This window comes from Triturus cristatus, chromosome 2_1 (genome assembly GCF_964204655.1).
Source record: "Triturus cristatus chromosome 2_1, aTriCri1.1, whole genome shotgun sequence".
In the NCBI taxonomy this organism is placed as follows: Eukaryota; Metazoa; Chordata; class Amphibia; order Caudata; family Salamandridae; genus Triturus; species Triturus cristatus.
The window spans coordinates 888939909-889011997 of record NC_140581.1 but is presented as its reverse complement, the minus strand read 5'-3'; the positions used below and the strand labels follow the sequence as shown (position 1 = coordinate 889011997).

The 72089-nt window shown below is 40.7% G+C and overlaps 1 protein-coding gene across 1 annotated transcript; it reads right to left on the bottom strand.

Annotated features, from left to right (window-relative positions):
* Window positions 1–39553: 39553 nt before the first annotated feature.
* LOC146866041 (uncharacterized) lies at window positions 39554–62748 on the bottom strand. The gene is made up of 4 exons (XM_085640258.1): window positions 60692–62748; window positions 57758–59824; window positions 45004–45065; window positions 39554–40019 (listed from the first exon to the last, which is right to left on the bottom strand). Exons 2-4 carry the CDS (start codon window positions 59681–59683, stop codon window positions 39554–39556), a joined length of 2454 nt encoding a protein of 817 aa, XP_085496384.1. The 5' UTR covers window positions 59684–59824; window positions 60692–62748.
* Between the last annotated feature and the right edge of the window lie 9341 nt (window positions 62749–72089).

The window sequence follows — 72089 nt, the reverse complement described above, 5'->3', positions numbered from 1 at the left end:
TGCAGCACTGATTGTGCCATCCACAGAAGCAGCCTGTAAAATGTAACTCTGGCCTGCCATTGCAGAGCCTGTGTGCAGTCTGGGACTGCCGTGTCGACTTGCCAGTCCCTCAACCTTTCCCCTTCTTCATATTAGTCACCCATAAGGTAGGCTCTAGGTACCCCTGTGGGCAGGGTGCAGTGTATGTGAAATGCTCTGGTGTGTGTGGCATGTCCTGATAGTGAATTACTGCCAATTTTGTTTTTCACTATTGCATAGCTACCTGTTCCCATAGGACAGAATGCGGAGTTTGGTCATAACATCTTATAAACATAACTTGCCCTGGGAATAGTTAAGAAAAATAAAGTTTGGTATGCCTAAACTCAGAATGTTAAAATGCATCTTTTAGTGAGCGTGATTTTAACATTCTGTGTTTGAAAATACCACTTTTAGAAAGTAGGTGTTTTCTTGCCTAACCATCCAGTGTGCCTCTGCTAGGTTTGTGTATTGCATGTCTGGCTTTTGGATGACAGGGTCTGAAGAGGGGCAGTGGCTCCAGAAGTCTGATGAGTTGGGGCTGGGCTGAATAGACCTGGGCTGCATTTAGAGAAGGGGAGGAGATTTCCTTTCACCTGAATAGGCCTGGACTGCCTTCAACAATGCTGTCTCCACCTCCTGCCAGGAAGCTGCACCAGTGAGGACAGAACTGTTTTTGGCTGTTTACAGAAACGCTCTGCCTTCAGAGAACAAAGGATTTTGGTGAATCAAAAGAGGTGCCCAGACCCCAGACTTTTAGATCACTTATGGGGAATCAAGAGGAACCTTTGCCAAGGAGAAGAGCTGGAGAAGCTGAGGAGGAATACTGCCCCTGTGCTGCTTGCTGTCTGGGGTTGGTCTGCAGTGGCTACTTGCTGCCAAGGAAAGGAGAAAAGGACTTTGCTGCTTGCTTTGTCCCCATGCTTGAGGAAAAGTTCTCCTAGGGCTTGAACTGAGCTTGCCCCCTGTTCTAGAGGTCTCAGGAACAGCAAAGACCTCACCGTGTCTGTGGGCACCGTCTCTGATCGTCGCTGCAGAAGTAAAGGGTAACCCCGCTGTCATCGAGTCCATCGCAGGATTCCTTGTCCTCAAAGCACCGCTGAGAGCAACGCCTGGCTTCAACGTGTTGGTCACAACAAGAAAGATACTGTGCCCGAGTCTGTAAACGCTTTAGCTGGCCCGTATCGACACGGTCGGCTGGAATTGTAAGACTCTGTCGTATTCAGTATCGCTGTAGACCCAGCGAGGAGCTACCGAGTCGGATGGACTGTGTTTTAATGATTTTCCTGCAATTTAAAGGTTATTTTGCAGAAGTACTATTTTTCCAAAGTATTGTATGTTAGATTTTTATCGTATTTGGTGTTATTGGTTTAGATATAGATTTACTATTTTTCTAAACTGTTGTGGTGTTGATTTGTATTGTTTTCATTGTATTACTGTATGCGTTCCCAAATGCTTAACACACTGCCTCTGAGATAAACCTGTCTGCTCGTGCCAAGCTACCAAGGGGGTAAGCAGGGTTTATTTTAGGAGTGTATCCCCCTTACCCTGACTAGAAGCAAGGGTCCCTACTTGGACAAAGGTACCTACCTCTGCCAACTAGAGACCCCCATTTCTAACTATGATTAAATGTGATCTGTGGCATACAAGCCAAGTGATACTGTGCAGTGGTATTCAGTACTATAGGGAGCAACACAGTGTAATCGAAAGCAAAATGGTTGGCATTCTCAATGAAGGCTGATGAATGAGTCTCTCTATAGTGCCAATATGACTTTCATTTCCACCTATACACAAATCCCTCCTAGATAGCCTGGGCTCTCCCTGGGTATCTCTGGGTTTCCTAAGCAGTCATACTCACCTGATCCAAATAGGTTTCAAACAGAAGAAGCAATGGGCAACTCATTCGGAAACACTATACTGCTTTTTATTTCTGTTCTTCCTTCAATATTCTTAAAACTACCAAGTCCTCATTTATTTATTTCCTTCCTTCCTTCCTTCCTTCCTTCCTTCCTTCCTTCCTTCCTTCCTTACTTCCTTCCTTCCTTCCTTCCTTCCTTCCTTCCTTCCTTCCTTCCTTCCTTCCTTCCTTCCCTTCCCTTCCCTTCCCTTCCCTTCATTTCTTCTTTCCTTTTTGCTTCCTTCCTTCATTGAGGCCTTCCTTTCTCCTCACGTTTCTCCCAACATTTTGGGGCACAATTGCAAGGCCCCTGTGAACTGGAGCATCACTTTATTGATGCACCGGTGGCTCACAATGCTGAGCCATATTTTCAGGGACACACAAAGCCGCCCTACGTGGCTTTTCCTGGCCTTGTACATATGGCCCCCTTTCACGCATCACTCTGCGTGCAGGGGCGTTCCATGGGTGTTGCTCTGGGTGTTCCCACGCAACACCCATAGATTCGGACACATTCCCAGATTTGAGCGGTTCATAAACTTTGGAATGCGTCAAATTCTAATGCCTCCTCAGGGGAGGCGTTAAAGTGGCGCAACAAGGAGAAGAAGGAAAAAGCCATGAACAATTGTTTTTGTGCAGGAAGGTGTACCTTCCTGCATGAAAACAATTATCCCTGCAATGCACGTACCCTTGCACCATGGTGACTGTGCTGGCGTTAGGCAGCCAATCGTGTCCCAGCGCAGAGGAAAGCTCAAGGATGCGTTGTGTTGCTGTAAGATACAACGCATCCCTGCACTTTCCAAATGGCACAGCTCCACACTGCAAGATGGCTTGCAGTGCCGTGTATCGTTATTCTCTAGTAAATATGCCCCTTTGTTTCTTTTGTCTTCAAATCTACTTTACTTCATTTCATTCTTTCCCATTCCTTCCATTGATTCCATACTTCCTTCTCCCATCCTTAATTTTTTTACTTCCTTCCTTCCTTCCTTCCTCTGCCTTATCCACCTTTTTTCTCTCTATAATTGCATCCTTTCTTCTCCCTTTTCCCTCAAATCTTCATTTATTCCTTTCATTTTCTTGTTTCTCTATCGTTATTTTCTCTCCTTGATTGCTTCCTTTTTTCTTTCGTTCTTTGCCATCCTTCCTTTAGTATCTCTCGCCCACTCTCCCATCGATCATTTCCCTCTCTTTCCTCCTTACATTCCTCCTCTCCTTCCTTTCTCTCTCACGTCATATTTTTTTTAAAAATATAATAAAATAAATATATATTGCGCTCTTTCACATTTTTAGGTTTTATTTAAAAAAAATAAAGCTGAGGTTGTGCAGAAATAAATAATTTAGTAGATGTTTTTGGGGCTGAGAGATTAAGCTACATTTTGTGCCAAGCTCAGACAACATGATAGTCATGTATTTTCTCCTTTGTTATTTCGTCCTCCTATATCTACGATCGCCTTCTATTTAAAAGGATTTCGACTTAAAGTACCATCCAAAGGTACATCGCACAAGTGACACTCATTTTTTTTTTTACAAATTGCACGTGTCATAAAGATGTAAAAAAAAAAGGATGTCTGATTCTCTAACCCTCCTCCTTGCCAGCTGTTCTCTGTCAAACACGGGGCGGATGGGAGCCCCGTGCACACTGGCACAGATGGGACCTTGTTGTACATTAGAGCGCACTACACAGCATGCACAATTTCCCATTACGCGCTCTCCTGTATCATTAGTGGTTTGAAGCATATTTTATGTTGCATTTGTGCAGTGTCTGCTGTCCCAAAATATTTCAGAGCCACTGGTTAGTTCTTTCAACGAGACTCCCCTCGGGGGCCCTCCTACCCACGTAGCGAGCCCCAGCGGCACTCGAGAGTGGGCGCTCTAGCCGTAAGGACATGATGTATGCCCGGCCTTCGTCTGCTGCTGGGAGTTAGCTCCGCGAGTTCAAGCCTTTCTACACAGATGGATTGGCGATAGTTTTCATCATTTATCCTCTGCCACCATTTTGTCAGAAACTTTCGGCCCATTGTATCAATTCATCTTCCGTAGCTTCGATGAGGTTTGCGCTGGGTGCCATGGGGTTTCAGGGTTTCTCTATTTTTAAGCTGCCCTTTCTTCGAATGAATTCCCAGGAGTTTTTTCTGTAGCTGCTAGGCTCATTTCATCCCTTACCTGTGATAGATTCGTTTCAATTCTCTCAGAGTATTGTAAACGGGAGGGAAAGAGCAGCGGTTTTCCTGTGAAACTGAGAGTTTGTTGCAATTAATGATTTCTGTTGATGGACTAATTCACTGCAAGTTTCCGTGGCCTTCTCACACACAGGGCCGGACTGGCCGTAGCAGGCATCGGGCAACCCCCCGGTGCGCCGCACGGGTGGGGGCCGGTTTTGGCCTCCTGATGGCCGTTTTTGCAGCATAGCTGGAAAAAGGGGGGAGGGCGGCCGAGCACTTTGCCAGGGCCGGTTGTGGTTCCCAGTCCGGCCCTGCTCACACATTGCACTTTTTGGTACAATGAGTAATGTCAAAATAGCCCTAACTAGTGCTTAATTTGTAAAACAATAGGTGTCAGAGCCCTGGTTTGGAGGCCACGGCGGCTTGCACCACATTGCCACTGTCAGCACTGCCAATGACAGAACTTACACAATTACTAACCATAACAATGCTACAAGTGTGACAGTTCAGACTGTTTAAGGATCCCAAAGCTATATGAATGGCCTGGGTGGCAGATATTAGTTGTTTTCTCATTTATATTGAATTAATAAACAACTGTTGTTCTGCTCATCTTTATAGTTCACAAACAGCGCCACCATGTGGCAGCTGTCACATGTGCCAGTGTTGGCAGTTAAGTGCTGGTGCCAAGCACCAGAAACAACTGGCTCAAATTAAGCACTGCTAATTACGTACTACAAAATTCTATTCACAAACCTATTTGCGGAGCCTCTGCCTCCACTTCTCATATATTTTCTCTGTGAGGACTACTCCCTGGTAGCAGAGATCTCCACACATATACATATAACATTTAGTAGTAAATGCAGGATGAACCTGGGGAAATAGCTGGAAAATGGGCCATACTTAGCATTAAATGGGAGGGGGTTGGGGGATTAAGGAGGGGTTTAGGGAGAGACATGCAATTATAAACATTAACCTCCAAAAAACTAAGGCTATTGTTATTTACAAACTGCATTTCTAAAATTATTGCAGCCAAAAAGGACCCAAAACAGACATAAATGTACTCCAGCCCAGCTTTAGAGTAACTCCAGTGGCATGCATGGCCTCTTACAGGCGGGGTAGGCTGTAGCGCTGGTCACGCCTGGTGCAACAATTTGTTTGGGCACCAATGGCCTCCTTCTCTGCAGATTCCCTCACTACCATTCTCCAACAGTGCCCCTCATGTCTCCATAGCTGCTCTCTGAGATGCATTTCATTTGTTTTATAGTGATACTCATACCAGTGTAGTGCAAGAGAAGTTCACATCACACACACATTATAAAGAGACAGTGAATCATATGTGTGTAAATCAGTCTATAGGAAATGTTACATACGACAATGAGGATTACAAGGGGTAGGAATCATGTCATCCATACTAGTAGGCAGTGTATTTTAAGAGTATTTGATCGGGAGAAGCATAAACTGATTTTTACCCAAACAAACCCCTTTTAGCAACTTTAACATAATGAAAGACCAGGGCAAAAAACATAATGTTCTAACCTATACCATGCAGTTTGCATGCAGCTCTTTGATGACTGTTTATAAGTCACTGTGCTATATTAGGCGTGTAACTTATGAACTTCAAGTAACAAAATGATCTTTGTGACAAAATCAGTAACCCATTGTGCTAGCCACATAAAATGAAGTTCTGTGATCTTCATAGTTCAACCTCTGTGCTACTTTATGATGAGTCAAAAAGCCACTAGACAAAACTCCAATCTCACTCCAGCAGGAGCATTAATCATCAGAGTTATCTTGACATTTTTATTGTTGCCTGGAAACTGCTGGGCACATAACAAACATTGCACCAAGTGCTTTTAAACCCATACATTATTTCTAATCACAGCTCCCAGCTCACCGCCAGGTGCAGCTACGCTGGTCACATCACCCTTAAGCCGGCCCTGTTCACAGGTACTGCAACACAACTCCCATAGAAAATAATGGAGGCAGGCACTTGTTATATACTAATTTATGATAAATAAAAACAACATATGTTATACATGTTACATATATGTACGCAAGTGCAAAAATGTAAACATTTGAAAAATTAAATACACTAATATTTATAATTTTGTATCAAAATAAATAAATACAACTTTTACATTTATAGTAAAAAGTTAAAATCAATTAAAATTAATTAAACAAATATGTTTAAACAAAATTTGGTACTTTATAACTAAGTATAAAATTGATAGTGAGGGTGGCATTATTGTGCTGTGATATTTATTCTAGTTCTAGGTTAATAAGAATGACTTTAAGTTATAATACATTTCAATTTTAAGCCGACCGACCGACATCCAAATGAGGTCCTTAATAGTAAAAGTAGCCTCTGAATGGTCATTAGCAAATAAGTGCAAACCTAATAAGCTTGTATGTGAGTAAATTTACACATGCAACTTTATCTTTGGGAATAGGCCCTTAGTACCCAGTTTTGCTTCTAGATTACAGAGGTATATCTCGCATGTTACTCTTTCACCTAAGATTGTGTAACCTGTGTGGCATGATTCATTATTGCATGTTGCTACAGTTACACAGATAGCTACTGAGGCAAATGTAGCTGTTTTTCTGCAAGTAAATCTTTTGAGTATGTTTCTTATGTGTTCCTGTTAAGAAGTATTCTTTCTAGAACCATGCCATTGTTGCTTTATCTGCAGAGGGAATGAAATGGACAATAACAACTTCTTGTGTTTTGTGTATGCCTCTCTGGTGCATGGTAATTTCAGTAGAATGTTAGATTTGTATTAAATGAGTAGTGACTCTTTTTATCTGAAGGATATTTAAAGAAGAATAATATAATAAGTGACAGTCGACCCCCCTGTTGTTGAAGAATCCTGTCTGTCTCCATTCAAAATTAACTCAGGATTTCTCAACTAATAAACTGTGAATGGTCAGTGGATAACTCATTATGCCCAAGACTTCTCATAACTACAAGACCTGCCCAATGTCTACATTTAGAATAAAGGATTGTACTCTTAAAGGAATCTACAGGGGAGGTTGTGTTCCCTCTGAAGTTCAAGGCAGCAAGTATCTATCACTAGGCTGTGAAAGATGCATAAGAATGTCTACCAGACATCTTCCACTAAAGCATCACCTAGTTCAAAGGTTAGATCCTCAAGAATATTTCTGGGGCCGTATTACATAAAGTGCTCCGGGGGCACCACGGGCATTTGCACTTTGGTATCATAGAAGGGACCGCAGACACTTGTGCAGCCCCTTCTGTAATACCTATAGCACTGGCGCACATAAAGCACCAGCGCTATCTGCAGGGGTTGTTCCTTCATTTGCATGGGGACGTGCCTCATGCAAATGAGGGAATCTCTCTGCCTCTGCACCCATGCCGTATGACAGATGCAGTCACAGAGGCAAAGAAGCGCTCAGGAGGCACACTGTGATGTGCCATCTAAAAGGTGGTGCACTGTCTGTGCTTCCCCTGATGGCAGCCCTCTGGAGGTGGCAAAGGGTGTCCCCTGGACCCCCTCAGATATCCCCTTGCAGGCGGGTGCATCAGTGGCTGTACTCGCCTGCAAGGAGATCTCTAATCCCCTTCAAAAGTGCAGGCGGGTTGCCACCTGAACTGTGAAAATACGTAGCGGCTGTAAATAAGCCGCTCCGTTTTTCACTGGAATGAGCTGCCCCCAGGGAAGCACAATTTCGCTGCTGCCCTAGGGCAGTGCATTCATGGTATTAGGGCGCATTTCCATGGCTGCAAACAATGACCATGCGCATTTATCATAATACGGCCCCTGGTGTCTAACCTATATTTGGAACATTGAACCAATGCCTCATTTGCATATAGTTTTAAAAAAATATATATTTCTTTGATTCTCTGGAATTTTTACTAAAGTTTACTAAAACCTTAAATGCCTAGATTAGTTTTCAACTTGCCAGGCAAGCTTAGTTAGCATTGTATGTGCAGATCTTTAACTTTCTGTGAGCATTGGTTTCTTTTAGAGGCTTAATACCTGCAGGATTTGTGTCAAGCTCTAAAAAACCTAACCTAAACTTACCTCTATATGTGATTCAGGTAATCAATGGTCCTTATAAATGACCTGCTAAAAAAAGACATTTGACGGGTGCTTTAAATGTGAGATCAAGTACCCTCTGTCGTACATTATAAGGATATTGCAAGTCACCGAGAAGCTCCATGACCATATCAATGAAGAAGGGAGAGTTCTTTCATAAGGTTATGGAATTCTGAGGGGATTTGTAATATCCTTATTATGTTTGGCATGGGGGTACTTTTTTGCTTATAATACATGGTCACATCATCACCTTTCCCACATACCACTTAAAATCTTGATGCATAGCTCTTTCATATGAAAGAGAGTGCATGTGAAAAATGAAAATAGAATATCTAATGCAAAACTAAGCATGTACAAAAGGTGTTAGATGTTTGTTTCAAAAAGATGTCAGAAGCAGTTATATAAAAATAGTAAAAAAATTCAGAGATATTCCAACTTTTCTATAATTACCCAAGGCGTGTAAAGCAATAAACATGTTGCCATAGATATCTTTTTGTCAATAAACAGATATGGGAATGAAGCAGAAGAAAGAAAAGCAATTTTTTTCGTTCGTTAAACAGCTGTTTTAATTATGCTCGGTGACCTGATCTGCATTTCCCCTCAGCAGCCATCTCTGGCAGCAGACCTTGTGATGTCAGAAATAAACATAATACGTTATTACAGTTGAGCTCTGATGTAATTCTTTGTTAAGTAGGGCTCTCATAGAGAGCCTCTATCATTTATTTCTGTTTCCAAATCGCATTACTCACTGCTATGACATGTCAACAGTTGATGACAAAACTTGTTACCCACTCTTGCTACATCATTCAGGTCTTCCAGGCCAGCATGACAGGGCTATCTGAGAGCCTGTCAGTGTTGCGTTCTTTGTGTGAAAGCAGAAAGCACTGCTGCAGGAGGAGGAAAGAAGGCAGGGAACATGGTGGGGTTTGGTCAAGGTTGACAGGTAAGCTTTTTTTTTTACCTTTGGCACAGGGGTACAAACCAGAGGCCATGTTTTGTATGGCTCCAAACTGCTCCTCTGCCCCTTCAAAGTAGTGAAGGCAGGGGCAGATGATTTTGGGGCCTTTTGACTAGGGTGACACCACTTGGGGGGGTAAGACTCACAGCAGAGAGAGCCCAATTGATGGGTTCAAAATGGTTGGGGCCTTTTATGTCTCTGAGTCTCTGATCAGGAGGAAAGCCAACTAGCTCTTGGAGTCACTTTGGTGTTTATGGGATCACTATGCAGGTCCAGTCCTTCTTACTTAGGCAGCAGGTCCCCATGGCAGCAAGGCAACAGAGTAGCAGTGCTTCTGGCAGAGTAGCACAGCAGTACTTCTGAGTCTTCCACAGGTTCAGTGGTGTACGAAGAGTTAGGTCCAAGGGTCCATTATTTATACCGTGTGCTCACTTTGAAAGTAGGAGAAGGTTCTGAAGGTTTCCACCCTCAGATGTGTTTGGAATTTCTTGCCTCCGTGCCCTGGGCACAGCTTGTTAGGGGTCACAAGAGCCTATTGTCAAAACCCTTTGTAAGTGTGCTGGGCAGAGCCTTTGTGAAGTGTACGTTTGGTAGGTGACAGCTCCTCCACCTCATCAGGTCAGAAATAGCTCATCCTGCCAGCTACTACTCCCCTTTGTCTCACTGCCTGGGAGCAATACACAAAGACCAATTGTCAGCTACTCCTAGTCATATGACCCAGGATACAGGCTGCAAGCACCAAATGGTTAGGATTAGAAATGGTTAACATTCTGAAAGAGGGACTTTAAGAATTGTGACTTAAAATCTGACTTACCATTAAAGAGGGTTTTAAATCACAGTTCTTTAGACACCAAAGTTGACATGCCTACCTGTCCCAATTGAAAATTATTACTTATTGAATGTAATAAGTTAGCTCAGTGTTATCTTTTGGCAGTAGTGAAAAACAGATTTAAAAGTTTTTCACTACCAGGACATGTGAAAAGTACATATTTAACATTTTTAATTCACTGCAACCTGCCCTATGGGCCGGTTGGGGCCTACACTAAGGGTGACTTATATGTATTAAAAAGGAAGGTTTAGGCTTGGCAAAAGGTGTATTTTTCCAGGTTGGGATGTCAGTTTAAAACTGACCAGAAAGGCTGTAATTGCAGGCCTGAGACATTTTTAAAGGGTACTTAAGGGGTGGCACAATAAGTGATGCAGGCACACCAATAGCATTTCATATACAGGCCCTGGGTGCTTGTAGTACAACTTTAGTAGGGAATTATAAGTAAATAAAATGAACCAATTGGGTATAAGCCAATTTCACCATGTTTAAAGGAGATAACACACATAGTATACTATAGTACTGGTTAACAGTGGTCAGGTGCACAGAGTCCTAAGGCCAACAAAAACGAGATCAGCAAGAAAATGGAGGAGTAAGGCAAAAGGTTTGGGGGAAGACCACCCTAAGGCTGACAGGTCTAACACTGGGGGAAGACCACCCTAAGGCTGACAGGTCTAACATTGAACAATATGTTATGAACAGCATGCAAGATAAATAGTTTGCATGCAATACAAAAACAAAGTTTGAGGAATGAAGTAAGGTAAATAGTTGGCTTGTGCTGTTTAAACCGAGACCAATGACTAATAAGGCACGTAAATGTGACATATTTAAACAGATTCCCATTGAGAGATGTAGACTTTGAATCAGCGCACATAAACCTGCATCAATACAAGCTCCCTGCAAGCCATGGCGATGGTGATACATTGTGGCAAACCAGTTCCATGTTCGGGGTCTGCCAATGTCTTTTATCCTTATCACGTTACCTGCACTGTATACCATGAACAACTATGACTCAGACTGCACCATTTTCGTAAATATTGGAGAGCGGTTAATAAATGCATCTGATGATATTCTCAATTGGCACATGTAAATGGACCAGTCGGGTCGTGGGCCCAGATCAGTCTGATGTAGGGTACAAACTACGCCCTCGAGTCCTGCTAGCAAGCCCCTGAATAGGTCAAATAAGTGCATGTCTCAACCTGTTCTGCCTCCTAGTGGGATGAAAGCTAATAATGGGGGAGAGTGAATCCACTGCAGAGCATATGAAGACAATAGGTTGTTGAGAGCACATGAAGAATCCCTTCTTCAAAATGAAGGGTATGTCAGGACCATGATGGCAACATCTCTGTCAATGACATTCCATCATTTATCGCCACAGCAGATCTGAGTTGGCTAGACAGTACACTATTCACTCTATATAATAGAAGAACAACTAATCGGATGTGATGCAGTTTAGAAACTGCTCATTCCTTACATGACACGTAAGCCAATAATGAGGACGAAAACAGACATATAGAATGAATGTGCACCATGCACACGTCTTGGAAAATTATAATGATTTTGGAGAATAAAACAGTCAATGCACCGTAAAAGCATGCCTTAGTTGTAGAGGTAGCAGAGTCTTCTTACAAGTGTTAACAAATCATCTGTGAAGTTCTAAATGAAGCTAAACATTCTCTGGAGTAATCATATATTTTGTTTATTAAAACCAAACATTCAGAAAAATAAATAGTTAAGAAGAATTATATGTGAAAGTTATAACTGTGGTGCATTATTAGGCTTTAATTATAACTAAAATGATTCAGAGGCTAGACTATAACGATGAATATAAAAGTGCATTTGTCTCAAAACCATCTTCTTTTATTCCATGTGTAATGCACTATTGAATAATGAAAACGTGGTGCAAAACTGTCATATTAATTGAAACTGAAATTTTCCTGACACAATCTTTACATATTTTCCTAAAACGAGAACATTTAAATAATGTATGCACAATTGTTATACATAGGTTTCCTAATGCAGCTTTTGCTCATGCAACATTCTTGTTCGTTCCCATACCATGTTGGTGGAGTAAATTCATATTCTATTAGACAAAAGTAACTTACCACGGGAACCTTATTTGGAGACGAGAAAATGAGATTCCTAAGTGGTATAATGGGCTCTTTTGTGGAATAACCTGTGCCTGGGAAAAATTATTATTCCCACGTCTGGTGTGGAATATTTTCTAGATGTTGCCATTTTTCAACCTCATAGGGTGTCAGGCGATGATGGGGTGACACAGTGGGTGTCACCTCCAGACAGATGAACTATAATACCCAAAAGTTCCCTGGAGAGGGGCAGCTGGTGGACTTACAGGGAAGGCAGTGCTTCATGAGTTGCCCTGTGTGATGGTTTGCGGTTTCTTTGACCAGATCCCATGCTAATGCTGACAGAACTTTGCAAACTATTCCCCTGCCATTGCGGATGTCAGTATCCCCTTAATGGACACTCCTTGGACTCCTTGCCAGAACCATAGCTTTACAGATGCCATGCTAAGATTTTTTTTGTGTGTGCAGTATTGTATAGTGCGAACTAGACCCGAAGGTATCACAGCACTTTACATGAGCACCAATTACGTTACAGCGGGACATATTCATTTTTTGGGTATTTTTGTTAGACAGGGGGAGATAAAGTGAGTTGCCCAGAATCACAGAATGTTGAGCGTCCCTGCCGAGACTCGAACCCCGGTTCCCGAGCACTAAAGTCGAACATCCTAGCTGTTAGGCCACAATCTCTCCCCTGAAGATTCCCCTTGAGCCCATTATTCCTAAGCCCCTTCTAAGAGTTGCCCTTTACTATGGACTCAGAGAACTTTTATCCCTAAAATTCTGGTTAATGTGTAGTTTTATGCTACACTTTCAACCCATTTATTTGAGACTCTTGACCAAGCTTTCTAAATGTTGATTTTTACCTTGTTTACTTATCACTAACTATTATAAACTTCAATTGAAACTCTTTAATGTCTGGGTGTCTTGAGTTTTCATGAATGTTTTCTACAAGGGCTGGGCTTGGGCTATTTAGATTACTAATGTACAGCAGCGATAATCATACATTATTCACCGAACAGAAGGTTCTGGTGCTGCTGTTCTGCATTGCGTCAGCAGAGTTGTTAGTGTAATTCTTCAGTGTTTGAATTTCATCAGGAGGTTAGGACTTCCTGTTGCCATCCTATACCTTTACAGTATTGTCCTGGAAGTTATATATCTGAACTTAATCACTCATTTATAATGTGGTTGCCAATCCTGGTCCTCATTGGGTAGCCAATATTTGAACACCCTAGTTTCCTTCACCCCTCAATGCTCTGAGAATGATCCATCAGACCAAAGAGAGAAGAAATCATTGTTGGTTATAGTTGTATTAACCCCTTCGGTGCTCATGACGGAACGGTTCCGTCATGAGCCACGGTTGAGCTGTGCTCATGACGGAACCGTTCCGTCATGACCACGCCCGCGCAAGAAACCGTCAGCACAGCGGCGGAATTTGCGCAGCATGGAAGGGGTTAATGTTTGGGTCTGGTAAACTCTGGATCTGATGGAAGGGCTGATTCCACTAAGAATGTGATAGTGTGATTCCTGTCATTATTAGTGCATGATAGAAAGCATGAAAGGGACATGCTAACCCAGCTCCCTCTGTCTCTCGAATCTCTAACCACTCTCTCCTTTCATCTTGTTTCCTGTTCCTCATCACCCATACGTTCTATACGCCACGACAATATTGCACACTCCATGATGTCTTCTGTTAGTTTATCTCGCAGGAAAATATCCTATCTGGCAGCTGTTTCTCATCTCAGCACCTTCACACACATCCCCAAGCCTTTCTGTTCTCACATGCACACATGTCTTGTCTACATAAAATCAGGTAAGATTTCCATGTCTCGTAAACCCTCTTGAAAATGTCCTATCAATAAAGATGCCAAGAATGGCTACTGCAGTCTTTTGCCTCAAAGATGTGCCCCAGAACTGTGAAAAAATTAATAAGCAAAATAATGAGTTAATCATTATTACCAATAATATGAAAGCTCTAATTTAAAATAAGTTTTAACAAAAAGGAAATAGATACGTTTTAATGATAATCCATGATGTTTGATTGGTTTGGATACAATATATCAATAAATGGTATGGGTTATTTTTCACCTTTTTTCTTCTTGGTTCTGTTAAGCAATGCTCACAACCAGACTATATATTTCTGAGCATCTTAACGTCTTTGCGACGAGTTTTAGTGACTGTGTACCCTTAAATTATCTGAGATTATATTACAAGTATGAAGGTCCAAAGACCGCCATACTCGCAGTGACAGTCTGATCTCCGCCATCAATGTGGGTCTGCCCGCCTTATTTCGGGTGCGGAGGTCAGACCGCCACAAAACCGCCGACTCCACGGGGATCCATAATCCCATGGCGGTGGCGCAGCAGAAAGGGTAGGAATATGCTGGCAGAATATGCTACGGCACCGCCAAGCATAGTTGCATTTCCTCCACCCATCTCATGGCAGTAAGCCTGCCATGAAAAGTGTGGCAGAGATGCAATTTAGGAGGCCCTAATAGGGCCCTTTGTCACTTCTGGTCCTGGGGGTGCATGCAGGGGGGCACATTTTGTGCCCCCACCCCGGATTTGCATGGTGTGGCATGCACAACATGGTGCTTTCCACACTGTACAGGAACACCCTGCAGGCGCTGTCACGGAAGCGGTCTACTGATAAGGCTCTCCTATGAGCCTGACACAGTCACCGCTGTGAGAACTCGCTCCTGCGTGGTGTGGCTTGCCTGACATGGTACATGCCAAGCTGTGCAGGAATGTACTGCAGGCGCGGTCACGGCAGTGGCCTGCTGTTAAGGCTTTCCTATGAGGCTCTCCTTACACAGCCGCCGCCATGAGACTGCCGCAGAACTGCCAGCCTGCCTTGAATTCAACCCACAATCTGGCAAGTAGGTGCACCATGGGCTTGAAGGTCCTCCTGCAGAAGGAGCGCCAAACTTGCAATAAGACCCTTAGAGCTGCAGTGAATCAAGAATGCCAGCCTCCTATATCTTTATTGGACGTTGTAACACTAAGTATACCAGGAATTTCATTTGGCAATTTATCAACAAGACAGCAAAATTCAGTAGACCCACTCACTTTTTTAAAATATAGTCAGGTTTATTCACAAAACAAATCAACATAAATGGAGAACTCATTCTTAAATTACATTAAGAACCAGAAATTACAAGGACCTCAGAAATATTATAAATGCTTTTAAATCAACTGTGCAAGCCTACAACACGAAATGTGAAGGAATCACTTTGTATCAATGCAGTTGTTTTCAATGATAAACAAGTTGAAATACTTTGCTGCAGGCAAAGAAAGGAATTGACCTTGTATAAGTGACCTCCATACATAATTCTTTTTATCAGCCACGATTTTGGAATGACTCACAGTCTCATAATTCGCTGGTACACATTATACTAAACCTTTACTCTTTGGGAGGTAAACATAATTCAGTCCCTATAGACTGTTTTCAACAGACTTACATACTTATATTTAAAATGGTAGCCACATCTCTTACACATCTGGTTGCTAAAATCTCAAGGTGCCAGTTTATTTCTATCTCACTCTACTTTGTGTTGTTGCTTGCACAGAATTGTGTGGATCTAAATGAATTCTAAACTATAGATTAATGCCTCAAAATCACCTGCACTCTTTGAACAGGCAGGAAGGTCAAACTGCTTAGGCCTCTGTTCCATATTTCTAGGATTATTGTTATTTTTTCGATATTTGGTGTTTTACATGTGTTTAGTTGGAGACTAGAAGTTAGTGACAATTAAGACCTTCCATTATCTGATAAGCGTGTTAACCTTTGTAAATCAACCACTCCCCCAATAGACAAGGCACTGAATTCAAAACAGAAACACAACAGTATGAACTTTTGTTTAGCCCGCTTGAGTTTTAGTTTTGTTTACCTATCTTGTGCTGCAGGGATGTTTTCTCTCTGTTTGACTACTAAAGCTGTTCCAGGCCTGCAGACAGTCCTGGGGAGTGGACTCTCTCTGGAGAATTCAGGAACTAGCCCTTTCTTCTGTCAGCCTGACCCACCGTCTTCTGAACTTCCCACTCCTGACCTGACCGCCATCCTATCTGTCAATCACCTACAGCTTCCCCTCCTGTATTCCAGGGTCTGTCTCTGCTAGACGGGGCAGTGTTGGTTAAACATGTTTAGTCCTGTAATAATTTGAAAACACAATTTCAACAATGTGGAATGTGTGACAAACTTCTTCCTATGTGTCCTTCATTCCCACAGAGAAGTGACTGAGCAGATTTCAAAACCCCCAAGGTTGCTACTCCAAGGTTTCTACTATACGCAGTCTACATGTACAGCAAGCAATTTCTTTGATTTATTTTTTTAATTCAATGAGGCCTTGTGCTTACCATTGCAACTGCGAATAGAATATTGTACTCAGCGTTCCATGGCTACATCATTATTGTGCGTGGAAGGCCTAACTAGCTTGACAACAGCTTCTACATTGTGGAAAGTGCTCTCAATGTGCACAATCGGACAAGTAAGCCTTATTCCTCTGATCCACTTGATAATAACGAAATGCATCCTGAAAAGGCACTTTAGGTGCTAATACAATGATTCAACTTAGTAGCGTCACAATGTGCATTCGCCTCAACTTCTCAACAAAATGTAAACAAAAAAACGTGACCACTCTCCACTTTTACTACATGAACGCGCATTGCTGAATTCTTGTGTTCATCTGCACACAAATAATCATTAGGCTTATGAAGAAAAGCAAGCTATTCGCATCTCTCCTCTCCCCTTGCTGGACACCTTTTAAAACTACTCAAAGAATTAAACAGTAGCTGCTTTGTCGTTCACATCTCTAGAATAAATCACTCTGTTTATCTTCCCATTACTTGCCTCCTACCACTCCTCAGAACGAAATGAATGTCATAGGCTGAGAGTTGTGTATGCGCCTCTTTCTGATTGTTGTCTCCTCTTCGTACCCTCTAAGGGCCAGATGTATGACCCTTTTTTGCATGTGCAAACGGGTTTGCAACCCATTTGTGCATGCAAAAACCAAATGGGCCATGTACTAACCCTAGTTAGCGAGTCACAAATGATTTGCGACTCGCTAAATAGGATTCGCGACTCACTATTAGGAAGGGGCGTTCCAAGGGCGTCCCTTCCTAATAACGAGTCTGAGCCCTATGTAAAACTGGTTTGCAACCGCAATTGCGGCCGCAAAACAGTCGTAGTTTACCACCCTTCTCAGAAGGGTACTAAAGCACTTGCAAATGGGAAGGGGTTCCCAGGGGACCCCTTCCCCTTTGGGAATGCAGGGGCAAATATTGTTTAGGGGCAGGCAGTGGTCCCAGGGACCACTACCTGCCCTTAAAAAATAAAACAAAATATTTTCATTTTTCTTTCTTAAATGCATACCAATTTACTTTAAGGAAAACGGTCTGCATTTAACGAAAAACTGCTTTATTTAAAGCAGTCCCAGACATGGAGGTCTACTGAGCCCAGAAGGTCACCATAAATGGGAGGGCCAGCTATTCCTAATGGGGTTGTAAATTGCGAGTGCCTCATTAATATGCATGAGGCATGCAAATTAGGAACCGCCAACAGTGTCTCTCACATTGATGTACATTAATGTTTGCGACTCTCAATGTAATGCAATTTGCGAATCGCAAACAGCAATTGTCGTACATCTGGCCCTAAATTCTAAAATAGTAGTGATCACAACAATCAAGAGGGCAGGTAAATATTCTGTGACAGATGCAGCTGACTGTGACACATGTTGGACATTCTTTGAAGGCTATCACTATATTCAGCTAATGATGGCTCTGCGGTGCCTCTAGACACATTGCTATATCTTTGCGGCTCAGGGTGGACACTTACCTGGATACCATTAGGAGGTTAATATTCTGAGGGCACAACAATGGAATGATACACAGAAACATAAGAGCACCAACAAGCATAACACAAACGTAGCTATAAAGTCAGGGAAAATATACAGTCCAGTGCTGATCCACCCAGTAGGATATTGCAGCCATGCAGGCAGAGCTATTGCGAGCAGAGGGTGTTCCTCAGTGATGTCCATTGTAGACTCTGGTGATGTTGTCAAGTAAAAACACCTCGAGCCACAGTGCATTCTTCTCATGTCAGATGTTGGGTAATGCCACTTTCATACATCATAGATATGCAGGTAACCTCTCACTCATATTGGTGGGTAGGTGGCCAGAGACACATTGTCCACACCTGCATGGAAGACAAAATGAGTCCCACATGTTGGTGTTATGTGGGTGAAACACATCAATGAAACATTTGCTGGGTATAGGAGGAAGGGTGATGGATTTTGGTGTTAGGCAAGAGGTAGGATAGGGAAGGAGGTTGGGTATTGGAAGCATGATTTAAATGCCAAAATTGCATGCTCTGTCTTTGCATAGTCTTTCCTGAGTTTATTCACTGGCGTTCGATGTATATAAGGGTTACACTTTGGTGTCATTAGGAAGAGTTGTATAAAGTGTACAGTGTGACCTGTTCTGGGTAGAATTTGTCCTTGCATCATAAGTAGGCTATCTGGTTGTAGGTTTAAACCCATAATAACTGATAAAAACCCTACCGAAAGGAAAATAGCCATCACCGGTGTAAAGCTATAAACACTGAAAAAACACCTTCACAACCACAAACTAAGTGCCATTCAAAGAAAGGAAAAGATGAGTGAAAGAGTCATTTTTATTTCTTCCTCAAGGGGCCAAAACAATGTAACTTTGTTATACAAGGCAGCATCGAGAAAGACTGGGCTAACATTACTCTGCTTGAGTTTTGTTATTTAGGGATGTCACTAAAACATTGTCTCTCCTTCCTTCTGCTTTTTTTCAGTTTTGTGGTCTCTGGTCTAAATATGCAGTGTTTAGAAGCATGTTTTAGGTCTTATTTAGAAATTTTTAAAATTGTAGAGAATCAGGAAATATCAAAATCATATATAATAATAATTAATTTTTCAGCTACATTTGATTTCACTGATAGGTAAATGAGTGGTTTAATAAGAATCTTTCCCAATATGTACCATCACATTTACCCACAGACTGAGAATGGTTGAAATAAATACAAGGTGTAGTAACAGGTATATGTGAAAAGAATGTTGTCACCAAGCATCTGAGATAGTGGTGAAAACCTGACACCAGACGTTTGGTAAACATGGAACGCAGCATCACTTGGAATGCTGCTGAAAAAAATTCCGACCAAGATCAATAAAGATTGGAGTGATATTGTTTGTATTTTCAGTAATTCAGCTACGTATATGAAAATGTTGTATGATGGCCTGTCAAAATCGATACCTGAGCTGAAGTGCTTCCCTGTATGTAATCCATGTCACTTGCTAGATGGTATGCTGAAAGCATCTTTACAATCTTCAGAGTTAATGAAGAGTGCTATTGACTTTGTAGTCCATACTGGTGCACTGTTTCGTTATGCACAGGAACTAAAATGCAAATATTTCTAATTTTGTTCTTTGTGTGGCATCAAAGAAAGAGTCATACTAACTGTGTCATTTAGCCGGTGGTTCTCAATCCTAGAGGCCGTGAATGCTATATTATCCATGTGGCGACCGTTTACAGAAATATTACTCAGTGATGATGCCAAAGACAAGAAATGTGATGATCTTTGATCCGATATTGATTGTGATGTGAAAAAATTACAGTCTACTACATGCTTAAGTTTTTACAGGAAAACGTGATGGCTGTAGTCGACATAATCAAAATACTAGACTCTGAAAACACCCTTGTCTACCAAGTGTTCAGCGTAATAGGTGTAGATGTGAAACATCTCCTTGAGAGTAGACTGGGCGACACTTTTAGTGACTTTGGCACTGCAACATGCTCCATGTTAGAATTCTTGCCGCTTAGTAAGCAAAGAAATGTTGAGGACCAATGCAGGAAATTTTATTTTGTGGTCTATGTGAAAAGGCTTGCAGTGATGCATAGGAATCTACCTTCACCAACCATGGCATTTGAAGTTAATGAAGCCTCACTGAGGTACTCTGCACAAGTTCTAGATCCCTTCTGAATTTTCTCCAGACTTTCAAACGTACTGCTTAATTTTCAACCGCTTTAGTAACTGAGGGCATATGAGCCCAATTCAACCCATATGTTGCAGAACACGTCCTATAGAATCACAATCTCCAGGTACACCAATATTGGCATGGAAAGCTATGTCATTGGCCACAGTTAGCAAATTGTGTACTGGCTGTTTTGGCGATGCCCCTGAAGTGCAAATGTTGAGAGGGCCAGACAAACGTTTACATAGGAAGGAAAGGGCAAGTGCGCATGGCCAAAGACTGACTAAAGAAGTATAGTATGGTGTTCTACAAAAAGTTTAATTTGTAGAAAATGTATTTGGACCTCATATACCCTGTGCAACCGCTATCTCTACACATGCACTATCAGTGCAGAAAGCAAGCAATAAGTAAAATTTTATTAAAATTCCATAAATACCGGAAAAACACAGTTTCTATTGTTTTTAATGGCTGAAAACGCGTAGTCACTGATAACCACAGTTTTTTAAGGTATTGAAAAAACAGAAAAAACCCCACCAGAATTGACCAAAAATAGAAACTGAAAAAAAGAAAGCCTTATCATAAGGTAGTTAATTTAGCAAATAATTCCATGAGGTGTTATTTTCAACATCACTGCCGCACATTGGTCAATAACAATGTCCCTTGACCCTCAGTGTCCAAATAACTACCGTCCTATCTCTCTTCTTCCATACCCTGTAAAGATTCTTGAACGTCTGGTCAGCAAAACTCTCTCACAACTCTTGGAAACCAACCTGGGACTTGAAGACGTGCAATTTGGTTTTCGACCTGGTCATGGGACAGAGACAGCACTACGAACTCAGAATGCGGGCAGACAGCGGTCAGTCGACCATTCTGATTCTACTGGATCTGTCTGCCGCATTCGACACGGTCAACCACAAAATATTATTGAGGCGTCTTGCTGAATTAGGGCTGGAGGGCCTGGCTCTGAATTGGATTCAGTCCTATCTGGAGAATAGGCAACAAGCTGTGGCCTTCCTCCTTTTTATCTAAATTTAGAACGGTTCAGCATGGGGTCCCCCAAGGTTTGTCTATTAGTATGATCCTTTTTAATATTTATCTGGGACCACTGTTCCCCATCATTACATCCTATAACATAAAGCAGGTGAATTAAGCAGATGATATGCAGCTCATTCTGTGTCTTGAAGGTAGAGAGTCTATGTCTCTCAGTAACTTTCACGAATGCATGAAGAAGACTGCTAGATGGCTAACGGATAACTCCCTGCAGTTTAATGGGGGGAAAACAGAAATCCTATACTGCACGGTTAAGAAAATCCCCGGCCCGCTTCCAGCCAACCTCTGGCCCATTTGGGCAGATACACCTTCCACACCAGCAGTAGCAGTGCGTAATCTGGGGGTGCTCTTTGCCAACAAGTTGAGACTGGAGAAACATGTGAACAAAATAGCTGGAACTTGCTTCTCCCTCATTAAAGCGCTGCGGAATATTCTCCCTATGTTACCTTTGTCAGGCAAGGCTCTAGTTGTAAGAAGTGTTATTTTGAGCCAGTTGGACGACTGCGATGCCCTGCCCCTTGGTGGACCTAATTTCCTCATTATGAAACTGCAAAGAATACAGACAATAGCAGCTAAGTTAGCTTTAAAGAGGACACGAGGCGCCACTGCCTCTGTAGCTCTTAATGATTTCCACTGACTCCCTCTAGCTCAGAGAATTCAGTTCAAATCAATATGCATTGTCTTCAAGGCCCTTCATGGACTTGGACCTTTGCTACTGCAGAAAAAGTTTGTCTGGCATTCTCCAACAAGAAACCTTTGTTCTTCCACTGCTCATCTGGTTTGTACCGCCAGAATAAGAACCTCTAGGTTTGGAGGGAGAGCATTTAGCTGTGCGGATGCCCATCTGTGGAACAATCTCCCGCCCAATATGAGACAAATAGAAGAGTTCCTCCAGTTTAGGAAAAAGCTCAAAACTTATCTCTTCCCTAGGATTTAGTGCAGGATATTCATCCAGTGGGTAAATAAGTGCATGTAGAGGAACCTCTGTCAGCGCCAGGATACCCATGGGGTGATAGTGCGCTTTAGAAATCCTGGTTACATTACATTACATTACATTACATTACATTACAATGTGTTTCAGAGGTACGCATATACACACCTGCATGCTGTGTATGCTCTACCTATGCTTCCAGCCAAACACACATCCAATAGTATAAGTTTTCAAACTTTTGGCCTGGCTGGTATTAAAATGTAATGAGACTTAAGTTGCTACATAAATTCAGGGCTCTACTCACGAAGGTATTTTCAGCTATGTATGTGTTTTAACGTTCTCATTCACCCTTCCAAGGAATTCACTCAAGGATTGTCGACAGGCAGAAATGTGTTTCATAATGTTGATTTTTCAGCCAAAAGTGCAGAGAAATCCACCGTAGTAGGCTGCACATATGTCATGGGAAATGGGTGCTAAGGCGTAGTTTGCCTTCTAAGATTTAGAACATCACTCTGATGCCAGTCGTTCATGGCCTCCTCACTTTGTGTAGCAAACACTACAATTAGGCTGCAAGCCAGCTCTCACACAGGGAAGCTGAGCTCTGGATTATGCAAATGGGCAATATGTGAAGGATAGTTTAACTTTTCCTAGAATTGGTAGCTCACCACACTATGGAAGTTGGTCATTTTCTCCTCTACAATCTAACAGATGACCTCAAATATTGCCTTTCATAAAAATCCGTACAAGGGAGTCATCTTTAGTTTGACATGCAACAGATGGGGGACCTAAAGCTGGATGTTCTGTCCATGTGCTCACCCTAGCATGACATATTTGTCTGACCCTATCAAAACCACAAACCGCAAATCGTATTATTTTCCTATCTTTTTCACTTTTTCTCTCTCATGCTCCCTCTCCTCTGTCTTTCGTCCTAGGCGTATCCTCTCCTACTACCAATAGGCACATCACATTTGTTCATCCTTAATCATGACAGCAAATTTCCCATTGTATTCGGTGTTCATGGTGCAAACTCCGCCCTTTCCAGCGAAGGTAGTCTAGTGTATCATTGATACTGATTTGATGGGTTTGATCCTAAGGTTTCTGAATTTTATGCATTTACACATTCTTGTTGTGATGTAGACGTCCCGTCCTGTTTGTACATATAGATCTGGTTTATATTTGTGTAGAAAGCGAACAGAATATCTTGCTGTCTTCAGTATTTACTTCAGATTCGGGTGGTATTTTTGGTGATGAAGTTTTACAGAAGTGTGAAGTTTCCTCTTGTATAATGCTGGCAACAGTGATAACACTGCCAGTGGAGGTAGCAAGGATGAATCACAAGCATTCTGGCAGAGGATTGTAATATCCATACCTGGTTGTATCATGGGTTTGTGCTACTGGGTTACTGCTATCACTGATCGGATGTCTTCAATGCCACTCATCATCGCATTCTGCCATTTACCTAATACAGACCATCTTGTTTGGAGGGTCACCTTACATAAAATTTACTTCACTACTGACAGCCTTCTATCCTTCATCTGTAAAATGTTAACTGCATGGACAGAATCAAGAACTTAGCCTATATTTGGACTTAGACACTACTGATAGCCTTGTATCCTTCCACAGTATGACATTCCCGTACGAATAAAATCTTGAACTTAGCCTATATTTGACTTAGACATGCTACTCCTACTCACAACTGAAACCATGGTTAAAAAAACCTGTTTGTGACAGTTAAGTACTTTGAGGAACATGTTCCCTACTTTGCAAACAACACATATGCATGGTAATTATGCCCTTTGGAACTCCAGATTTGTGATGTGTACCACGTAGTTTGGTCACAGTAAGTTGATTTTTCTTAGCATCCAAGATGGTAAGGTATATCTCCTGTGTCTTACGGAGGAAAATAAACAGACAAGTGCCCATTGAACTGCCCCTGTGCTATATCAGAATGAGGATCCATATAAGGCGCATGGTCAGTCCTGCTAGAGGCCAAACATATTACTTTCTAATTATTTGCATTCTCGTCCTTCAGCCAACCCTCAAACGTTAACGCACACACACACACAAGACACAGAGATACCTATACAATAGATGTTGCAAGGTGGAAGTGTTATGTGATATGGCTGGGGAGCCTTATCATGTCATATTAACACAATACATGAAGGTGGAACTCTTATTTGCTCACAGCAATCCCTAGCTCAGTCCTGATAGAGGGGCAAAGAACAGTCAGGCTTACTTAGAGGAACATGTGTTAAGCATTTCCTGCATCAACATTGACAATAGGTCTTTCTTTTGAGCCTTTTCACTCGAAAGAAATCAGACACCAATTTATAAAAATAGTATGTGTTTTTCCACACACTTGATGACACCACCTTCAGGAAAAATGGACACAGCAGTGGGGACGTTGCTGATGTCGGTCACTGTGAGGTGCTCTTGTGCTGGAGATGTCGATCACCCAACTGGCAATCATCAAGCCTTGGCTGCGGCAAATGTAGTCCTCGGCTACTTCGGTGTCTGGAGGTCGACCAATAGCGGCCGGCATTAATCAGAGGGGTCGGGGAAGGCCAGGGGGAGGAGAGCATGTACAAAAAAGAAAAAAAGAAAAAAACTTACCTCCTTACTGCTCTCCCTCTCTCTCCCACATCGTCTCAGTCTCTCCGGGGCCAGAACAGGAAGCAGCCAGGCTCCCTCCCCTAAGCTAATCACAATGCTGTAATGCAGCGTTATGATTGGTCTGAGCGCCATAGATCGGCTCTCAGCCAGGGAGTCGGGGCCTGGGCATGACATGCAGCCTGTATGGAGAATATACAAAGTGTGCATGAGTGTTTGAGCGGCCTGTCAAACAGTCATTGCACACTTGGAGTGGGCACACCACTTCTCCCCTGCTCTGAAAGCAGAGCAGTCCATCCCGGCCCACAAAGCTTCACAGCAGGAACAATGATAATAACTGAATTTTAACATTTTATTTGTTCTTTCTTTCACTGCTTTGCAGCAGTGGGGCTACGCTCCTCAGTCTTAATGGACGAGCCACCACTGAAGTCGACAGGAGTGGAATAGCAGCTCAAAACTTGTTGTGAGCTTAGATACCACTCCAGACTTGTAGGGCACCCTTCTCTTTGGGCTCACTCTCCACAGGCCCAGCGGGTCACAAATGTGTGTGATGTAGCAAGTTGATACTGCAAGTTGCAAGAGACTAGTTTCACCAGTCAGGGGAGTCTGCTTTTGATTCTGGCAGCTACTGGAGTCTCTCTTGCTGGGAGAAATGAGCTTTCACCATGGACAAATGTCGAACAATCAGTTGTAGTATATGGTCTCTTCAGGGTAATTAAGTGCCCTATCTTTGTGCTGCGGCTGAGTCCAAAGTCCTGTTGTCAGTGACAACATCTTCTCTGTGCCTCTTCTCAGATTCCGAGTTAGACCTGAGGTTCTGGTGTCAGGCGAGTGCCTTAAATTGTCATTTAGAGGGCATTAAAAGTGTGAAGGACAGTGGCCAATGGTCTACTGGTCCCTGCGGCTAACCCGCCCCAGCAGTGACAACATCCTGTTGGTGTACATCACTGTGCTACCCAGAATACTCTATTTCAGGGTGTCCCAAAATAGCAGAACCCTTCCTTGGCTGTACAGACCTCCTAGCCCACCCTAAAGGTGTGGCTACACTTTGGGTTGTGTACTTCTCCTGAATAACTAATTTTCCACCTGCCTCAGCTGCAGGTGTGGGAAGGGCTTTGTCCTAGAGTGGGGGATGAGGTAATAACACATCAAGGACAGTGAAAGCATTTGACGCTCACTGGCTTGATGACTGTAAACATTAGTCATCCTGGGAGGGAGGAGGTGTGACCTCTTTCCTGCCCAGGCCTTTGTCTTTGTCCTGGTGAAGTCATAGCACATCCCACCAGAAGGGCAGACTGTTGTCTTCTCTGCAAGTAGCTCAGGTTTGTATCCTAGAGGGGCACCCCAGTGCATGCCAGCTCACTCTTGACATGAGAAGAATCATGTTGGGGGTGAAAAAGCACAGTGTTTGATATCAAACATGACATAATTTAGTAGTTTCCTAATGGAGCTGGCTATCTCAAGTTTGTTCTGTACTCAGTCCATGTTACTCTATGGACCGCTGGCCTCTTACAGTAAACCTTGCATTACAGGGTTACTGTAGGGCTGTATGTGTATGAACAAATATATATCCACACCTTTAAAATAATGTACTCTGTGTCCTGGGCTTAGGAGGGCAATCTTAAGAGTGAATTACTTACATTAAGACAGTGGTGTGGCTGCAATGGCAGACCTGCAGAAATATTTTACTTGGGTCACAGAAGTTGGCACAATGTAGTGCTGCAGCCCTGGTGACCCCTTTTATCACCCTTGGCCTGGGTACCAATGGCACCATAAACTAGGGACATACAAGGAGTACTAAGTGCCTTGCTAATTGGGTGTACCAATTCAACAGTTACAGTTTAAGGGAAAAAGCACTCATGCTGGGACCTGATTAACAGGTCCCAGTGCACTTCCAAATCTATAAAGACAGCATCTAGATCAAACAGTGGGGGAGACCATGACAAAAAGGGCCCTTTCTAACAATAGATATTTATTATAGAACAAATTAGAAAAGAATACTTGTAACTTGATAGTGATATTAATCATGATTACACCAGCACTAGTTAACATGAAGGAACTGAAAACAATGAAACACCTGAGCATCATACATGTTTATATATATTCTCTTTTTTTTGTTTTATTGAAATCCATATAACAAGAAGTTTTTTATCCATACATACATCCATAAAATTAATTAAATATGTCAAATAATACAGAATTGTTAAATAGCACTGATTTTCTGGAAAACAGTAAATCCTAAAATCAATAAAAAATAGACAATATAGACATTTTAAGCCGGTATTCAAAAAAATGAGACGTATAATATCTTAGAACAGCATTCACTGCCAATAGTTAACACAGACTAAACAATTGATTGGAAACCTTAAGCATATACAGAGAAATCAGCGAGTATGGCCAAAATACTAGTTCATCCTGTATTCATTAATATAGCTATGTTACAGAAAAATATAAGTGTCCTATAATAGATTAAAATGCTAATAGTACAATACATGGGAGTCAAACATGTTGACAATACCTCATGAGATATAAGCTAAATTTAGAGATCTTAATCAAAATAGGCTGACCAAACCCACTCAAACTTCTTAAGTCCGCCGATTCGCAGTGCATAGGCTCGTTCGCTTTTTTTAACCTGCTTCATTTTCCGGACCCATTCATTTTTAGATGGTATAAGATCTGATCGCCATCTCTGAAGCAAAAGTGATCTAGCGACAGCCATTGCAATATATAATAATTTGATCATCTTGCCTGAAAGAAGACGGTCTGGGTCACACTATCAGCCGAGTATTCAGACCTATTATAATAAAGCATTCAGTTTCCAAATAGTGAAAAACGCCATTCCAGAACCTCTGGATCAAGGGGCATTGTAATAAAATATGTGTCCGGCTGGCTGAAGGATGGTTAAGGCAGCGAAAGCTCTGGCCAGATTGGTTGGGGTAAACTTTAGATAAAAAAAGTGGAGTTCTATAAAGTAGCCATTTATTAAAAAATAACATCCTGCGCCAATTAGCCCCACTTCAACTACTGACCACAAACGTGCTGTGATTTCCATCTCCTCATGTTTTTCCCATTTCGATATGGCCTTCCCCTCCAGATCCATACCCTTGATAGAGGCTAAACGCATTTTCCATTACCCAGGTTTCTTAAATGCAGTATCTTCTAATGGATCATATGCTAAGGATTTCCATTCGATGATCTGTACCAAATCAAGTTTACTCGGGAATTTACTAAAAATGTTATATAACCCAAGGAGAAGGAAGTCATTTGGAATTAAATGAGACAGTTCCGCTATATTCAGCCATCAATCATTCCTTAAAAAATCTGAGATTTTCCAAAAACAAGCCTTGGCCCACTTTTGTGTAGTTACAGACGACTCTCTGATCCCAGATAGTAAGATAGGACCAGATAGCGGTGTTGAGGAGTTAAATGTGGGAATAGAATATCTTCTATAAAAGACCTGACGTTTATGGAAAAACCACTGTATACACTTATACCATACTAATTTAGGAGATTTAACAATTGTTAGTGGGCAATGGATCTGATTCTCTTTACAGATTAAATTCATAAAATAATTATAAAAGGACCTGATTGTAATTCTGGCTTAAATCTGGACATATATTGTGTAAAATATGCAAAATAATAATCCCTAAAATTTGTGAGAGCTAATCCACCATTTTCCAGCTCCTCATATAAAGTGCTGAGTGCTTTTCGGGGGACCTTCTTTCCCCACAGAAAAGATGTAAACATAGACTCTTATTTAACAAAAAAGAGGTCATTAAAACACAGGGAATCGCAGAGAAAGGAAAATTAAACAGCGGAAGAACAGAAATTATAATCAATGCAGCCCTGCCCAAAATGGTTAACGGACGAGAATTCCATCGGAGAAATAAATCCTGGACTTTTCGTAAAAGTGGCGCAAAATTTCAATCATATAATTCAGAAATTCGTGTTGTAAAATAGACACCCAGGTATTAGAATATTGAGATGTAAATCCGTAGGTGCACCACCACACTGTATAATCTCTGTTTTCTTTTTATTTATTTTATATCTGCCAAGCGACTCAAATTGCTCAAAGATCTCAAAAGCTTTTGCTTGAGCCTCCTTCTCAGGCTTTATAATGAGCATGATATTGTTGGCGTATAATTTCAATTTTTGTCAGTGAAGGGCAGATGTCCCTACTGTTCCTTATGGCTATCACCAATGGCTCGATAAAAAAGGCGAATAGCACCGGGGACAATGGACAACCTTGTCTAGTCCCCTGTTTAACCTTGACTTGACCAACCTCCATGGCATTAACAATAATACTGGCTTCTGCATGCGAGTATAATTTCTGAACCAACTCCGTAATTTTGGGAGGTATGCCGAAATTTGCCAGAACAAAAGATAAAATCTCCCAGACAACTAGATCAAATACCTTTTTGGCATCTAATGAGAGGACCAGAGCTGGTATCTTCCGAGTCTCAAAGTAATCAAGTGCTTCCGCTAAATAGTGAGTATTGGTGCCAAGCTGCCTCCCAGCAATAAAACCATTGTGATCAGGATGGTTCAGATGCGAGGCAATTCAGTTAAAACGATTGGGTAAAATTTTAGTGAGTTTAAGAGCGTGATGGGACGATAAGAATTAGGGTCTTCACTATCTTTACATTTTTTTTTAAAACTGACTATGGTCCCATTTCTAAATAACAATGGTATCACCCCACCCTCTAAAATTGAGTTGGCCAACAACAAAAGATAATCTGTAATGGTACTAGAGAAGATTTTTAAAAATTCTGCCGGTAGGCCGTCCGGGCTACAGGCTTTACCGTTCAGGAGATTTTTAATGACAACCCCCAGTTCTTTGTTTGTGAAAGGACTAGCCATACTCATTTTTTCAACATCTGTAAGTACGGGCAATTCATGTCTCTGGAGAAAATCTCTTAAGGATGTCATATCAATTGTCTGTTGTTGGCTGTATATGCTCCTATAATGCTGTAACATTATAACCCCTATAACTCCCGGGTCATCAGAGCGGGTTATCTAATTAGTTAAAGCCTGCTCCTTAGCGTGCCACACGAGGAACCTCCCGGTATAATTACTTTCTTCATAGACTTTTTGCCTGCGGTGCTGGTAAAAGGATTCACTTTTAACATAATATTTTTCACTAAGAACCCGTTTAGACTGATCAAGCTGCCACTAGTTAAAAGCAGAGGGGCTGCTGAGAAATGAATCAAGGACCTTTGCACTTTCTGCTCTAAAATGCGTTTTTCTTCCTTAGCTTTCCTTGAATTATTGGCATCTTTTCCTTTTTTTTTTTTTTTTTTTTTTTTTAATTATTTATTTTGATGCCAGTACAATAAAAAGAAGAAGAAATTACATAAGTATTTACCAGATGGCACCCCTCCCCCACCCCACAAAAAAAGCACAAAACTTGCGTATAATTGCGGGAAAAGAAAAACACAGAAAACAGTAAACAAGAAAAGAAAAAAAACACATACATTATCATGACTGTACTAGCCAAAGACTCATTTTTCCCAGAGCTCTATTCCCTTCTTACGTCCCCTTCTTCCTTTCTTTGCATATATGGCGATTTCTAAGTAGTATATGGCAATAAAGCGGGCTAGCCATTGTGAGAACGATGGGGGCTCCGAATCTAGCCAGGAGGAAGCCACACAGAGCCTCCAAACAGCCATAGCAATAAAGATTAAGCCATCCCTTTTCAGGAGGGAGGACTCGGTCTGTGTTCCTAGCAAGATAATAGTAGGATTAAGAGTTAAGGGCTGAGCAGTAACTTCCCTTAAGAATTCCTGTATTCTGTTTAAAGTGATGTGAAGTTTTAAACATGTAGCGAAGATATGAATAGAATTGGCCCCATATTCCGCACATCTTGGACAAAGGGTACCTTGACCGGAGCCCCCACTTAGCAATCTTGCTAGGGGTGAGATATAGAAAGAAAATGGTTTTAAAATGTTGCGACTGCAATTTAGTTGATATTAGAATATTCTGTGAGAGAGATAGTGAGTTAAAAAAAGTAGTGTTAGAAGTATCAATTTTGCTGGACCATTTATCGGCTATATTCTGTAGGTCGTCTGGGGACTGTTTATTTATTGTTTTATATAGTAGACCAATTCGTGGCGGGACTGGCTTGCGCATGATGTTCAGAATGTCAATTTCCCTGAAGCCAGAAGACCCGCCTGCCTTCCTGGACAGAAAATCAGATACACAGTAATATTTAAAAGCATCTTCCTCTTTGAGTTTGAACCTGATCAATAGTTCCGAAAAAGGGACCATCCCTTCACAGGTAACAAGGTCTCCTAATTTCAGTATACCCGCCTTATGCCACTCTGAAAAGTAGTCCCTGCCGAATATGGCAGGTAGGTTAGGGTTGTTTAATGTAGGAGTGTAAAAGTTAAATCTACCGAGCCCAAACATTTTACGGATACTACGAAAGGTTTTAAAAGAATTTAGTAATGTCTTAAACCTCACCCTTTTGTAGTATCCGTAAGTGGTCTCCCGAAGTAGACAACCCCAAGTCTGTTCTCCCAACAATAGCTGAAAGGGCGTAGGGAGGCCCGTAATCTGAGAGGGTGGAGTCTCTTTTAGCAGTTCTGTACTGTATTGTAGAACCGAGGCCCAGTAATAGAGTGTGATATTAGGAAAGGACCATCCCCCACGCTCCTTTGGTAGACAGAGCTGCCTTAGTGCCCTCCTGGGTTGGGAGTAGGCCCAGATAAACTGTGTGAAAATTTGTTGGAATTGTAACAAATAAGATTTGCTAAACTCCAGAGGTATTGTGCGGAAAAAATATAAGAGTTTCGGAAAATATGTCATTTTTATGACATTGCATCTGCCTACAAGGGTTAAATGCAAATTATTAATTTGTTTCAGGGCCTTTTTTGTATGTAATGCCAAGGGGGCTAAGTTGTCAGAGACAATTTCGTCTAAGTTTGATGAAATAGAGACTCCCAGGTATTTGGCCTTTGAGACAACTCGAAAGTCTGTCCATAGAACATGGCTGTTTATTATTATTTGGGTTTTGTTTTGATTCAGAGAATAGCCAGAAAGCCTCCCAAATTTTGTCGCCTCACTTTCAAGAGCTGCTATGGAGTTAGAAGGGTCAGGTGAAATGATGGCCAGGTCGTCGGCATAAGCCATGATCTTGATGCGGCTTCCTTGGAGGTTGGCTGGAAGGATCTCGCTGTTCCTCTCTATTTGTTTAATAAAGGGGTCAAGGTAGAGAGCAAACAGTAATGGGGAGCATGGGCAGCCTTGCCTGGTGCCTCGGGAAATCTTAAATTGTCCGGTTAATTGTCCGTTGACCGAGACACAGGCTGTTGGTTTAACATAGAGAGCTTGTACTGCCTGCGTAAGCCTAGGTCCAAATCCCATTCTCTTTATTACTGCCCACAGATATTGCCAGGAGACCCGATCAAAGGCCTTCTCAGCATCCAAAAGTGTGAGGGACATCGGGTCTCCGGAGGCCTGTGCGGCGTCGAATATGGTAATAGCCCTTCTAACATGTTCTGTTGTCCCTTTTGTCGGGATAAACCCGTGCTGCCACTCTGAGACCAGCGATTCAACCACAGAGGAGATTCTAGTTGCTATTATTTTGGAGAAAATTTTTGAGTCACAGTTGATGAGTGTTATTGGCCGATATGAGCTCATTTCTATAGGGGGTTTATCCTTCTTTAGGAAGATGGCTATTCTGGCCATGGACCAGGATGCAGGTGATAAGGTTCCATTAAATGTAGAGATTATTACTTCTGTAAGGATAGACTTGATCTGAGGAGCAAAGAACTTATAAAATTCGACTGGGATGCCATCTGGCCCAGTGGCTTTCCCGTCGGGCAAGCTGTTAAGGGCCTCCAAAATCTCATCCCATGTGGGAGTTGTATCTAGTCTATTCATGTCTTCTAAAGGAAGAGATTTGAGATTAACCTCACTAAGATAGTTGGTGGTCTCAAGGGCGATTAAGTCCCTAGGGCCACGGATCTCTACAGTATAGAGCTTGGAGTAAAAATCCTGAAAGCCATTTCGAATATGGTCTGAGTTGTTAGTCTCAACCCCTGATGTTAGTTTGATCGTACGAATCTCGTTATAGGAGACCTGTTGCCTAGTCCTGACAGCCAAATAGTGCCCAATGTTGTCACTACACTCATAATTTCTCTCCCGAGTGCTTGCCCATTTTGAGGCAACCTTTTCTGCAAAAATTGCCCCAATTTCGGCTCTGGCCAGCACTACCTCCTTCTGAGCTAGTTCGATGTTTTGTCCGGTCTGAATGTGGTTGGTTAGCTGAGTTTCAGCCACACTAAGCTTTCCTTGTAAATTGTTTAGCACCGCTTTCTCTTTTTTGTTTTTGCGTATTGAGAAACCCAGGGTTTCCCCCCTGACCCCAGCTTTTAGTGTTTCCCAAACTATCATAAGAGGGGCTGAGCCAACATTAAATTCTAGGAATTCCTCTATCCACCTTTGTATATGTGTTTTGTACAGCTGATCCTGAAGTAGAGCTTTTTCAAAGGTCCAAGTAGAAACCGCTTTGGCTTTCCCTAGACCTGTGATATTGATGATAAGGGGATTATGATCGGACATAAAGCGTGGGGCCAATTCAATGGTGCAGTTATTAATAATCGAGGATGAGAGAAAAAAATAATCTAGTCTAACAAGAGTGTGGTGCGGGGCGGAATAATATGTGTATCCTGGCAAGGAGGGGTTTAAGCTTGCCCAGCAATCTCTAAGACCATGAACCTGGGCTAGGTCGATCAGTGCCTGATATACCTGAGCTTTCCTGCCCCTATATTTCCAGTGGCTAACTCTGTCCCAATTGGAGGGTAGATGTAGGTTCAAGTCGCCACAAAGAACAATAGGTGTGGGCCAGTGTGCCAGCTCCCTGGAGACCAAATTTATAACTCCTGGGTCATCTAAGTTGCTCCCGTAAATTGAGCACAGGGTAAAGGGTGGGTTATTTGCGACATGGCACTCAGTGATCACCCATCTGCCTAAGGGGTCAGCCTTGGCCCTAGGTGAGAGCATAGAGAGTTTTTTTTCAGCCAAGATACCTACTCCCTTATTTTTTGAACCCTGCGTAGTGGCCCCTAGAACTTGAAAGCCCATTGAGTCTAGTAAGTGTCTCTGGGAGCCCTCGATGTGGGTTTCCTGGATGCAGTTAATGTCCCCCCCCAGAGAGCGAAGTCCCAGCACAACATTCTGTCTTTTGGATCGATCGTTTAACCCACAAATATTAACCGAGACAATTCTCAGAGGATTTAGCATGACCAGTTCTTCAACAAGAAAAAAACAAAGAAAAAAATGCCAGCAAGTGATAAAGACCCTTTAGTTTCCTGATGTTCCTGATGCCCTAGCTTATGCCATGGCAAGTACATCTTAGGTGTGCGTATATAAATACAAAAGAAATTACGAAAACCCATGATGAATTTATCTGTGTGAAACTTCTCCCTTGCTGTGCCTTTCCCATCCCACCCCCCACCCCCCCCCCCTTCTTTGAGCGATCAGGCAAAGCCTGAATGATGGAAAACCGCTTGAGATCTGGCTGCTGGTCACGCCGGACTGATATGATCTATGACTCTAGTCTAAAAAGATCAGCCACAAGCCCTATTATCTTAGCTATCTTCTATAGTGACATAATGAAGTGAAGTGATAAAAGATAAAAAAAAAAATCCCATATAGTGAAGAATATGGTGAAAATAGCAGATTAGGATAATGGAGAAGAAGAAAAAAAAAAGGGGAAAAAGAATAATACCAGAAACGAAAAAAGGAAAAACCGAGGATAAAGATAAAGAAGTTATTTTTTTTAAATCTGACTTCGTTCTTGACCCCTGTTGAACAAGTGTCATTTGTTTTTGCCTTTCAGTTCCTCCAGATACTCCCCTGCCTTGATCTCCGAGAGAAAAACCTTAGTGTATCCATTTGATGTTACTTTGAGCCTCGAGGGGACCATAAGAAACACTTCTGCCCCCAGCTGTTGAAAAGGGGGGATTAATTGCCTCATACGCCATCTTCGTTCAACAGTCTGGTGGCAAAAGTCTGGTTTGGCAAAAAATTTTACACCATTTGCTCCCTTCTTGGAATTAAAGCGGGCCTGGTCATAAATCATCTGCCTAAGACGAAAGTTCCCAAAGTAAACGAGGAACACTCTGGGCTGTCCCCCTGGCGTGTTAGCACTGCTATGTTGTCGCTTTTGATAGAAGGGGAATAGGTGTGCCCTTTGTACTTCGTAGTCCCAATCCCAACCTGTATGATCTGGAAAGGAGTCTTTTAATAGTTGGACTATAAAGCGCCGGGGGTCATCCCCCTCCTTCCCCTCCGGAATTCCAAGAAGGCGGAGATTGTTTCCGACGCTGACGATTTTCCTGGTCCTCCACCTTTGTCATCAGGTCTATCAAGCAGGCGGTATTAGAGGCTCCCTGTTCTTTGGTGATTACCACATCAGTTTCCAGATGATCAATTCGTGTTTCTGCCATGGAGACCCGCTCGCTAATGTCTACACAGGTTTTGCTCAGACGCCTCAGCCCTCCCTGCAGTTTTTTGGCAGCATTCTTGGCGATTCGATTGTCTGCCCGAACTTCTTCATGGAACTCCTTAATGGAAGCAAGGATAGAAGCTAAAGAGGGTTCGGCCGTTTCATCATGTAGGCTCTTAGAGCTGCCCCACTGATTAGGATTTAGATCATCTTCATCTAGGGGATATGATACTTGAGAGTCAGAGTAGTCCCATTTTAGATGACTACGACGCCTATTTTTGCTGGCGGGTTTTTTCTGGCGCTGCACTGTGCCTGTGGTTTGGAGTGGGGTCTCACTGTCCTCTTCGCTGGCTTCTCCAGAGACGTCTTCATTATTAGAGGAGTTTGGAGTACTGTCTGATACAGAGTAGAAATCTTCAACCCCAGCTTCAGGAGTCCAAGGTGTCTGGGAGCCAGGGGGTACCGACAAGTTTTGGACTACCTTGTAGACCCCTGCTCCGAGGTTAGGGTCAGAAATAGGCCGGGAGACCTCCGGGTTGTCTTTGTTAAGTATGTTTCCGGGTTCCTCTGACTTTTGAAAGGGCTGCGACAAAGAGAGACTATTGTCTATGAGAGGTAGTGACGGCGCTTGAACAGGAAAGAGCCCATCCTGAATCGCTGGGGACTCCTTAGTTGCTGTCAAGTCGTTTTCAAGCAAAGTAATTAGGGCAGCGGGGTCGGCTTTATTCCCTGTTTGGGGTGTCCCAGGCTCTACGTTATCTGCCAGCAGGGTGGCAAGGGAGGATAGAGGTTTCGTGTTGGGGGTTAAAATGGTTTTTTTAAGTCCCAAAAAAATCTTAGCAGGGGGGGGGGAGGAGGTCTCAGCATTTTTGTCTCGAGAGATAGCGCCCCCCCTATTTTGCCACCCTGTTTTCCCTGCAGTTTCTTATCCCCACTGACCTCGTTTTTTGGTTTTGTAGCTCCCTCGGTAGCAGTGACAGCGGCATCTTTTGAAGCCTTTACATCTTTAGGGTCCAGTGTAAAAGCAGAAGTCTTTTGTTTGGAGCCTCTCCGACCCCCACGTGTATTCATGCTGGGTTTCAGTGAATCTGCCTCGCAGGGGTCTCCTTGAAGAGCGGTCAGGGGGTCTTGGGTGTCAGCTCCGGCAGCAACAGCAGAGGTCGTGAAGGCAGAAGAGCTCCCGGTCAAATCTCCAGCTGTAATTAGCACAACAAGTGCTTTCCTAGCCTGCCTCTTACACCGGGTAAGGGAAAGCCGGCTGCACGACAGACAAGATGAGGTCCCCAGCAGGAGTCTCTTTTCCAAGAGTAACGGGCTTGATAGAAGCGTTGTGGAGCCAAAAACCGCGAGAAAGCCAAAAGCGCAGCGTTCTGGCATCACGAGCGATTGTGCAGGGCAGCCAGCCGAGCGTTACGCGTCCAGCGTGAGCAGTCCGGCGTGAGCAACCGAGCAGTCCTAGCTCAGCACTGTTCCATCTCCGCTCCCCCATCTTTTCCTATGGCTAACCCCCGTATAAAAGCTTTGAGCGAGTCCCAGACTACATGCGGAGCTGCTGTGCCATGATTTCGCTCAAGAAACTCGTCAATCTCAGTTTTAATAAAAAGCACCAAGTTCTCTTCTAATAGGTATTGCCGATTTAACATCCATCTTTTAGAAGTTATTATATATTTACTTAGTTCTAACTCAAGAATGACCATCGCATGATCCGAGAATCCATTCTGAAGGATTCTCTGCTGGCTGAAAGCCAGTCTCCTAGAAATAGGAAAAAAGTCAATGCGTGAAGAGGTGCGAAATCTACCTGAGAAACAAGTATAGGCGATCTTAGTTGGAAATATTGCTCTCCATGGATCAATTATGTCCAAAGTCAAGCCATAATTTTGTAAAACTTTTAGAGTTCCTTCCACTCCAATTTCAAAATTGCCGTACCCCGATGAGATGCCGAAGAGGAGGAAAAACCCCTATAAGCTGCCCAGGACCTAAACATTGGGAAGTTTGCCAGTTTCCCAGTTGGTATGTGAGTCTCTTGTATGAGAATAGCCGCCAGATTTTCTGTCTTGATCCATGCCTCCATGCCCGCATTTTCTGCTTATTGTTGAGGCCATTGACATTAAAAGAGACCACTTTTTAAATTTCCTTTTTATCCATTTGCAGAAAGCAAGATAGTGTCCGAACCGCCTAATGACATGGAAATGTGCTGGAAAACTCCGACATCAGACAATGGCCCCATCAATGTGTGTATTAATGATAAATGGATGCATCTGGATTTAAAAAATGGATTTAGTTTTTCCCCACGCTCCCTTTTCCACCCCCGTGACCCCCCCCCTCCTCCCATATCCACCACGAGCAGTCCATGTTCACACCTGACCGGCTATCCCCCCGTTAACTGGCACTATGACTTGCTGACAAGTGCTACCGAACTACCTACCCCCACTGCTTCCAAAAAGAAGAAAACAAACAAGAGCAAAGAAAGCAAAAAAGAAAAATAGAAAAATCAGAAGGCAATAGATGACAAACTGCCTAAGTGGATATACTAGAAGAATGACGAGCACCAGGATAAGAGACCAGAGCAAATGATTGAAAACCTTTTTGAAAACATTTTGAAACATTTGTAAACTCTTAGCATTAGCACTATAACATTATATTGACACTATGAAGTCCACAGGCCATTAGGATTTATCCATCGACATTACAAAATACGTGAAATCTGCCTTTAAAATCTAGCACTTTTAACTTGCTCTGTTGGGCAATCATTGCCTGCGCCCCCTGTTCCTTGAACAGATGTAACATTTTTTCAAACTCTTTCCGCCTTTTAGCTGCGGAAGCCGACATGTCCGGGAAGATATTTCAAAGTGGAACCTCTGTCGAGGTAAACTGTCGCTGTTTAATGGCCTTGGTTAAAATGTGTTCCTTAACCCTGAAATCACCAAAATTAACCAAAATAGTTTGTGGGAATTTAGCATTTGGAGGAAGATGTGCTGGCACCCGATGTGCTCGCTTAAGACTGAGATCACCATTAAACTCTGGGAGGATTTTTTTTTAATTAAACGAATCAACCCATTGTAGAGTAGGCTGACCTTTGAGGCCCTCTGGAATACCTAGTATGCGGAGATTGGAGCCTGCTCAAGGTCTTTCCCTTGCTGCGACGTATCCAAGTGCTTTCCGGTGATTGCAACTATCACATTGCAACTGTTGTGTTCCTGCCTACATTGGCTATCAGCGAGGAGTTGTTTAGTGATGGGATGTTTCGTCCTTTTGGAGATATTATAGATCCAGTGGTGTTTTCCATCTCTCAAGTCTTTTCTCATTAAATGGTGTTATCCAGCCTATCCCTAGACCCCCATGTGACTCTCTGAAAACCATTCCCTATAGGTTTAATCTGAACCTCATTGCAAATACACTGTCGCAATTATTAGACTCCAGATTTGTGGGTCGTGCTTTGTAAATATTGACCAGTTGTGGCTCTTATACAGACGGCTCTTACAGTCTTGATATACAATTTTGCCGGATGGGAAACAGCCTAAAGAACAGAGTTTTTCTATGTCCTCTTCAGCCCATGGAGGCTTTTGACTCCACTATTATCCAGTGCCCTGAAGAAGTCCTGTATTAGGACAAAACGCGTCAGCTGTACTTTATGTTTGAACTGGACTCTATTTTTTCTACGCAAAATGAATATGGAATAAAGAGAAAAAACTGAGGAATCCCTTTTCTCTTTTTATTGGATATGGACTTTATGATTGTTCTTACTGATCCAATTTTGTTGTGTGGTGCGCCTGTGCTTTTGGATCAAACTGTTGGGTTCCTGAGGGAAAAAGCACTGTGACGGTGGGTGCTATTTGGTGTGCACACGGACCCTTACAGGTACAGAAGGGATAATACTGTTGGAGAGATATTAGGTTAGGTGCTGGCAGCAAGAAGGTCCCACTGTCATTTCTAATTGTTTTTGTATTCCTTACCCTTCATTAGCACTAACCGTCTCCGCATTTAAATCTTTTTATATAGGTTGAATTTCTATAATCTTATTAGAATTGAACCATGCCTGGCTTTAAAGACAGATGGCAGGAATTAGACCAGGACCTATTTGCCACTGGTTCTAAACCAGTGGGCACAAATGGAAATGCTCCAAAAATAGAGGGTCTGAAAGTAAAGTTTCAAAAACTAGAAAAATTGAAGAAACATGAAATGTCCAGATGGTGGGACAGTACCACCCTGGAAAAATATATAGAAAATGAGAAGATACCCCGGGGCCTTAGAATTTAAATGTTTCCGACATTCGAGGAACATGACAAGGAACAACTGGAGGATTGGGAGTGATTCTCGAACTCCAGTTTATACTCCAATGCTGTTCTCTGGCTCTGAAAGGCGGCAACTTTATTATTCATAGTTGAAACTTGGTCCTCCAATTGCGAGATCCTAGTCCTGCCTCAAGAATCCATGCCAGGACCTGAGCCATGCTTTCTTCAATTTTGGTTAAACAAACGTGGATTACAGCGATTTCAGCGGATTGGGAGGTTATGAGCTCTCAAATCTCCTCTAGAATCAATTTAAGGAGGCTCTTGGCATCCCATTGCATGGAGAAGGATCTGGTAGGCTGGGAGGAGTTGTCCTGAGACGATTCTGGCCTAACTTCAGGCTGCAGAGCCAGTGGGTCAGAGGATATAGACTCTACTGGGATGGTCAGGACAGTTTCCGCAGAAGTGGATAGGTCAGATGAACTCCCGCCTGAAGAAGGCACAAGCAGAGAAGGGGATGGTGATGGAGAGTGACAGCCATCTGAAGGATCTCTAAGACTCCCATCTTTACACAAATCCACAGGGTTGTCAATTAGAGGGGGCACATTTCCTGCCACCTCCAGTTCTGCAGATGGCAAACCGGGTTTGGCTTTGAAGAATAAAGGACATTTTTTGAGTTTCTTCATTACCCCAGTTGAATTGACCAGCGACAGTGTCTTTGGCTTGGTCAGATCTGATGAGCTGGAAGTACCTGCCCTAGGAGAGGCAATGGAGAAAGGACTAACGCTTGAATCAAGGTCCACAGAAGTGCCTCGAAGATGGTCTTGTTAAGCAGCCTCAGAGTTTACCATCTCAGCAGATTCGGTATTCAAGTAAAGATATTTTCTCAGAGCCGCCGCGCGAATTGCCCGAGCAGCAGCCTAGCCAACCTGTTTTTTCACCCTTTGACCCAGGCATGGGGAGTCAGAGTGGGCTGTTACAGTTCCTTTAGCTTCTTTGGTGAGATTTTGCATAATGCAGTTCTCACACTGATCCCTTAACAAGGCGGCCAAAATTTCTACCTGGGACCACCCCCCAGCTGCTGGTTGTGAAACTGTGGAGGTGATAATAAAGAGTTCACTTACCTGCACCGGTGTCTCCTACTTCGTAACAGGTAAGTATATTTTTTACAGTAAAATTAATTTTATAATATTGTTTATTGTAATGAAATGTTATTTGATATTGTTTTAATGTCGTACTTAATGGATTTATTGGTATTATAATTTAGAATAGAAATATATAGGAAATTATTGGTTTGCAGCATTATAATGTTTTATAAATATTATGTTATTGTCATTCTGGCATTTATGGGAGAACGCGATGAGTGGTGTGTTCTTTAGAATATTTATGAGTATCATTTTTAAATATTTATAATAATTAGTTTAATTTTTATTATTCATTTTATATGATTAATTCTTTTTCCATTGTTATCAATTTTCACATTTTTTTAAGACTCATGTGGTTTATCGGAATTTGAGGGTGGTAGTGTTTTTTAGAGATGTACTCATTTTTTTAAAGTATTTTTAAAAATGCTTTTTTTGATATACATTCATGTTACTTAATTCAATAAATAGGAATGATTTTAAATAAAAGTCGAAAACATATTGGGGTGCATTCCATGTAATTTACTATATTTAAAAGAATGGGTTTTATGTGATTTTGTTGTATACATTATTATAAAGAAGATTATTCATTGATTTATCAAGTAGATTTTCATTGCTATATATTATTTAGTTGATTTTTAATTAGGAACTACAACCACGACTTCAAGTTTCATATACATTTATGTGTTCCATTGAAAAAAACATTTTTTAGATTAAGAATGATTTAAATTTATTTTCCTATACTATTTTAGTTTTCTAAAGTATAAAATAATTTATAATCATATGAACCATAATAATTGTTTGAATACTACTTTTACATTTATTTAAAGCATTTTACAGTATATAATATTTAAAAATATATAGGTTTCCTTTTTTATCTTTAATATTTTTAAAATAAACATGCATATTTATTACCTGAAATGTGTTTAGAGTTACAGTATTAATTTTGTCACCCACAGCTATATGGTCTTTCTTCATTGTTTGCTGCACTTCAAATTGTAATTCTGACCCACTCACCTGCAGGGATATATGCAATTCCACAGTGTTAGTTGGACTGAAGTTAAAATAGAATATATGCACCCACTTTAAACAATGTTTGTAGCATAAGAGTTAAAAAAGTAAATGTCAAATGCTCCACCCTAAATATGTGCCTTTTCCCCATTGATAGTGTGTGCTGGATTGCAATGTAGAACCCTTCAATTAAATGTACTTTCCCTAACATTGAGTGGATAGGAGTTAGAATAGTAAATATAAGTGCCCACCCCATTGTACATGCACTTTATCCAATGCTTGCAGGACTAGGTTTAGAATAAAAATCTGATGTACCTGCCCTCAAATATATGAATTTCCCCAATGTTTACAGGAATGGATTTAGAATAGTAAGTCTGCCTCCTCAATTATATGCCCTTTCTCCAATGCTCCCGGGGATTGACTAGTCTAGTAAATCTGACCCTTGCTTCCCATATACATGTACTTCCCATTGTTTTGTAGCACCTGAGGTACAAAACTAAATATGTCCCATCTCCCCTTACATGTCTTGCCTCAATCTTTGTAGGACTGAAGTTAGAAGAGTAACTCAAATACCTATCAGAGTATTTTCACTGTTCCCAATGTTAGCAGAGCTGGAGTTAGAATAATGAATCTAATCCCCTCCCCACAAAAATAAGCAGGGAGTGTTTAACTTATTTTCTGGACCTTGCCTGCCTGCTGCTGCCTGCTACACCTCAGGACTCCACGGCCCAGGGGGAAGCGCGGCCGGAGCCGCGTCAGAATCACGCCAGCCGGTGCATAAAGCCTGCCTCCAGCTCCCGCTGCGCGGGAGCGTTTAACTTATTTTCTGGACCATGCTTGCCTGCTGCTGCCTGCGGCACCTCAGGACTCCACGGCCCAGGGGGAACCGCGGCCTGAGCCGCGTCAGATTCTCGCCAGCCGGCGTATAAAGCTTGCCTATAGCTCCTGCTGCACGGGAGCGCTTAACTTATTTTCTGGACCCTGCCTGCCTGCTGCTGCCTGCTGCCCCTCAGGACTCCATGGCCCAGGGGGAACCGCGGCCGGAGCCGCATCAGAATCGCGCCAGCCAGCGCATAAAGCCTGCCTCCAGCTCCCGGGCCAAGGGCGGGCCCATCCGCTCCCATCATAGCCCGTAAGAGGCTGGGCTGGGCAAACTCCTAACATCTTGCCTTTGAGAGCCACAGATTGGAAAATTGCTGCCAAATGAAGATACTGTTTATTGTGGGTACCTTACACATTGTTGCTTTTTTCCTGTTTTGTTGCCTGCTGTTTGTATTATCAACTGAGACCTACTGAGACTTATTTTAAAATGGAGAAACGCAAGGGTGTGGTGGGGACACTAGACGCTGTCTTGGTAAGGGCAAAATCATTACTGATCCATGAGATTGAATTAACTGAGCGACATCTCTCTCTGGATCCATCAACCCAACAAGACAACCATCTAGTGGACACTCAGGTAGTTGGCATAGGAGTCAGTGTGGACGACGGCCTGACTACTAATTCCCCCACTAATACCTCATCCCTGTCCTGTGCTCCTCTCATTGTTTCAACCCTGGAAACCACGCCAAAGGTGGCTGCGGGCAGAGTCACTAGGACTAGGGTATTGAAAAATGTGACAGTACGAAAAACCGAAGTTTTGCCTGCAAAAAGAAAACGGGGGGCACCTACAAAGAAATCTAAACTTACGATGGGCCTCTAAGCAATGGGTGGCTAAAATATAGAACATGACATAACTACACATCAATCTAAAAGCATTTCCGTTGGCACACAAACAGATATGATCCATGCGTTCTTTGATTCTAGCTGCAGCAACACCAAGGAAGTTGCAACAGGAACTGACGCTGCCAATAACGGTGTAATTACTGGTGTAATGGTTAATGATGTCCAAGACTTTTTTTAATAAGGGCTTTACACAGCTTTGGGATAAATTTAATCTTTTAGAAAAAGCAATAAAAAACTTAGGCCATAATAAGGAGGGCAGAATAATAGATGAGCTAAGCAGGGGAAATTATTAGAGGGCGGATAGAATTATACACCACGATAGGGAAGTTCCGGATGGTATCTTCACTAAACCCATGCATGTTAGCACGGGAGATAGGCCCCAGGAGGTATTAATTGGCCCTAAACCTTTAGGCACACAGAGCAATTGTACAGTACGCCTCAACGGAGACAGAGGGCTAGATACCCTGACCCCTACTCCTACCCTGAATCCTAGCAAAACTTCAACTAATGATCAACCAAAGGCCAATTTGGATATCCTAAACCTGCCCCCTGCTTCATGCCCATATACATTAATACTAGCTGGTGTCCCCGCACTTAGAGTAAACAAGAGAGAAAGCTGGGAAGACCTACTGAACAAAACCATAGATTGGTTAGCTAAACACAAAAGTTTCCAATTAGAAGATACTAAGGAGATATTAATGGTCCGCAGGGTAGGCTGGATAGGACAATCCATCAATAATATAAATGGAGATTGCATTGTGGTTAATTTTCGTAGGCCTCAGCTGGTCCGCCATATTTTGAATAAAATTGAGACAACTCACTTGACGAATACTAACATTTGTACACTCCCGTTGGGTTTTTTCTATAGACCGCAGCCATGGCAGTCAAACACTAGGTTATTCCTTGTGCCATCGATAAATCGATAGATACCATGCACTTTCAGATTTGGATGCCCAAGACTGACAATTATTTACACCCCAAGTATCAGGATCATCGGTAGTTGGCATACAAGCTCCCATATTTAAGATATCTGAAAATGAAAATAAGCTACCAACGAGTAGGGCTCAAGTTGATGTAGAGAGAGCTAGAGTACAAGGTAATAATGACCAGCAGAGGCCACATATGGCGGACAAGAAGGGGTTTGTTCTGGCTAAGGCCACTAAGTTGAATAATGAGCCAGCTAATTCACCTAAGAGGAATAGAGGGGACATCGGAAATCACCACATTAATTATAAGTTTGGTACAGAAGATGGGCGTAATGAACAAAGTGAGGTGGGCTGTCAAGGAGAGATAAAACTGATCTCCTGGAATATTGCAGGGCTTAAAAGGAACATAGAAGATGTTGTGTGGCAGGAATATATTGGGCAGAGTGACATTATTTTGTTTCAAGAAACTTGGGCGTTAGAACCTCCTTATAAAGTAGGCTACAAAACCTTTAGTAAGGATGCTATCCCCTCAGTTAGAGGGAGGCCCTCAGGAGGCCTATCTATCTGGGTAAAGGTGACTCTAGGCATTGATGTCAAACTGGTTGAAACTTGCTCGCAGGAATATCTTGGGTGTAAAATTCTTCTCACCTGACAAAAGGGAAGTTTACATACTAAATATCCACTCTAGGCCATATCCAACAAGCAAGTAATCGAAGGTCATTGAGCAGTTAGACAATCTCCTAAGCTCGATTGACTCAAGGGCCCTGATAATCTTGGTGGGCGATTTCAACCGTAAATATGAACCTACGGTTGGACTAGAAAATATCTTTGAGGAAGAAGATCTGGCTAATAATATCCCACCTTTGGATAGCACCCCGGTAGTGCCCTGTACAATAGCAGTTGCACAGCTGCTGAGACTCGTCTCGGGGTACTGCTTACGAGCCTGTAATGGCCATTTGCCCTCCAATAGTCCAAAAGCCCCCACATTTACTAGAAGTAATCTAAAGAGACACATAGATGATATATTAGTTTTGATTGAGCTGTGGTCGATGGCCCTCGACTTAGTAGTCGATGACAGAATTGAGAGTGACCATTACCCATTACTCTTGACATTGGCGGTACATCTTTTTCAGCTGGTTACCTCAAGGCCCAGAGAACGTTATAGCGACAACATAGCCCCACTCTTAAGTAATAATCGGAGAGATTTAAAATGGCCCTCGATAGGGGGATATGCAGCGGCAATCAAGCAGATCTATGATATTTTTGCACACAGGGTCTCCCCGAATGTAGACCGACCTGCTTTAGAAATTCCAGTTGTGGAAATTCATTGCAAACTAGTCAAAGACTTGATACCCATATTGAGTAAAATCCTGAAGAAATCTAAAAATGAGATTACAGCTGCTGCGGAGTTGAAAAGCCCGTGCTACAACAAAGAATACCGTACTGTAAAAAATAAGCTTATTTCGGCTTCAAAAATATAGTGGCCTTAAGGGAAAAAATGTCTGAATATAAGCAACTACTAGCCTCTACCAGAAAAGAATGGGAGGATAACATTTGGGTGGAATTACTTGTAGCAGCCAAAGAAAAAAAGACCAAACTGGTTTTTGGCGTTTGGTATCAAAGGGCAATAAGAAAGGAAGAAGTAGTAAAGACCTCTTCCTAGATGCAAATACTTGGGTAAAACACTTCTCCAGTCTTTATTCCTCTTCCTCAAATGACATTGACTATTGCCCGTTAGATTATGAAATTACCCCAATTGTAGCCCCATTATTTTTTAGTTTGATGGAAACAATGGCAGCTATAGACACAGTAAAGCCAGGAAAGGCTCCTGGCCATGACAAAACACCTGGAGACTTATGGAAGCATGATAAAGGTGTTTGGGGCCCTTACATTAATCTGTTGTGCATCTCGGTTGCCTCGGGCGCACCCCGACTAGAAACTTGGAAAGGGGCAGAGATTACAACTATTTTCAAGAAGGGCGATCACCACAACCCCTCACACTATCGACCAATTAGTCTCATTGATGTTTTACAGAAGATATATGCTAGGCAAATTTTAAATAAACTGACGAATTGGATTGAGGAATATAATATTTTATCACAATATCAGGCAGGTTTTAGATCAAAGACTAGCACGACTGACCAGGTTTTCAGATTTCTTTGTATAGCCTGGAAATATACAATATTTAGGAAGGGCCATTTGTATATCGCCTTTGTGGACTTAAAGGCAGCGTTCGACCTTATCCCCAGAAACCTCCTTTGGAAGTCTTTAAAAAATCAGGGGGTTCCGGGGGAAATTCTTCTACAGATAATAAGACTACATGAAGACAATTGGGCAAGGGTCAGATGGGGTCCACTAGGTGAAATAACTGAACCGATTAGGGTTAACAGGGGTGTAAGACAGGGGTGCGTTTTAGCTCCCACTTTATTTTCACTATATGTCAATGACATCCCTGAATACCTTCTGGGTTGCGATCATTATTCTCCCAAGCTAGGGGGGGCGCCTGTACCAGCACTCCTCTTTGCTGACGATACGATTTTAATCTCCCAAACTCCGAAAGGTTTGCAAAATTTAATAAATCTATTTGGGGTATACTGCAAAGCTAAGGGGCTAGAAACAAACTCTAGCAAAACTAAATATATGGCAGTTAACCCACATAAAACCTTCAGGAAAAATGTAACCGTGAACAACCAGAAGATCGAGTATGTACATGATTTTAACTACCTAGGTATTACTTTGGATTCAAAAATGTCTTGGAGATCACAGCTAGAAAAAAGCAAAACTATACTACTCCAAAACACTTTCCCATTAATCAGAAAAATAGAAAGTAGTTTATCCAAAGCAGTCTCACCCTCTCTCGAAGTATACAAATACAAGGCGCAATCGGCTTCATTGTATGGGGTGGAGGTGTGGGGTCCCCTGACGAATGATACATTCAAGGTGGGTGAAAACAAGTTTCTCAGGAAAGTCCTAAGCCTTCCGACACGCACACCACTGACCCCTGTTCTGATGGATTTAAATTTTCACTGTGTGGACAACCAGGCTAACCTAAGACCATTGTTATTTTGGGTTCGCCTGTGTTGCACGGAGGAGCTTATTCATTATAGAGAGGGGCTTGAGGAAATTCGAGAACTTAATAAAGGTATAGGTTTGACTTGGCTAAAGCATATACACGACTGTTTTTTTAAATTGGGACTTAAGCATTTTTGGGAGGAGCCCTCTGGCTTGACCACAACCTCAAAAAAGCTTCTAAAAATGACCTATTGGTCTTTTATACATGGTTTTTCGTCCCATTCTTCTAATGTGGGATCATTGACATCGCGGTCCCTTCAAATAAAAACAGTTTGGAAGTTCGAGTCCTTTCTGGACGAGATACAGCCACAGTTAAATCTTTATACCTTAAATACCGCTATGGTGTCGTACAAATAAAGGTAAATACTATGAAATGGGCGCCTGGTGAAACAGAGGAGAGCAGATGCGTACTATGTGATTTAGGTGCAATAGAGAACGAAACACACCTACTGTTCTTTCGCCCAGCCTATTTGCAATGTAGGAAGAAATGGATGAAACCCATTTGTCGTTTTCTTGGTAGTAGATCCTGCCATGAAGCAAAAAGATTATTACGTTCTGATACCACGCAAACAGTGGTTTTTAGTATTAGCAGGTATTGGTCTGGCGTAAGCTTGGTAAGGAAAAGGGAAGGCCTGAAACTCTAGGTTGACAAGAATTAATAGTATAATGAACTTGGCACGTGCACTTTATTATTATATAATGAAATGTATAATGATTTATAGACTATTCTTAGTATTTATTAATGAAGCAATTGTTGTTTTTATTTTATATATTATTTTAGAGGTATTTATTTAGCTGTACAGTTGAATTTTTTTAATGACCTGATATGCTTATTCCTCATATCTGTTTTTATTAACTACTACCATGCAAAATTACAAAAACATTTGATATATCTTTCCAACATCACAAAATTGGTTGATTATTCCATGTAGTGTCCAGTGTGTCTAGCAGTATTGTTTCCTATCCTTAACACGATGCATTGTCGAAATTCTTGCACTGTCGAAATTTTTGTACTGTATTTTTATTGTGTTAACCTTTTATGGTCTTTTACACCGAAATAAAGATTTAATTGAATTTAATTGACTAGTCTAGTAAATCTGACCCTTGCTTCCCATATATATGTACTTCCCATTGTTTGTAGCACCTGAGGTACAAAACTAAATATGTCCAAGCTCCCCTTACATGTCTTGCCCCAATCTTTGTAGGACTGAAGTTAGAAGAGTAACTCAAATACCTATCAGAATATGTTCACTGTTCCCAATGTTAGCAGATCTGGAGTTAGAATAATGAATCTAATCCCCTCCCCACAAAAATATGCACTCTCAAAGTCTTCATTTTTCTGCAGTTAGAATAGTAATTCCGACTTCCCCATTTATACTCTTTCTTCAATTTTTCTAGGATTGAGCTTAGTTCAATAACCCCCCCAGCAATTTTTGGACTGTATCCCATTTTCCAGTTTGAGTAATAAATCTAACCACCAAAATATATATATTATATATATATATTAACCCTGGGCGTAGGACTACGCTACGCTCGCGTAGTTTGCGCAACTACGCGCTATGCGAATTGCATGTAGCACAGTGCAAAAACACGTAGCGTAGCGTAGCGGGCATTTTTTGCTTGCTCGCGGTCCTCAACGTCAAGTTGGCGAACGTGAACGAGCAAAATACCAACCCGGCGAGAATTTTTCCTCGTTCGCTATCAGCAACATCAAGTTGCCGATCGGGAGGGTCGAAAATAAACCTGCCGGCGAGATTCTCAATGCGGGGAGGTCAGGTTTCTCATTGCGAGTGTTCACGTATACTTGCGACCGTTCGCGATGAGAAACTACCAGCCCACGTTGAGAAAGCTGCCGCTCGAGTACAAATCTACTCGAGCGGCAGAAAAACAACCGCTTGCACTGTGCACTGTGCAAGATGCGGTTTGCAATGATTGCACAGTGCGGACATGCATCCGGCACTGTGCAATCAGTGCGAACAGCATTTTGCACAGTGCACTACGCAGTTCGCGTAGCTATGCGTAGCTTGCTTAGTGTGAAGTGCACTTCACGTAGCTACGCGTAGCGCTACTACGCAAACTACACCCAGGGTTAATATATATACACATATATATATATATACACTTATATATATATATATATATATATATATTCACTGAAAAAACCATAGGTTTCACACACGTTATAGTTAGGAATTAGCATTTAAAAAACCTTAGAAATTCAGTGAAAAAACCATAGGTTTCACACATGTTATAGTTAGCTGGACATTTTACTCGTAAAAAACCAATGAAATTGCCCCGTTATAGTTAGTTCAGCTAACTATAACTCGCGCGCCCGCAATGCACTGCTGATGACGTCACATATTACATCACTCATGACATGGTCAGTGACATCACTCATGACATCACTGATGACATCTCAAATGACATCACTGATGACATCACTGATGACATCATCCAGTGAATGTGTGTTTTTCTGAAAATTAAATATGTTTTATATATGTATATCTCAAGGTCGATGGAAGAATAAATGGGTATATAAGTGTCTAAATGGATGATTTGTTTTTGAAAAATTGATTGTGTAACTGACTGATTAAGTGTATCTCTCACTTTGTGTATAAGTGGCTGCATGGGTTGGTGAGTAGCTACATGGGTGTCTATATAGGTTATTAGTTGTTTTTTTGAGTATCATTCTGAGTGTCTGTATGGTACGGTGGGGGGTATTACGTAGTGCATAGATGCATGAATGAGTGACTCACTGTTTGTATGTGTTGAAGACAGCATGTGTGCAGGACTGTATGGGTGGATGAGTGTGTGTATGGGTGTGTTAGTGAGTGAATGACTGTCTCAATAGTGTCTTCAGGAGTAACTACATATGTTTTAAACTAGTATATGTGACTATTGGTGTATATATGTGAGTATATGTGAGAGGGAGAGATTGAAAGAGTTCCTGTATGAATAAGTATGTGTTTCTATAAGTGATTGTTTAAAAGACTAAGTATGTGTAAGTTTCCGTAGAAGTAAGTATGGTGGTGTGTGTATTACTGTATATGCAAGTAAATGTATGTTTTATTCTTTATTAGCATGAGTGACTATGTGTGTGAGTAACTCTATGGATGAGTGGCATTGTGTAACAGGATGTATAGATGTATGAGTACATATGATGAGTGAGTACATGTATGAGTGACTGTATAGGACTGTTGGTGAATGAGTGGATGTGTATGTGGATCTTAGAATTACTGAAGAGGTTGTTGTAACTGGTATTGGTATGTCCATTGTTTTGAAATTTTTAGTCTCTATTTTTGAATGTGTGTATCAAAGCTTATATTAAGGTGAGAGGAGGTCTGCCACTCTATCACAAGGATGATGTCATCAGTGATGTCATCAGTGATGTCATTTGAGATGTCATCAGTGATGTCATGAGTGATGTCACTGACCATGTCATGAGTGATGTAATATGTGACGTCATCAGCAGTGCATTGCGGGCGCGCGAGTTATAGTTAGCTGAACTAACTATAACGGGGCAATTTCATTGGTTTTTTACGAGTAAAATGTCCAGCTAACTATAACATGTGTGAAACCTATGGTTTTTTCACTGAATTTCTAAGGTTTTTTAAATGCTAATTCCTAACTATAACGTGTGTGAAACCTATGGTTTTTTCAGTGAATTTCTAAGGTTTTTTAAATGCTAATTCCTAACTATAACGTGTGTGAAACCCATGGTTTTTTCAGTGAATTTGCAAGGTTTTTTAAATGCTAATTCCTAACTATAACGTGTGTGAAACCCATGGTTTTTTCAGTGAATTTGCAAGATTTTTTAAATGCTATTTTTTTTTTTTATTCTTCATTTTTTTCAAACATATTTTTAATTTAATTTTCTTATCTTTTATAAAGACTATGCTTAAATTTTTAAAATCCTTAAATATTTTTTTTATATATATTTTTTAAAATAAACATGTAAAATTTATTTCCAGATTTTTTTTTTTTTTTTTTTTTTTTTTTATAGTACGCGTACCGTAAGCTCACGGTAAGCGTACGGTTTACGCAACGTCCGTAATCTATCTACGCTGCTTGCGTATAGTTACGTACTTTGCGTAGCCGCGCGTACTGCGCGTGGGACGCGTGCGCGCTTACGCAACACGCGCACGTTACGCGGAAGTGCCGGGGAGTGACTGTTATGCGCATGCGCGCAAGCGCGTGTCTTTTTTACGCGCACGCGTACTTTTTGCCGTAAGCGTACCGTAAGCGTACCGTAAGCGTACGGTTGGTCATGTGATCATGAAACACAACTTTTGATTGGTTGAAACTACTTTCAGTTCTAGAACTCTCCTACACCACACCCATTCCCCTCATTTCTGCTTGTGATCCCTTGGGAGAAGGAGCTGGTTTGTCTTTGGGATACGATGGCAGAACAGCAGAGCTCTTCTGAGAGTGAGGCTAGCACCAGCAGCACTGTCTTGAGGCAGAGAGCGAGGAAAGTAAAGCCTTCTTATGTTTGGGATTATTTTACTTTTCCAGAAGGCCAGCAAAAGGTGAATGCACCCTTAGTTACTTGCAAGCTGTGTAAGCGTGTACTTTCTAGAGGTAATCCTAACAGGAAGTATTCCTTTGGGAATCACACCATGAAGAGACACCTCCAGGATGTACACAGAAGGACGCATGGTCATCTTTTTGGAGGTAACTCTTCAGAAAGACGAGCCAGTACATCCACAGCAGCTCAGCCTGGACCATCACCTGCAGGGCAGACTCCTTCTTCTGCAGGTCAGGTGAGCCCTTCATCTGTGGGGGGAGAATCTCCTTTTGCTGGCCCTCTGGAAATTAACCCTCGGTTTGCGAGGGTTGAAGTACGGTGCGCCACTTGTCACGATCTAATTACTTATAGGGAGACCAGTGTTTCCCTGGTGAACAGTAAAATAGATCAGCACACTTGTCGTACCGTCTAATATTCCCAATCTTTCTTTCCTCTGTCCCTGCATGAACACAACGGTTCTTTTAAGAGCCAACCTTATCTTTCATCTTTTTTTTACATATGTTTTTAAAAACTTTTTTTTATTTTTTTTTACCGTACGCGTACGGTAAGCGTACCTTTTTTTTTAGTTTTTAAAAAAAACACTAAAAATCATTTATCACATTAGAAGGTCCTTGAGAGACTACAATTATTATTATTGACTTACCATACTCACTCAAAAAAATATTTATTCATTTGTTTTTTTAAAAAATAGTTTTTAAAATGGTTGTAGTTTCCGAAAATTTTCTATATCGATCTGAAAAAAAAGAAAAAAGTATTAATATTTTTAAACCATTTTATAATACAGTACACATATTTACATTTTTTACCAAAAAATATTTTTGCCTTATTTTTGCTGTTTTCAGAATATATTGCATTTCACTATAAATTGTGAAAGCAATTACATTCATCATTTTACAGCGGGCAAAAAAAAATAACAATCTCAAAGATTGTATTAAAAAAGCCCAGAATCTCTTCTCACTTAAACTTATCATTACAGAAATGCATATTATTCTAAAAAAATATCATCTAAAAACAATACTTTTTTCTTTAAAATACCGTCTGATATGTTTGTTTCAGAAGTATAATCACAAAATTATATCTCAAATAACTCCAAAATACATCTGATTTTATTTCCTTTAGGCCAAATAGTATTTTTTTTTTTTCCTGGAATAAATTTCCAAGGGAAAACCATTAAAATTCTAAAGTTTAATCTGTCCAGATCTCACCAATTCTCTGTAACATTTTGGTTCACGAAAATTTTTTGAATAATTTATTTAGTCCACAATAGAATTGCTTACTTTTCCACATGGCCAAATAGTAATTTTTTAAATCATTTTTGAAAAAATTTCCAATGGCAGTCCAATAGCATTCCAAAATTTAAAATGTGCAGAAGTTACCGATTATCTCTAAATTATTGGTTTTTCAAAATTGCATTAAAAATTAAAAAAGTCCACATTACAATTGGTTATCTTTCCTTTAGGCCAAATGATAATTTTAAAAATCTTTTTTCTACAAAATTGCAATGGTAATCCAGTAAAATGGTAAAATTATTTTGTCCAGATCTTGCCAAATCTCTCTAAAATTTAGGTTTCAGGAAGATTAGATAGGAATTTGCTAAATCAAAAGGCAAACGTTGTTTGAAAATCAATTGGGAATCATTACACAGTGTCCAGCCTTTTTCACATTTTAGATAAACTGTGTAATGTCCAGAAGTAACAGTAGGTCCATCATGGAAAATTATTGCAACAGTTACAAAAGTTTTTCCTGAAATTGATAATTGCTGTCCTGTAAACTTCTTTATTAAAGTATCCAATTTTGATCCATCAGCTCTACATCGTTGCATCATTAAAATTACATACTGTCCGTATTCCCTTAAAATTAATGTTGATAACATGTCAGAATTACACTCACCACATTTCATGCTATGATTAGCATCTTTAACTAATTTTGCAAAAGTGACTGTTTTACTCTCTGGCAATGTCAAATAAATAAACCTTTCATTATCAACAATAGAGCCACATATATTATAACAATTATCACAACTATGTTCCCATTTATAAGAGAGACCAAAAAAAATGTCAATGGGAACTCCTTCTTCTTCCACTACCTGAAGAAAATACATCAAAAATTCGTGTGCATCTTGCTGTTCATTTTGAGAAAACTGTGTTCGTCCTGAACATACATCTAAAAGTTTTCTAATATCAGTAGCACTTTCTATTTGAGTTTTATCTTTACTCAGCTTTTGAAAAAGGAGACTGAGCTCTGAACAGAATCTTTTTCCCTGATTTACTATTATCTGCTCTTGCAAACTTTCCAGATAAAATGCAACATTCAGCACTACATTAGCGTAGCAGTTGACACCAGAGCTATTTTCAAAATGACATCCTACAACCTGTTCTTCATTGTCCTTTTTCTTTTTGTTTGCAATTACATCACTCCTCTTTTTTTTCCTCTTCTCTATATCTTCATTACAGATATTCTCATTTCTCCTTTTACGAGAAACTACACGTTTCTCCAACACAGGATACTGACCTAAATGAGGAGCATAGCTTCTTCTTAATCTATTATACTCCTTTACACAGTTTGTATCAGCACTAACTTTTGAGTCATCAAAGTCTATCATGAATAAACCTGATAATGTTTTGACTCGTGACAAAGCTACATATGCCATACCTTCTTTGAACACAGTTGAACCAATGTTCACAAATGCACAATCTACAGTCAATCCTTGAGACTTGTGGATAGTTACAGCATATGCTAGTGAAAACGGAAACTGCTTCCTACGTACATATAAGTCTTTCACAAGCATGAAACGAACTGAACAACGACAAATGTCTTTAACTTCCTCTATCTGATCAAATTTTATTTTTAAACATTCAATTCCATCTTTTTTCTGATAATTAATAAAACCCACAACTCTTCCCATCGCTCCATTCACTAAGCCTTTCTCAACATCCAAATTTCTCCTTAAAAACACTCTACAGTTCATGCAAACATATAGATTTTTTTCTAATCCTGCTGTTTTGGAGATGTTCTTCTCTAGTGAGTCCAATTTATTTTTCAGTTTGCCTGTTACTGTGACAGTAATTCTTCCATCCTCAATTTTGTCCACTGCTTCCAATTTCCTGATGTCTTCCTTTTCCAATTTCAAAAGCTCCTCATTAAATATTGAGCATTCACGTAGAGTTGGCATTAAGCAGATGACACTTTTGTTTTCTGCAATATTCTTGTATATTTTCTCTGCAACTATTTCTTCCTTTGGAAATAAATTATGTAGCAGCCGACTCTGTAATGCTTTTTTCCCAACTTCTGTGAGTAGTCCAATCCTGATATCTTTCAGAATACTTCCATATTCTTCATCGTTTGCTTGCCTCATATTAGTTGTAAGTTCCTTGTACTCAAAGAAGGACCAAATATTTGTATTTCCAATGCTTCCCAATGACTTCTTCGTGTCTTCATGTGTCACAGTATTAAACACTGGTTGTCCTTTAACTGGAGTAAGTTGCAAAAGATCCCCAAAAACTATGACGTGTTTTCCACCAAATAACACGTCATAGTCTGTCTTCAAAATTTGCTGCATTCTTAAATGCACAAAGGCAAGCATTAAGTTTGATACCATGCTCACCTCATCAATAATGAGAACTTGCATCTTCTTCAATACTCGTGAAACTTCCAAGGATGCTTCTCCAGTTAGCTTGTTGAATTGTATTTTGTTCTCATGCTCCACTGGTAACATTAGCAAACGATGTAAGGTGATTCCTTTTATGTTATATGCTGCTAACCCAGTTGGAGCAGTAACCACACAAGACAAAGTAGAATCCGTTTTTTGCTTTAGGTAGCTTCTGATGACTTTAATTAGGAAACTTTTTCCAGTGCCAGCTTGTCCGCTTACATACATCCTGATTGGATGAAATGATGTGCATGAGCACTCTTTTTTGATATGTAGAAATCCGTGATCAATTTTGTTTTTGATCTCTTCATAAATTTGTTGCTGCTCTTGATTCAGTTGTCTTTCCAAATTTTCTAAGTCTATAAATTCTTCTTGAGCTTGATTCATAGCCGTTTCCACTTCATTCATGGCTATTGATGCTTCATTTTCAACGATTTGTTGTCCTAGGGGATCTTGACTGTGTGTTCCTGAACTTTGGCTGTCCTGAGAACTGTCTCTAGCTATTTCTGCTGCAATTGTAGTTTCCTGTTCAATTTCTTCATTTAACATTTGCAGATAAGTTGAGAATGTACTGCATTGTATGCTGTCTTTGCAAGCATTAAAAGAATCTTCATAGCTCTGGAATTCTCCCAGTAGTTCATCCTCTGTACGCCATGGTTTAAACAACTGTAAAAGAGCCAAGTAGTAAAATTCTTTCTTGTCGGTAGTGTCGCAACTCAGCTTCCGGTGATTTATCAAACTTCCTTTGGTTTGCTTCACCAAACATCCTTCTTCACCAACAACTTTATATTTTCCACTGTTGATGTCTTCTGCAGCTTTCCGTGAATAAATGTAGTTCTGTAACACTTCATAGAGACACATGTTCTCCAGATGATGACTTCTCTTGGGATAATATGTGTCCAACATGTTTGTTTTCAATATGTCTGTACTTTCTGGGTCATTCTCAGCCAAATATTCAATTTCTCCAACAGATTTCAGTACCCGATTTCTCATTGCTGCAAGGCCTAAACTTGCCCAAATTATTCTTCTTGACTTCGAGTAGAGACTTGCAGAAGATAACCTATCTGAACATTCGTAGGATCCAATTTCTCGATGCGATAACATCTTCAAACTGAAACTGTACAGCTTCTTACTGACAGTCTTCTGTGAGAAATCTCTTCCCACATTTCCTTCAATTCTGTTTTTTCTGATTTCGTAATGTAAGACGTTACATATCGAGCAACAGCAATGGAATTGTCAGCAACATACTGTATATCCATGTTAGCGTTCCACATGGATAAAATGACTGGGTTGTAGTCATTTATATTTTTTGATTCTTCTTTTCTTTTAAGGTTGTAGGTATTCTTAGGTGATTTTCTTGTGATAGTATGTCTCACAGCTGACATAAAACTGTTGACTCTTCCATTTGTAAGAACAGGTCTAGGAAATCCAAATCGACATTTAGTGTAGTATTTTTCTTTGCTCTTGTATTTCCGTCGACAGTATTTTCCACACCGATGACTTTGGAAACGTAGAACTTGCTCCTTTAACTTGTTCTCTTCTGTGCTTTTAGGTATAGCACATGTTGCATATTCTTCAATGTAAGATAACACTGCTTCATCAGTATCTGTTCCAAACTTTGGGGCATCCTTGATCCACAGCAGCATATGAATATGAGGAGCACCTCTTGCCTGGTACTCTTTTCTCCAAAAGAAATCCACTACTTCTCCAAGGGGTGGATTTTTTTTATTGCAGATGAAGGATATCATAGCCTCAAATCTATGATTGAAATATCTGCAAACATTAACCGGATCCAATGAGCACAGTTCTCCTGCTGTCTTGTATTCGATGTTTTTAATGTTTGAATTGGCCTCTCGTAGAAAATCCAGTAAATCATCCCAAGCGTACTCGGCACAGCTTAGGGTAAGGAACCATGTTGGTGTTCCTAAATTGCGTAACATGCATTTTAGTTCACCATGGCGTCGGTACCAATATTCATTTGTCCCACGCTGACAAGCCATCAGATTGATCAGTTGTGTTTCCAAATGATCATCTCGGTGCTGCACTTTCTCCATAAAATCCTTAGCAGACACATTTTGTAAATGTACTCCACTTTTTAAAATGTGATTTACTGCATAAGACAGTGCAGACAAGTCGCTTTCAAATAAAAGATGGAACAAATAAGGAATACTTTGTCGAAATCTGGGATCTTCAGCATATAGTCTTGTAGTTCGATACTCTGAAGCTGGAATCTGTTCTGGACGTTCATCGTATCGTCCTCCTTTTCCTTTAGGAAACAGCTGGGGAAAACATCGAGCTTCCAAGCTCTCCTCCCATACACTCACGGGATTTCCTTTTGCTTTCTTCATCTGAAAGAGATCAATATTGTCTCCCATAACTTCTTTCGAATGGAGAGAATGTATGCTAAAATGTTCATAAATTTCTTCTTCCTTTGACTTGTCCACTTTTTCAATTTGTCCAGTTGGTGTTTCTGTGTCTCCTTGTAAATCTTCTTCTTCTTCTTCTTCTTCTATATAAATTGATTCATACCATTTGTTATTTTTTTTCAAATACAAATTTGCTCTTTGTACTTTCCGCACATCTACCAGCTCCTGCCAAATCTTCTTATTCTTTGTAGGTACACCATTAACCAGAATAATTAATGGTTCAGTTTCCAAAGTATCCGCATCAATAGTTTCCATATTTTTTTTCAAATCCAAGGGCAAATACACCACTCTACCTTTTAAACCTCTCAGTAAATCTGAAGGAGGTAATTTACCAGTTTTGGGCTCCATACGTACTATGGTCTGGAACGGATGAACACATTGAATGAGTATAGACTCATATGTATTTAATTCAGAAAGTTCAGCAGGAATAGCATCCAATTCTAAATTATTATGTACAGCTCTGGTCGGCATTCTATTTTCCTCTAACTTGTTGTAGCAGTATTTACAAATACGCTGATCTTCACCCAATTCAAAACAATTTTCAAGAAATATATATGTGGCAAAATCCATCCACTTATAATTATCTTCATTTTCACTCTTTCTGTAGAGATCAACATTCCTAGTTTGTTTTCTATAATGAGTTCTGCGGCAACAAATACAAGTAACATTTGGTCTTTCATTAGAGATTATTGCAAATTTTGTTATGTGATCATTAAATGTCTTACTTACACAAGGTTCTACATTCTCTTCCACTTCTGCCTCATTTACTGTGTCCTTCTCTGCACTGTTTTGTTCAGGACCAAAGTAACAAAACTGAATTTCATCAACAACCTTCTCTACATCTGATACCGTTCCTCGGAACAGAGCCCTATTCAATTCATTTAACTTTATTGCTGGACTTTTGGCAAAATACAACCGTCTCACAAACTTTCTCATTTCAGTATGATGAACAGCCAGCATCCTAAAATGATGGAAAACACTATTGCACACTTTTCTAGATAGACAAGCAAGAGAATGACCCTGCAAACCAGTATTCTCTCTCACTCTGCATGGATCCAGACTTTGAAGCACCTTAATCTTTTGTTTTACACTTTTTTTACTATATTCTCTTAGAAACTCTCGAAATCTGTCAATAGATTCCTGACGCACAGTGCAAATACTACTACAATTCCAAGTGTACACTGGGGCTTTAGGACGTCTCCCCATTGCCTCATCTGCCATCACTTGTACCTCATCTCTTGGAACCATTATCTCCTTCTCCATTATGCAACCATTTTTTACTTCGTATGAACGACCTCTGGTGTCAACTGCATGCAGCAAACTATTACTTTGAAAATAGCTCTCTTCATTAAAAAAAGGTTCACTACTTGAACTATGCATCCACTTTCCTAAAAACACTTTACAAAAGTTTGTTCTGTTCACTACTCTTTTGCTTTTGCTTTGTGATTTCAGTACATTAACCATTTTATCTAATGTACGCATCCTATTCAAAATTAATATGAATAGTTTCCTTTTTAATTCTAATGCTTTTGCTGCAATGGCTTCAATTTCTTTTTTTCTCTTGTAATATTTAGCCTTTTGCTTATATTTCTTTATATCCTTTATCAAATTGGACATAACTCTTCTCTGAAACATTTTTCTACGTATCTCTTTAAATGCTGTTTTTCTGTTTATGTTAAACTTTTCAATTGCAGAAGGTATATTTGCATTAACTAAATTCTCATTTTTTTGCTGTTCTCTATGTTTTGTTACATTTTTCCGAGAACAGACATTTTGTACATTTTTCTTTGTTTTGAATATTTTGTTTAGAAATTGTTTTTTTTGCTTACCAGAAGATTTTTTCTTTTTCCCAACATCAGCATCTTCTACTAACTTTGGTCCTCCAGTTGTCTTCAAATATAGTTTTTTTTTTAGCGTTTTTTGAACTCGAGATTTTGTAGGCATCTTAAATTTTGTTCACTGTTCTTCAGTAATACCTGAAAAAAACTAAAAAAAAAATCCTTTATTGTATTTAAATATATTACTACATTTCTTTTCACAATAGTCACAAAACGAAATTTCTTTGCCAATTTGAATGCACACAAACTGCTCTTTTTTTTGGGCAAGTGAAAATCTCTTTTACAAACTGTCACATTATGAAACCAAGCTGTTTTTTCAGACCACCACCATGTGTATTCTCTGTGACTGCCTACACTCCAGCAGGGGCAACCAGCCTTAGTGATGCTGAATGTATTTGCATTACAGACTTAAACCTGAAAACCCCACTCGCTTCTAATTACTGTGCATGACTATACATGGCAAGCACATGGGTGTGTGCTAAGCCTCTGCTTCTTCCCCCAAAAATTCGCTCCCCCTTTCCATCTACTGCAACTGTGAAATCACCAGAGCAAGACGCAATAAATCTCTGCCTATAATTCTTCTATGCACACAGAGTCATGTTTTCACATTAGTGCCAAAACGAAATTTCTTTGCCAATTTGAAAGCACACTTACTGCTCTTTTTTTTTCGGGCCAAGTGAAAATCTCTTTTTACAATTTGAAATCACTTTTACAGACTGACACATTCTGAAACCTTTTTTTTAAATTTATTTAAATGCGCATGTCCAAGCTGTTTTTTTTTCAGACCACCACCGTGTGTATTCTCTGTGACTGCCTACACTCCAGCAGGGGCAACCAGCCTTAGTGATGCTGAATGTATTTGCATTACAGACTTAAACCTGAAAACCCCACTCGCTTCTAATTACTGTGCATGACTATACATGGCAAGCACATGGGTGTGTGCTAAGCCTCTGCTTCTTCCCCCAAAAATTCGCTCCTCTTTTCCATCTACTGCAACTGTGAAATCACCAGAGCAAGACGCAATAAATCTCTGCCTATAATTCTTCTATGCACACAGAGTCATGTTTTCACATTAGTGCCAAAACGAAATTTCTTTGCCAATTTGAAAGCACACTTACTGCTCTTTTTTTTTCGGGCCAAGTGAAAATCTCTTTTTACAATTTGAAATCACTTTTACAGACTGACACATTCTGAAACCTTTTTTTTAAATTTATTTAAATGCACATGTCCAAGCTGTTTTTTTTTCAGACCACCACCGTGTGTATTCTCTGTGACTGCCTACACTCCAGCAGGGGCAACCAGCCTTAGTGATGCTGAATGTATTTGCATTACAGACTTAAACCTGAAAACCCCACTCGCTTCTAATTACTGTGCATGACTATACATGGCAAGCACATGGGTGTGTGCTAAGCCTCTGCTTCTTCCCCCAAAAATTCGCTCCCCCTTTCCATCTACTGCAACTGTGAAATCACCAGAGCAAGACGCAATAAATCTCTGCCTATAATTCTTCTATGCACACAGAGTCATGTTTTCACATTAGTGCCAAAACGAAATTTCTTTGCCAATTTGAAAGCACACTTACTGCTCTTTTTTTTTCGGGCCAAGTGAAAATCTCTTTTTACAATTTGAAATCACTTTTACAGACTGACACATTCTGAAACCTTTTTTTTAAATTTATTTAAATGCACATGTCCAAGCTGTTTTTTTTTCAGACCACCACCGTGTGTATTCTCTGTGACTGCCTACACTCCAGCAGGGGCAACCAGCCTTAGTGATGCTGAATGTATTTGCATTACAGACTTAAACCTGAAAACCCCACTCGCTTCTAATTACTGTGCATGACTATACATGGCAAGCACATGGGTGTGTGCTAAGCCTCTGCTTCTTCCCCCAAAAATTCGCTCCTCTTTTCCATCTACTGCAACTGTGAAATCACCAGAGCAAGACGCAATAAATCTCTGCCTATAATTCTTCTATGCACACAGAGTCATGTTTTCACATTAGTGCCAAAACGAAATTTCTTTGCCAATTTGAAAGCACACTTACTGCTCTTTTTTTTTCGGGCCAAGTGAAAATCTCTTTTTACAATTTGAAATCACTTTTACAGACTGACACATTCTGAAACCTTTTTTTTAAATTTATTTAAATGCACATGTCCAAGCTGTTTTTTTTTCAGACCACCACCGTGTGTATTCTCTGTGACTGCCTACACTCCAGCAGGGGCAACCAGCCTTAGTGATGCTGAATGTATTTGCATTACAGACTTAAACCTGAAAACCCCACTGGCTTGTAAATACTGTGCATGACTATACACGGCAAGGACATGGGTGTGTGCTAAGCCTCTGCTTCTTCCCCCAAAAATTCGCTCCCCCTTTCCATCTACTGCAACTGTGAAATCACCAGAGCAAGACGCAATAAATCTCTGCCTATAATTCTTCTATGCACACAGAGTCATGTTTTCACATTAGTGCCAAAACGAAATTTCTTTGCCAATTTGAAAGCACACTTACTGCTCTTTTTTTTTCGGGCCAAGTGAAAATCTCTTTTTACAATTTGAAATCACTTTTACAGACTGACACATTCTGAAACCTTTTTTTTAAATTTATTTAAATGCACATGTCCAAGCTGTTTTTTTTTCAGACCACCACCGTGTGTATTCTCTGTGACTGCCTACACTCCAGCAGGGGCAACCAGCCTTAGTGATGCTGAATGTATTTGCATTACAGACTTAAACCTGAAAACCCCACTCGCTTCTAATTACTGTGCATGACTATACATGGCAAGCACATGGGTGTGTGCTAAGCCTCTGCTTCTTCCCTCAAAAATTCGCTCCTCTTTTCCATCTACTGCAACTGTGAAATCACCAGAGCAAGACGCAATAAATCTCTGCCTATAATTCTTCTATGCACACAGAGTCATGTTTTCACATTAGTGCCAAAACGAAATTTCTTTGCCAATTTGAAAGCACACTTACTGCTCTTTTTTTTTCGGGCCAAGTGAAAATCTCTTTTTACAATTTGAAATCACTTTTACAGACTGACACATTCTGAAACCTTTTTTTTAAATTTATTTAAATGCACATGTCCAAGCTGTTTTTTTTTCAGACCACCACCGTGTGTATTCTCTGTGACTGCCTACACTCCAGCAGGGGCAACCAGCCTTAGTGATGCTGAATGTATTTGCATTACAGACTTAAACCTGAAAACCCCACTCGCTTCTAATTACTGTGCATGACTATACATGGCAAGCACATGGGTGTGTGCTAAGCCTCTGCTTCTTCCCCCAAAAATTCGCTCCCCCTTTCCATCTACTGCAACTGTGAAATCACCAGAGCAAGACGCAATAAATCTCTGCCTATAATTCTTCCATGCACACAGAGTCATGTTTTCACATTAGTGCCAAAACGAAATTTCTTTGCCAATTTGAAAGCACACTTACTGCTCTTTTTTTTTCGGGCCAAGTGAAAATCTCTTTTTACAATTTGAAATCACTTTTACAGACTGACACATTCTGAAACCTTTTTTTTAATTTTATTTAAATGCACATGTCCAAGCTGTTTTTTTTTCAGACCACCACCGTGTGTATTCTCTGTGACTGCCTACACTCCAGCAGGGGCAACCAGCCTTAGTGATGCTGAATGTATTTGCATTACAGACTTAAACCTGAAAACCCCACTCGCTTCTAATTACTGTGCATGACTATACATGGCAAGCACATGGGTGTGTGCTAAGCCTCTGCTTCTTCCCCCAAAAATTCGCTCCCCCTTTCCATCTACTGCAACTGTGAAATCACCAGAGCAAGACGCAATAAATCTCTGCCTATAATTCTTCTATGCACACAGAGTCATGTTTTCACATTAGTGCCAAAACGAAATTTCTTTGCCAATTTGAAAGCACACTTACTGCTCTTTTTTTTTCGGGCCAAGTGAAAATCACTTTTACAGACTGACACATTATGAAACCACCATGTGTAACTACAACAAAAACAATTCCCATTTCTATTATTCATTTCTTAAGTTACCACATACATCCCCTCTCAAACTGTAAACTCACCTTTAAAATTAGTTAGTTGTGAAAGAAATGTGACACTCAAACAGCAGATTATCAGAGCCAGGATCTCTGTTGTGTTCACCTCTCTCCTCTCAGCAGAACCAGATAATGGCAAACTTTCCCTCTATTTTTCCACACATATACATGTAAGTTTCAAATCTCAGTGCTTCCCCCTTTTTTTCAAATGTAATGACACATTTCTATTGGTTGAAAACCAACCCTTTTCCAAAAGTACCCTGCCCCCAACTTGACTTCTGCCTAGTACCCTTCCCCCAACTTGACTTCTGCCTGCTACCATAGCAACAGCTCATGGAACACTGCTGTGTGCAGTTAGGTCAGAAGTTCGACACACAATGTTTCAATTCCACAGAGCAAGAGTGCTTGACTTTTCAAACCTAACAGCAAATCCATAGTACTGTTCTTTGGTTACACATTTTTTTGTACCAATACAAAACATGCTTCTATTAATTTTCACATACAGCCTAGTTTTTTTTCTAGAATGGTATGAAACAGCCAATCAGTTCTTTTTGTTTTGTAAAAAATATGTATGCCTCCATTTCCAAACTGTCTTTCTTTTCATATTGCCATTCTACTGAAAGACACCTCCTGAGTGCATCCAGTTCTCCTTTGAAGATGTTCACAGTGTGGATTGTAGGGCACAGCTATGTCTTCTGGAGTGAAAAGTTTGCAGAGAAAACAGATATGGTGAGAGACCTTGCTTTGCCAAATGTAGACATTAAATGGATTGGTCAGAGAGGGTTAAAGTGGCACCAATTGATGCCATTGGTGAAATCCTTCATTCAAATCCAACACCCTGACCTCATAATAGTGCACTGTGGTGGCAATGACCTAGGCACTTTGACTGGGGTAGGTCTGGAAATGCTTATGAAGGACACCTTTGCACAACTGTTTACACTTTTCCCTAAAACTGCCTTTGTGTTTTCCAACATATGCCAAAGGCAAAAATGGAACTGGTCCAATCATTTCTGTCCACAGATTGACAAAGCAAGAAAGCACGTCAACAAATCTGTTTCTGCTTTCCTCCGTGACTATGGTATGGGTGCCATTTACCACAACAACTTGCGTTACGACATGCAAGACATTTATAGAGGAGATGGTGTGCACTTCAATGATGAAGGGAACAGAGTCTTCCTCTTGAACCTTAGACTCTGCATCGGTACTTACTTGTAGGTACCACTAAAAAAATGACTCCATAAACACAACAGCTCTTTTTAGAGCTCCCTAATTTCTAAACTCTTAAATCTGCTTTTCATTTATTTATTTTTATTTTTTTTACCGTACGCTTACCGTAAGCTTACCGTACGCGTACCCCGTGATTTTTTTTAAAATCAATAAATGGTTTTTTTGTACTTTTCTGTCCTTCTTTGACCCCCTTACAATTGTTAGGGGGTCTGTAACTCTCCTCATTGCCCCCTTTCCTTGTTTTCACTCTTTTTTTTCAGAGTGAAATACACAAAATGGCGGCCGCCGCTTCCTGGTTTCGGCCGATTCGAATGTTTACTAAGATCTAAGAGCCAATCAGAATCGCGCTCGCGCACGCCACCGTACGCTTACCGTAAGCGTACGGTAAGCGTACCGTAAGCGGGCTCAGATATATATATTGATTTAAAGGCTATTTTCTCAGAATCTACTTAACAGATTTACACCAAACCTACAAAAGGCACTTCCTTGACCTAGGGACTACCTCTCTGCCAAATTTTGAGTAATTCTGTTCAGCCGTTCGGGCTGTAGCTCGTTCTAAAGGTCCTATGGAAAAATGCATGGGAAAAACGCGTTTTGGGACCCCCCTTTTATCTCAGCCCCCGCTTGACGGATCCCCCCGAGACTTTCAGGGTAGGAGCGGAGCGTAGCGCCCCACCTATTTTGAGAAATTCGCGAGGATTCGTCGACCGGCGCCAAAGTTATTCAAAATAGAATGTTGCGGATTTCCTATGGAAACGTGGTCCTAACTATAACTACCTACTGGCGACCGCCAGTAGGTAATATATATATATGGAATTCAGTTTTTCCCGTAGGGAAGGTTTGTTCCTCGTGCACTCCCGTGTATGGAGTTCAAGCAAAATACCACCAGGTATTCATTCAAATTTCCAAAGCGTTTATTACAGCATCCAGCAAAAGAAAGCCTTACGCGTTTCGGTCTCTACGGAGACCTTGCTCACAGGTGAATGAATACCTGGTGGTATTTTGCTTGAACTCCATACACGGGAGTGCACGAGGAACAAACCTTCCCTACGGGAAAAACTGAATTCTTTATTCCGCAGCGGGTCCTGCTGCGCCTCGCGTGCACCGCCAGAGAGAACCCGGAAGCCTCCGACCTTGGGCCAGACCGAATCAATATATATATATATATACATATATGTATATTAATGACTCAACCATTTGACACTGCAGGGTTGGAATTTCCAGGTTTTTTATTGTGATTTCACCATCAGTGCATATTTACACAGGGACAGTCAACGCGTTTCGATGATTGCCTTCCACAGGACCATAGAGTTATGCAATCTACATTTTCCTTTTAAAGTGACCTTGACCTCAATCCATCATTACTTTTTACATTTGAATAAACAACTAGACTGCACACTTTTTTATATCTCTTTTGCAATCCATGCCATTTTTGCGTATATTTTTAGCACTAGAGTTACAATAGCAAATCTGCTCCCCCCCAAATATATGCACTTTTCACAATGTTACTGCACCGCAGGTAGAATATTAAATCTAACTCCCCAATAATATGTCCTTTTCCTAGTGTTAGCGATACTGAAGTTGGATAATAATTCTGACCCTCTGTCCATTTGTATGTCCTTGCGCTGATGTTTGTGGAACTGGAGATAGAATAGTAACCCCCCATCCTAACCCGATAGCAGCCCTCTGGTGGGGGAAAAGAGGGTCCCATGGCCCCCCAGACATCCACTTGTAGTTGGGTGCAGTTACTCACTGCACCAGCCTGCAAAGGGATCTTTAATTCCTTTTAAAAGTGCAGGTGGGTAGCTGCCTGCATAGTGAAAACTGAGTGGATGCTTGAAAGCTGCTCCATATTTCACTTGATGTGCTGACCCCAGGGCAGTACGAGTTTGTGGCTGCTCTGAGGAAGAGCATTCACTATAAAGTTGCACATTTTCCTGGTTAGCGCTGGGTTCACCTTTTGAAAGGATGGCCCAGCCCTAACCAGGAAAATGCACAGCATACCTTAATACGGCCTGAGGTAGCCATGCGCTATACAAAAACTGCATAATAGAAAAGAATGACCAGAAGAATACTGGCACAGGGAACCAGTAGAACCAGTCCCTGTAGATAATACCACTTTGGAGGTGAGAAATTCTGCTAAAGCTGCTGGGGCTAAAGCTTGCCACAAGGAGTAAAATGAGACACTTGGGCTCTGCCGTGTTTCTTGGCTTACACCCAGCAGTTGGTGCAAGATTTATTTATTTACCTTAGAGAGGAGACATAGGTAGAACCCGGCAGTTGGTGCAAGATTTATTTATTTACCTCAGAGAGAATACATACATAGAGCCCCCTCACTGTTGCAGCTTTAGGGCTGATGCAAAGCGAATTACGGGGCCCTAGAAACCAAACCCCCGGGGCCCTGAGCACCAGAATTGCCCCAGATTGCCTCCTCTGGTCTGCGTGCCCATGTCTAGGAGGGGCAAAGGACCCAAAGTAGACTTCCTCCCACCTGCATGGAGCGGGATTGGGAGATGGAGGAAAGGCTGGCTCCTGCGCCAGGCGAGGAAGAAGGCAGAATACGAGGGAGCCAGCTGAGGTAGCAGGGTCCTTGGGACTTCTCCTACCACCCCCAGCATGCCACTTATTTTGGGGGTGTCTCTGGTGTGACAGGGCAACATCTTACAAGAAAGTAAATCACGGCACAAGGGCAGTTACAAGCAACATGGCTCTCCAAAAAGCAGTGGGAGGGCCGATAATTACATTTTCACCATTCCTGGCTGGAGTGTTCATAATGCCCTGTGGAGCTTCTGAATTTGCATATTTTTCTTGCCTCTTTTGAGACCCCAGGACTGCTGGGGCACCACCAACAAACTTGAAAAGTGTTGCGAGAGGCTGAAGGAGTTACAGGGTCACCCCTGGAGTCAAACTTAACAACTGACCCTATGTTTGCAGGTGGCAGAAATCTATGACTTTCTAAAATATTTACTTTCATTTTAAACAACACTCAAGGCTGAAGCTTTTGTTCTACAGCTAGAGTGAGATGTTCTCTAGGGGCTTTGTTGGATTGAATGCATCTTGAAGGTACATAAGGAAGGTACATGGTGTGCAGCACCCTGTCGGGTTTGAATCTATGTTTGCATTTTATTATGATCTGAAAATGGCACTCTCTAGGGTTTGAGGTTTAGGATTGCACTTTTATGGATTGAAAGCACAGAGACAAATTGTATGCTCATTTCAAAATCCTTTTTTGACAGCATAATGTGGGCAGTCATTACTGGTAAAGGTGAATATGCTTTGTTAACATTAATAAGTGCATTTGCGCATGGTTATTACTGATTATAGCATTTACACACAAAATAATGATATTTTTAACATGGATTATTGATCTTGAGCCTTTGACCAAGCCAATAGACTTACCTTATATATTTGTATGATGCTTTAGGGGTCAAAGGTGATTGCGGAATGTCATCAATGGTATTTTTACTCTCCCTAATGTATATATTTGTAAATTAATTGGCAGCATTTAGTAGTGTGTGTAATAAATGTACTTTTCCTTTTTCTAATAAAAGGCACTGACTGGACAATAGTTTATTGATTGTCATTATTGCATGCCAACAAATGTTGATCACTAGCCTTCCTCCCTTGAGTAGGCCTTGGATTGCTCTGATTCGCTATCTTGAGAGGGTCAACTGCTACAATGGGGTGCTTAGTTCCCAGTAAGTGGAAATTGTGGACCTATTACTTGCACAGGCCGTCACATACTGCACATCAATTAGCTCAATTTCATACAGTGGGACTCAATTTGTCTTAAAGGGAGGTAAATATAAAGTAATTATACAACAGGAATAATTCAAATCAAACCCAAAAACATTTTACTTTAATTTGTTTCTTTATTTCCGTTTATTACACTTTGGTTCATCATGAATACCAAATGGACAGCTCGTGTTTTAAAGTAAAACCTGTTTTTGAAGGCTGTAACAAATACAATAACAAACATTATATTTGAATTGAAATCTTCAAGAAAATAATCATACATAGCAAAAGAATGAAATTTCCATCTTTTCCCTTCACTGCATATGACCTATTACCAACCAACTTGTTTTAAAGTTTTAAAATGAGCTACATTGATATCTACACATCTCAAAGGGAGCCTCTTTATTTGTACAAATCTTTATGAATACCACTTTTCTTTAAATAACACATTTCAAAAACACCAATTATTTTTCATATATACTAATTCTTATAAGCTCATCTTTTTGTAATGCAATTAAACTCCTCCTCGCCCCTATATATGACACTCATCCTTTTATTTGCAAATGAATAATTAAGAACATCTTGCATATTGAGCCATTTCATTCATGTATTTTGAATCTCTGTCTCGATCAGTAAACAAGGTGTGCCCAACAGCATACAACCACACTATTGGTTCTACATTTGAAGAACATAAATTATCTGGTTATCCTAGATTCATAGCATTCACGACCCAATACTAAATTTTGCATAAAATACTATGATTTAATGCTTACCAGATTTTCCCACTGAAAATGTTCTTCTTGAAAACTACACAACTTATACTTTCTATTATATAACATGATTTTTATCATTCATTTTACTTCCCATTTTTAGCCCCATTAAGACCAAACCAATGCAGAATCATGGCACCCTACAGATCCGGACCTCCCCTCTCCATTACTTGTAAACATAATAAGATATGTTTTTCACTCACAAAGTATATTTAAATCCATTATCTACATTGTTTATCCAACTTGCTAATGTCATTCCTCCATTCAAGACGAACAAACGATCAAAACTACACCATATGAGGTATGTAGAATACATATAAAAACTATTCAGTAAACGTTTGCCAATATCAGCTCAATTACAATTGCTTATTCCAAAACAAATTCTCCTAATATATACTTACGAGGAGTGCTCAGCATGCATCGGCTCCTATTATCGACTCTGTAGTCAGAAGCCACACTTTTGTGTATGCTATTTATAGTATTTCTAATCCCCCACCAATTTAGGAACACGCAGTGTGACCCAGAACCGGAAATTAAACATTCGGTGCTTTAAGCAAGATTACCTGTATCGCTGCTTCATCCAAATGAATCCGTGCACAATGCCTACCTTCAAGGTTTTGTAATTATCGCCAAAAATACTAATATTGCCAAAAAGGTAAATCAATATTGAATAAACAATTCAAAAATAAACATCCTCATGTAACCACAATCATGTAAGGAGGCTAAAACATGATATTCTATTTTATTTTTTCCATTTAGCACCTAAGGCTATTTGGGGATTTGCTAATCTGTATCCACCCCAAAGCAACTACACTTTATGTTAGAATGGTCCTTTTCCAAAGACCAATATCCTCAGTTCTTGCTCCTCTCAATTGCAAGATCCTGTTTAAATATTTAATATCTTTAAAAAGGTTAGCAAAAGTCTAAATCCTGAACAAATGTACCTACAATGCCATCAAAAGCCTCAAACTGTGATTACCTATATTTTGACCTAACCATTTAGTACTTCAAGCTACTTAGAAATTTGCTAATCAGTATCCTCCCCGAAGTAACTCTTACTTCAAAAACTCACAGATTGATATGACATACCCATTCATCACACTATACGCTACCATCGGAATCACATTCTGTGATTACTCAATGGGAGAAATGTCTAAATAGTTTGAGAAAAGATGATTCACTGAGCAATATTATTTGTTTTACAAGAAAACTGCATTTAATCCCAAATAATTGTGCTATGTAGCTGCTATAGAACAATTCCTCCTCATACATATCACAATGTTCTATATTATACTCTTTCTTGACAATATCCTGTTTTTGTTCAGAACAATTCTGTACCATAAGAAAATAAAGGACCCAAAAACCACATTTTGCAAAAATGATCCAACAGCAATCAAACCCCTACCTCCTACAATTCAGACACCACAGCTCTCCATATTCCCTACTCAAGATAGGACAATCCCTTCCTGAAGCACACAATCCTCAGCTCTTACTCCTCTCAATTCCATGATCCCTTTTTAACTTTAACAACTTAAAAACTTGGTAAACAGTCTGAAACCTGGGTCAATGAAAATTATTCCAGATATGACTGTGCAACTTGTTTTGTACTTCTTTGAGTAGACATTAGAGCTACAGACCTGTCCTAACAATTACACACGGTATCTATGGTTGTGCATGTAATTCGGTATCACAATTGAGCTGATTCCTTACTGTTTAAAGTATTTTTATCCAGAATTTCTCTTGTAAGTATAGCCTATGCTCCATATCACCACTTCAAAAATCTTTCTCTATCTGCTGAATACCTGTGAACCTGATGTATATTATGTATAATGTATTAACATTTACTGTCTGTAGATGTGTAACCATTGATACCTCTTGTCTACATTATTGATCACTCTTAAGTGTTTCCCCCATCATTCCTTCAGTTTCCTTCTTGTTGAACCAATGTACTACAGGTCACAGCTGCAAATTACCAAATGGCCACAATTCTTGGGATTACAGTTTATAAATAAATGAATATTGTAACTGCAAGCATTTATGCCATCAGTAAATTAGGTAATCAGTCCAAATTAGCCCCCTGTCCTGAATCATGATTCTCACATTTTATAGTGTGACTTGAACCTAAGATTGTTTTCAAGGTGGGCACTCTAGAGTATTCTATTTGAGTCCCTTTTGCTAGGCAACATTTTAAATCTTTATCCAACAGTAACACAGGCTAGTGTTTTCCCAGGCTTTTGAAAATAAAGTTGTTATCTATACTGTATTTCGTACTGAAACAAATGTTGTTAGGTTCCTTATAAGAGATATTTGTGTAGTCTTTTGCTGTTCTGACCACCCCAGCTTTCATCTTTGCCTTTTGTACCAACTGAGATTTATAATCTCTCTATTTGGCACACATTAAAGTCTCTTCTTTCTTGCATTTTGCTTCCTTACTGCTAGTTAGTTTTGCTCTTAACACCTCCCTATATGAAATATTTCCCTGTCTATGAGCATGGGGCGCTTGCTCATGCAATACAGTGGTATCTGAGGTGGGCTTCCTGAACATCCTTCTTTGCAATAAACTGTTCATGGTGTTTACTTGCATGTCAGAACAACTACTTGATGGTGATGATATTCCAAACTTTTTACAAATTAAAATTATTTTCTTTCAAATATTTATGATATTCTGTTAATTCTTTTTCAGAGCTATACCATATTATTAGAATATTGTTTATTTTAGTCTTTATTTCGATTATCAAATCATTAAAGACAACCT

Excerpts from the sequence above, each read along its gene's own strand:
- LOC146866041 (XM_085640258.1), bottom strand. The coding sequence starts at position 59,683 with ATGCCTACAAAATCTCGAGTTCAAAAAACGCTAAAAAAAAAACTATAT. Across the intron at positions 45,066-57,757 it reads CAACTGGACAAATTGAAAAA|ATTACTTCTAGTAAATGTGG; the intron begins GTGGACAAGTCA and ends GTGTCTCTTTAG. Across the intron at positions 40,020-45,003 it reads CAAATGGCCATTACAGGCTC|GGCAGGTACTTCCAGCTCAT; the intron begins GTAAGCAGTACC and ends TGCCTCTCCTAG.